General features: G+C 37.2%; 2 protein-coding genes and 2 long non-coding RNA genes across 6 annotated transcripts in view; 2 read left to right on the top strand and 2 right to left on the bottom strand.

Annotated features, from left to right (window-relative positions):
* LOC311095040 (GTPase IMAP family member 8-like) overlaps nucleotides 1-5,918 on the top strand; it is a 37,115-nt gene extending 31,197 nt beyond the window's left edge. Inside the window, exon 4 of the mRNA XM_084133330.1 lies at nucleotides 2,941-5,918. Within this exon, the coding sequence (XP_083989456.1) occupies nucleotides 2,941-3,899 (959 nt within the window). The 3' untranslated portion in view covers nucleotides 3,900-5,918. The remainder of the gene's footprint in view (nucleotides 1-2,940) is intronic.
* LOC311095227 lies at nucleotides 142-2,704 on the top strand. Its single transcript, XR_014608798.1, has 2 exons — nucleotides 142-1,810; nucleotides 1,884-2,704. It is a non-coding gene; the product is annotated as an uncharacterized lncRNA (long non-coding RNA).
* A 22,628-nt stretch (nucleotides 5,919-28,546) lies between the features above and the next one.
* Nucleotides 28,547-44,584, bottom strand: LOC311089076. 3 transcript variants are annotated; one of them, XR_014607626.1, is made up of 4 exons: nucleotides 44,306-44,584; nucleotides 35,244-35,388; nucleotides 33,252-33,405; nucleotides 28,547-29,023 (listed from the first exon to the last, which is right to left on the bottom strand). It is a non-coding gene; the product is annotated as an uncharacterized lncRNA (long non-coding RNA). The 3 variants fall into 3 exon arrangements; XR_014607627.1 differs by having other exon boundaries at nucleotides 33,252-33,397; XR_014607628.1 differs by lacking the exon at nucleotides 28,547-29,023 and adding an exon at nucleotides 32,163-32,249 and having other exon boundaries at nucleotides 33,252-33,397.
* A 12,918-nt stretch (nucleotides 44,585-57,502) lies between these two features.
* LOC311097027 (uncharacterized protein) lies at nucleotides 57,503-64,336 on the bottom strand. Its single transcript, XM_084136493.1, has 11 exons — nucleotides 63,321-64,336; nucleotides 62,766-62,853; nucleotides 62,431-62,626; nucleotides 62,036-62,312; nucleotides 61,736-61,913; nucleotides 61,535-61,611; nucleotides 61,196-61,376; nucleotides 60,734-60,982; nucleotides 60,437-60,608; nucleotides 58,171-58,319; nucleotides 57,503-57,975 (listed from the first exon to the last, which is right to left on the bottom strand). Exons 1-11 carry the CDS (start codon nucleotides 63,615-63,617, stop codon nucleotides 57,797-57,799), a joined length of 2,043 nt encoding a protein of 680 aa, XP_083992619.1. The 5' UTR covers nucleotides 63,618-64,336; the 3' UTR covers nucleotides 57,503-57,796.
* Nucleotides 64,337-72,089: the final 7,753 nt, after the last annotated feature.

Here is a 72,089-nt window from a genome sequence, read left to right as displayed (position 1 = left end):
CACTGTCTCTGGCTATCCATCCACGAACTTGAGTGCCTTGGTTGAACAAATTAGTTAATTCTTTGGGTGAAAGTCCCATCGTGGCGTAGTCTGCAAACTGCCTGGGCTTAAGCCCTATTAAGTGTATCCCATATGCCACATTTGGCGTAGTCGGCAGGGTAACATTCTTTGTCGGGCCGAGACGTGGATGCTTATTGACTTGGGTGAATGATTGACTGTGATTTGTATGTTGCGAATGGACTAGGGGTTTTTTTTGTGTGTTTTTTTTTTCTTTTTTTTTACTCTAGTGTTGGAGACAAAGCAGCAGCGTCAATTTTAGGTGCGGTGAAGCAGATTTATCGTTCCCTGTAAACAATTTGAGTACGGTGACGCCTATCCACTGTCTCTGTAGATCAATTTTAGGTGCGGTGAAGCAGATTTATCGTTCCCTGTAAACAATTTGAGTACGGTGACGCCTATCCACTGTCTCTGTAGATGAATTTTAGGTGCGGTGAAGCAGATTTATCGTTCCCTGTAAACAATTTGAGTACGGTGACGCCTATCCACTGTCTCTGTAGATCAATTTTAGGTGCGGTGAAGCAGATTTATCGTTCCCTGTAAACAATTTGAGTACGGTGACGCCTATCCACTGTCTCTGTAGATCAATTTTAGGTGCGGTGAAGCAGATTTATCGTTCCCTGTAAACAATTTGAGTACGGTGACGCCTATCCACTGTCTCTGTAGATCAATTTTAGGTGCGGTGAAGCAGATTTATCGTTCCCTGTAAACAATTTGAGTACGGTGACGCCTATCCACTGTCTCTGTAGATCAATTTTAGCTGCGGTGAAGCAGATTCATCGTTCCCTGTAAACAATTTGAGTACGGTGACGCCTATCCACTGTCTCTGTAGATAAATTTTAGCTGCGGTGAAGCAGATTCATCGTTCCCTGTAAACAATTTGAGTACGGTGACGTCTATCCACTGTCTCTGTAGATGAATTTTAGGTGCGGTGAAGCAGATTCATCGTTTCCTGTAAACAATTTGAGTACGGTGACGCCTATCCACTGTCTCTGTAGATGAATTTTAGGTGCGGTGAAGCAGATTCATCGTTCCCTGTAAGCGGTTTGAGTACGGTGACGTTTATCCACTGTTCTCTGCAGATGAATTTAGGTGCAGTGAAGCAAATTCATCGTCCCCTGTAAACAATTTGAGCACGGTGATGCGTATTAACTGTTCTCTGTAGATAGATTTTAAGTATGATGGACAGGATGGGTAATGGCTGATCACCATACCACTCCTTACCTTCCTTACACCGGGAGGGCTGGACCCTCCACGGACTTTGTTTTTAACTCTGTAGTTGCTATTTTCAGGCCTTGTGGTTGAGTATGGTCGCCATTTAGTAGTTCATCGTCGGGTCGGCGATACAAAAGCAGGGGGTAGATGTGGTGGGACGTACAGAGTTTCCTTTTTTTTAACAAATTAATTTAATGCTTGTGGGTAATTAGTGTCCAATTATGTTCCGCGAGGGAGTGTATAAAAAAAAAGGGATTTGAATGCACCGTGTGTGGTCACCGTCTGTGCGTCATTGCCGGGGACCGCCCGTTCCGGTTTGTTCATCCCGTCTGCTTTGAGGTATGTGTTGTCTGGCTGACTAGTTAGCACATAGATTTGTGACTTTATGTAATAGTCATTTGGTTTATAGCATTATGGCTGATGGTTCGTCGTTGGCGGTGGCTATTCATATGCCCTGCCTGCATTCCTGTGCTTTGTGACACGGTGGTATCCTTCTGTGTGTGCGTGACGTGGATGTGCGCCTAGTTATGAAATGAAGGTACGTGAAACTATCACTATTTTGTAGTGCTCATTTTTTACACTGCAAGTATATATTAATGTTTAAATTTTAGGAGGAATAGACTGTTCGGCAAGGAAACGCTGATTGACGTTGCTGCTTTGTATCCCGGATTTCTCCTGTGACAACTGAACTTCTTTTATCAACACGTGCGCGCTCGATCTAGGCTGTGTTTGGGTGACGCATGCTCTCCAGCATGGTTCTCGTGATCGCTGTGTTTTTGTTTCTTTTTTTTCTTTAACTAGTCCTTCAATGTGTTTGCAAGTTGTGTTTTTTTTGTACATTTATTTTATAATTTTTTTTAGTGTATTCCTTTGTGAATGTTTGTGTAATTGTGTTCTTTATTTGACTATTTTTGTGAAGTTGTCTTGTAGTGTGTTTTTGTTTTGCTTGAGGGGTGCAGCGAGAAGGATATTGAGGTGAACATACACCTAGCTTTGATATCAAATCCTGATCTCCATCATTGTAGTATTGTTTCATGATTTTCTGATTTATTAATTTAAATGTTTATCATTTGTTTTGTTGTAAATTAAGTGTCCTTTGTTTGAGATTATTGTGGTAATTGTGCCTTCATTACAGGAGCCGAGGCTTCCGGGCAGGCCGCTAGTAGGCCCTCACGTGTGGAGGTTTTGTCACAGAGTGCTGTGCGTTCATGCTTGAGCTTATTGGAGTGCGTGTGTTGATACCTGTGCACAGGGTGGTAAGAGTGATTATAGGAGCCTTGTGCTCACTAAATAGTGTACCTGCCATTGTTAAGCCTCGGTCTCCTTTGTGGGTTCATTAGAGCCGTGAATGTCGAGTGATGAATGATGACCCAGTCTTTTAATGCTGTCTTCTAAGATTGTTACTTAAATAAAGCTTTTGTATTTTTTTGTATCCACGTCCAGTCGTGCATATGTAGAGGTAGTCTTCTCCTCTTACGGTCCCGCTACACTAGCATTTTAAGTGCACCCCAGGGACAATTATAAACCAACTTAAAATGCAGTTCATAACGCAATTGAGAACATCTGCTAATGCCTGATATGTAAATATCACTGATCTTAAAAGAGAAGAGCTGATAGAGAAGGTTGTATTTAATTAAATTCCACATTGATGTGATTGTTGTGTTGTAGTTTCAGGAGGAAGTTCAGACCAGATCAGACTGGTTCTGCTGGGAAAAACTGGATGTGGGAAAAGTGCCACTGGAAACACCATCATCGGCAGAAACATGTTTAAATCTACAGCCGGTTCAGACTCTGTGACGAAACAGTGTCGGGCAGAAACTACAGTGAGGTTTGGTAAAGAGATCTCAGTGATCGACACTCCTGGACTTTATGATACAGAACTCAGTGAAGAGGAGGTTAAAACTGAAATAGTGAAATGCATAACATACGCCTCTCCAGGACCACATGCTTTTATTATCGTGATTAAAGTGGATCGATTCACTGAGATGGAGAAAAACACAATAAAGATGCTTAAAGAAGTGTTTGGAGAACAGATGGAAAAATACGCTTTAATCGTCTTTACTCACAAAGATGAGTTAGAGAAAAACAAAACCATTGATCAGTTTCTACAGGACGGTAAGGGCAACGATCTTAAAGAACTTGTAGAGAGTTGTGGAAACCGGTTCTTCTGTTTAGATAATAAGTCTGCCAGTTTCCCACAGTTCAGAGATCTGATCAGTAAAATAGAGATGATGGTAGAGGAGAATGGAGGAACACACTTCACCAATGACATGTTTGGGGAAACAGAGAAACACATTCAGGAGATTCAGAAGCAGAAGTTAGATGAGAAAGTGAAGCTGTACAAACAGGAGCATGAAGAGGTTCCTGAAACAGAATGGCAGAACATATACTGGAGTTTAGTCAAGGAGTCACGGCATGAAGCTAAGCTGTCTTTTACTGATTCATTTCTAAGAAATGTTCTTGATGTCTACATAGTTGCTGCTGCCAGAATACGTAAGATAACAGTGACCCGTGAAGAGAAAGAGAGAGCCATAAAGGAGGGTGAGAGTAGTCATAGAAAGGCAGAAAGACTTGCAGTCAGAGCTACAGATAAACTAGCAAGACAGAAGATGTGTGTGATTCAGTGAGATGTTCAGTAATGGCCAGATAAATGAGCACTTGACATCTAGACATGCTCCTTCAACTGAACTCAAAACTTTTATTTCTTACCATTGATTTATTTTTTTCTTGTTGATTTATTGAAACCATCTGTGAAATAGTCAAAAGTTAAAGGTGCTCAAAGCGATGCCGGGAGTCGTAACTTCTTGTTGATGTTCGAATTGCTGTCAAACAAAACGGAGGCTAGCTAGACCCTCCCTCCTCCTCATCCAATCTCCTCCCTCCTCCCTCCTCCCTCCTCCCCTCCCTTCCGGCATAAAGGAAAGTCAAAGTAGTCACTACTCACTACAAACAAAGTTAAGTTTTACTGATACTTCATTCAATGTGTAATGTCGCCAAGTTAGATAAATGCTTTTATATATTGCAGAACAGAATGCAGAAAAAGAGAAACATTATCTTAAAATGATAATATTGTTGTGGTTATAATTATAGCTCCCATACAAGGACACAATAATAGCAAGATAACGTTAGCTTTGCGTTTCCCAGTGAGCATAAACAACCGCGGCGTCGTAAACAAATTTAGTCAAATTTGTCAATAGCTTATAAATGAACATTCAAATTCATAACAAACATTGGCTGAAAACAATCATTCACACAATTGTCGCCCTACTGTGAATTTGCTTGATCATTTACAATAGAGATTGATCGCTAGCTGCTAGAAACATATGTTGTATTCAGCAAAGTTAACGCTGACTGCATAGTTCTAGCTAATTACATACTTGTGTTGGTTTGGCGAACATGAACGTCAGTCAAGAAAAATGGATTTACCCACCTGGAACCTACACTGTAAAAAATGATCGTGATTTTAACAGTAAAAGACTGTAAAAATGCTACAGTGAAAAACTGTTAATTGGTTAACAGAAAGTTTCCGTACTATATACGGTAAATAACTGTGATAGATCTAATGGTACATTTAATGTCATTTTACTGTAAAATACCGTTAAATTTACAGTTTTTGGAAGTAAAAACGAACAAGTCATTGTATAATTTACAGTGAAAAATCGTAAATTGACATTCCCACAATTCCCTGCGTGACACTTCACATTTGACGTATTTTTTGTTGAAATAACTATATTTCATCATAGTTTTCTTAGTTTTTTTATAATCAGTTATGTACATTAGGGGTTTATGTTAAATTTAATGTTGTTAAATTAATGTTTATTGTATTTTTAAAATGTCATGTGTGTTACCATTATGGTGTTTAATGTTTGTGTGAATGACACTGTGCACCTTCTGTATATTAATATTAACTTTCTTGTGGAAGTACTACTTGTGATGAGCTTTGATTAATCATGTAACTCTCATTACTGCTGAGATTGTTGGTTTGTAAGTGTAATACTATGGTACAAAACAGATATTAATACTTCAATAGATCGTATAACATTATATCATATTACTGAAATCCAATGTTAAATATACATGTTTAAAATGTTGAATTTACATGTAACTCCGTAAGTATGTTTACGGTTTGATGTGTTTTTTACAGTATTGTTCTGGTAACCACAGCTGCCAGTTTTTTTCCGTAAAAACAACGGGCTCAGATTCACTCTCCCAGTTTAAATCTAGATTAAAGACGCTTCTCTTTAGCCTAGCATTTATATAATGCATCTCATAACCTTATACTGTTATATCAGATCAAATGCACATGATTATCCTTGCTTAATGTTATAAACAGCAGCTACACATGTTTAAACTGATACATGTTAGCTAACTGCATGATTTGTATTATCTTGAAGTGTATATTTTTGTAATATGGACATTATTTGGACACAGTCATCTCTGATAACAGAATCAGGTTCATAAAGTGTCAGAAACAGATCAGACGCTGGTGTTAATGGAGGAGGACAGTTATTTATATATTATGATAAAATTATATTATATATATTATATATACATTTATTCAGAAGATCTGAGAAACATGCTTTTTTACACTTGAAATAAAGTGAGCTAAAGCAACAGTGTTCTTGATTTATTTTGTTTTGTTTTATTGTGATCTGCATTAAATGTTATTACATTCAATCCATTTTATATTTTGCAAGAGTTTGCTTGAACACTTTCTGTGTCAGGTTTAGGTTATTTCCCAGAATGCACTGCATAGTGCCGGTTTAGGACAGTAATTGTTGAAAATAAGTGTTATATATTATGCATTTCTGTGAGAAGGGAGTGATGTTGAGTTGTGTTTGACATGTTTGAGCGTTTCTGTAGTTTCTGTGGCTGAATCAAAACTTGAGTAAGAATAAATGAACACAACACTGTAAACAAATTCTGCTGTGTAATTTACTGTAAAAATTTATTTTACAGTAAATTACTGGCTACTAATTGCATTACTTTCACAGTAATTAATGTAAATTACAGTAAAATGACAGTTGTGTACAGTGATTTCACAGTTAATGATTTCACAGTGCATAACTGTATAAATATTGTTATCAGCTGTAACCTGAACAGTAATTTATTGTGTTTCTGCTGTAAAAGTAATGCAACTAGTAGTCAGTAATTAACTGTAAACTTACAATTTAATACAGTAATGCAATATGATGACATAAAAGTAGTAAAAAAAATGATTAAACAATACTTTCCACAATTGATTTTATTTTCAATAAAACTGATACAACAATATCATAACAAACGTTGCGGGCAGGAGTTGGCAACGAGGTGTCAGTCCAAAAAACACAGCCAGAGGGAAAGTCCAAAACAATAGCCAGGTAGAAGTGAAGGTCTCAACCAAAAGGGCAGTCCAACATATTCAGTGGCGATATGGCAGGTAAAAGTGGAGAGAGCCAACAATGACCAGAGCAAATGAAAAAAGTAATACCATCAAAAACAGAACATGGCTGGACAGGAACAAATACTTTTTTCATTTGCTCCGGTCATATTTGAAAAAGCAGTCTAACATTAGAATATATTTTACACTGACTATTTTTCAATAATCCATTTAGTTTTTCCACATTTGCTGACCACAACAGCACATGCAAAACACATTGGGTAAGAGGTGCTCATTCCTGTAGCTGCCTTTTGTTGGATCAGACTAAACTCTGCTGGAAGGTAAATATCCAGGAACAGGAATGAGCACCTCTTACCCCCAAGGTGTTTTAAAAACAGTCTTAATTTTATGGACGGAAAGACAGGAGTCACGATATAGAGTGAAATTGGATTATTAAACTTCAAAAAGTGACGGTTTAATTAAAGACATGCAATTGCACGTTTGAAAGTGAAAACTGTTTCACGTCCACCAGGTTTGAGTTCATTCATGACTCGTGGTTTTAGAGCAGTTTGTAATAATGTGCAGTACTCCAGAAATGGTTAACTTAAAGATTAAAATTTGCTAATAATTTACCCCCCTCCCCCATGAAGGTATAATTTTGAACAATAATAATACAAATACAAATCAAGAGCAAAAAACATTAAACGTCTGTACAGCGCTCCTCTTGTAATTGCGATCTAACCTACATGATGTCACGCGTGACCTTTGCCAACGCAAGTTGTGCAAATCCCTCTCACGAACAAGTACAGCACAGCTGGACGAAAATGAAGATTTGTAGTTAAAAGTATCTAAGATTTGTTTTGTTTTTAAAAATGATCAATGGTTTGGGTTCAGAAGACTTATTTGTCGACTGGAGTCATGTGGATTATTTTTATTCATTTTGGACAGTCAAAAACCAATGGACTACAATCTCTTTCAATGTTAAAGGTGGAGGTGTGAAATACAATTTCTGTTTTGATGAAGAAAGAAACTCAGAAATATTGAATGGGTGGATATCAATATTATTGGATATATTTTTGGGTGAACTATTCCTTTTACAAGACTTAACTCACTGCCAATATAATTCATAGACAATATAATGCAGAGGTCTTCAGAGTCCTGAGCCCACTGTGCTGAAGCAGGTTGGAAATGAACTTTGCAGGACAGGAGCAGGGTTGAAGACTTCTGTATTAAGGCACTGGTCACATGTAGGTTTGACCAGTAGTATACTGAATGACGTTAGTAGGGCCCTCTGAATTTTTTTTCTATTTAATTACATTTTATAAGATTGGTTAAATTGTTTATATAATAATTTAGGAAAAAATAAAGCTGATTTCATAGGACCTTACGTTAGGCAATACCTTGGACAATCAAGGGTCGAGGTGTGCTCGGCAATCTGGTCATCCTCTGGACGTCGGCAGCTGTGGCAGATGGCTGTAAAGTAAGTTTATACAGAAAACTTTTTTATAGATGCAACGGGGTGCAAAGTACACTGCCTTTGACTTTACACCTTATATTCAGTAAGAACTTTACTGAATATACATTAAAATAAATCTTTTTGCCAATAACAGAACTTGCGTCAGCTTCAAGCACGATGGCGTCTTGTGGTTCTTTAAAGTATGTCCTTAGGAGCTGTAGAACAAACATGGCCTTGTCCGAAACTTCAACGTCATAACTAGCCAGCACTTCAGCGATCCCCGGATAACACTAACATTTTAGCTGCGTATTAGAATTCATCACCGTCCACATTAAAACGACTGAAAATGCGGATCACGTGACCATTCGCCAAAACTTGGCATACGCGTGCCAGTGTAAACACAACTTCATTGATAAAATGATCCCACCATGCGCTGGTTCTTCCCGGGTTAACCCAAAACCGATGCTCGATCAGTTCAGTACGGTCGATACCGCCGCTGCACATGGGAATGGTCACAGATCGCTCGAATAATAGCTTGCCTCCGGCGCATGTAGGCAGTTATAGCATTGTAAAATGCAGAATTTACTTGCACAAAGATATACGCCATGACTGATGACACCCAATCATAGAGCCGAGCGTGAGCCTCTACTACGTCATCGTTTCTAAAGTCTTCCATTTTGACCCGTCCAGACTAAAACGCCCTCCGGAGATTCAAAACGAAAAACGGGTCAGCAGTGTTTCTAAACTTCTCCGTTTTGGGTCTCCGTTTTTGCCGTTTTAGTGTGGACAGGAGGTGCAAACGTAGCAAAAGGTCTCCGTTTTTAAATGAAAACGCAGTAGTGTGGACGGAGCCTGAGTCCCTGGAAGAACTTAACAATTGTGCTGCCTTTGCTGTGGATGGCCTCTCTCTTAGCTTGCAGATGATAGAGACTTCTGTGAGCAGCTTAAAGTGTGAGTAAAGGTATCTTCGTGAAGACAGAAAGGGCCATTCTTCTATAACCTTGTCAAAGGTTGGTGCAGGAACCTGATTAAGGTACAGTGAGGAAAATAAGTATTTGAACACCCTGCTATTTTGCAAGTTCTCCCACTTAGAAATCATGGAGGGGTCTGAAATTGTCATCGTAGGTGCATGTCCACTGTGAGAGACATAATCTAAAAAAAATTATTAAACTATTTATTTGTATGATACAGCTGCAAATAAGTATTTGAACACCTGAGAAAATCAATGTTAATATTTGGTACAGTAGCCTTTGTTTGCAATTACAGAGGTCAAACGTTTCCTGTAGTTTTTCACCAGGTTTGCACACACTGCAGGAGGGATTTTGGCCCACTCCTCCACACAGATCTTCTCTAGATCAGTCAGGTTTCTGGGCTGTCGCTGAGAAACACGGAGTTTGAGCTCCCTCCAAAGATTCTCTATTGGGTTTAGGTCTGGAGACTGGCTAGGCCACGCCAGAACCTTGATATGCTTCTTACAGAGCCACTCCTTGGTTATCCTGGCTGTGTGCTTCGGGTCATTGTCATGTTGGAAGACCCAGCCTCGACCCATCTTCAATGCTCTAACTGAGGGAAGGAGGTTGTTCCCCAAAATCTCGCAATACATGGCCCCAGTCATCCTCTCCTTAATACAGTGCAGTCTCCCTGTCCCATGTGCAGAAAAACACCCCCAAAGCATGATGCTACCACCCCCATGCTTCACAGTAGGGATGGTGTTCTTGGGATGGTACTCATCATTCTTCTTCCTCCAAACACGTTTAGTGGAATTATGACCAAAAAGTTCTATTTTGGTCTCATCTGACCACATGACTTTCTCCCATGACTCCTCTGGATCATCCAAATGGTCATTGGCAAACTTAAGACGGGCCTTGACATGTGCTGGTTTAAGCAGGGGAACCTTCCGTGCCATGCATGATTTCAAACCATGACGTCTTAGTGTATTACCAACAGTAACCTTGGAAACGGTAGTCTCAGCTCTTTTCAGGTCATTGACCAGCTCCTCCCGTGTAGTTCTGGGCTGATTTCTCACCTTTCTTAGGATCGAGACCCCACGAGGTGAGATCTTGCATGGAGCCCCAGTCCGAGGGAGATTGACAGTCATGTTTAGCTTCTTCCATTTTCTAATGATTGCTTCAACAGTGGACCTTTTTTTCACCAAGCTGCTTGGCAATTTCCCCGTAGCCCTTTCCAGCCTTGTGGAGGTGTACAATTTTGTCTCTAGTGTCTTTGGACAGCTCTTTGGTCTTGGCCATGTTAGTAGTTGGATTCTTACTGATTGTATGGGGTGGACAGGTGTCTTTATGCAGCTAACGACCTCAAACAGGTGCATCTAATTTAGGATAATAAATGGAGTGGAGGTGGACATTTTAAAGGCAGACTAACAGGTCTTTGAGGGTCAGAATTCTAGCTGATAGACAGGTGTTAAAATACTTATTTGCAGCTGTATCATACAAATAAATAGTTAAAAAATCATATATTGTGATTTCTGGATTTTTTTTTTTAGATTATGTCTCTCACAGTGGACATGCACCTACGATGACAATTTCAGACCCCTCCATGATTTCTAAGTGGGAGAACTTGCAAAATAGCAGGGTGTTCAAATACTTATTTTCCTCACTGTACCTATGTTGCAGTATGTAAGTCTTTTCCATCAGTGGCTCAGCTCTTTCTGCCCCATCAAAGCCATCCTCTGAAAACATGCAGTGCAGGCGCATTTTCATCTCACCCAATGTAGTCTCGGTCTCGCCACTGGGTAGATCCGTAGGAGCCCATCTCACGCATCCATATTGATCCACTGGGCCTCTTGCCATTATCCCTGCTCCACTGCAGGCCCTCCTCTCCCTCCGTCGTCGTGCAAGAGTGTTATTTCTATTTTTGTACTCAACCCTTGTTTTAATTTGTTGAAGGAGGGACTGGCAGCCATCTCCAATAATATATCCTGTTTTGCCTATATCTGCAAAACATTTAGGAAACTCTCTAATGATGCCCCGGACTATAGTGTGGCATGTTGCTCTACTAGGATTAGGATCTTGTTCTAAGATCTGATCTACCATTGCCTGTACTATGTTTTTTCTGTCTACTGGGAGCGGTCTTGCTTGATTTACCAAACATTTTTGAAGAGATGAAGGCATCCATTCCCAATTTACTCTGAAATCAACATGCCATGGCCTTCCAAGATGTGGTGCAAAGCTCTCAGTGCATGAGGAGTGTGAGGATGGACACCACAATAGACACCAATGTCTCTCAACTTAGCAAAGGTATGTTTCTCTGTAACAAAGTACACAGACTCATGTACGAGAACCACTAGAATAATCCTTCCAGCATAAAGTTCATCATCATGCTTTTCAAGCAACACAAACATCACCTTTCTGTACAATGTGCCTTTCACTGTGATTTCATTACATGCCACTGTTGACTGTGAATCTAATGTGTAACTGGCCACTGCCTCTCTAATCCTGTCACTGTAATCATCAATATATAATTCTACACCCTTCTGTGTCTGTACAACTGGAGGGAACATGCCGCCTGCACAGAGATACGCTTGCAGAAGTTGGTGTCTCTCTGCAAGAGTTTTGCAAAGATTTTTAAAATTGAGCAGTTTTCTGGCACACTTCTTACAATAGCTGTGCTTGCTTTCGAATCTCAAAGTCCAGAGGCGAATTAGTGGACCAAAGTGGTGTATAAGGTCAGGGTAATGACACATGTAATGATGCTTAGGTCGTAAGGGATTATCAGGGAAGAGCTTTTGCCTGGTGCAAATGTATTCGTCGATTAAAACTTTGAGATATGCAACCTCCACTATCTCTCTCAGTTGCAATATCAGTAGCCATACCTCATTTCTACATGAATCTTTAATCCTGTCACCAATCAAGAGAGGTAGTATCCTGAGAAAACACCAATTGTCCACTTAACCGCTCACTTCCGGGGGAGAGTTCGCCTGGTTTGTCATTTGCATCATTTCCTTTGTATTTGAACTGATTTTTGCATCGATTTAATTGCAAGTATGTAAAATGCTTCTCCTCAACTAAACGACCAACAAACAAAGCAAGGTCATAAGAAACAACACCCTCAAATAGATCGTGCCCTAGACATGGTGGGAGCCCAGGCTGACAAACATGGAAATGTGCAAGCTTCTTAAAAGGAGAGTCCCCCTTGACACCAAACACAGAGCCAGCAACGGCAGAGTCTAAATCTTGGACATGGCTTTTATATAAGACTGCACAGTTCTTGCAGTACCACACAGGTTTGGCTCGTTCACAAATGTGGTTTTATTTATCTCACAATATCGACAGAAATAATCTGCACGACTGAAGTTTTCCAAAAAAAAAAAACTATGCAATGGGATCCCAAACTATCTCCTGAAATGGCAACAAGAGTCTCTTTCACGATTTTACCACTGGGCATTGAAATACCAGTTTCCTCTAGAAATTTAAGATCCTTGATCAATGGCTCAGAAACTGTGTTTATACCAAAGTATTTGAAGTCGTTTTCCCTACAAAGAAGCACAAGCTGCATGTGATCTGTAGTTGATCGATTGTGTGGCAAAAGCTCAGTCAGAGTACAGTAGACCGCTAAAACCTTACGTTCTTTCTTCCCTGAACCAAGAGGGTTTACAACCTCAAAGGCATCCTGATATAAAATGAGGCCAAGAGAATCAGAAGCTGTCTTCATTAAAATATTACTCTTAAATCCCTCACCATCCTTAACATCACGTAAAATGTCTCCAGGAGTGGGTGGTTGGGAATGTGTGCAAGCCAATGTTTCCTTTATAGGTTTATATACTGGGCAAAACGCTCTTTCATTTTCATCATTACCTAAAAACAATGGCACAGGTTCAACATAGTCAAAATGACTTTTAAAAACAGACTTTCTTTTTTGGTCTGTATTTAACAGCTCCCTGTTATAAAACCTTAGAAGATCATCTCTACGCATTTCCTCAATGATGTTGCTAACAATAGCCTCTGATATTTCAAGAGCCTTCAGTTTCTCACTCAGGATCTGAAGTGCATGTGACAGATCATGTGCATTCTGAAAGTCCTCAATTATTGTTGATATATAGTACTTGCTGGTAACAACAATTGTGCTTGTAATTTCAAGTACAGAAGTGTAATATTTGACAGCAAATGGCTCTTCGCATTCAAATCTGTCTTCATCAGGTGTCTCTAAACAAGGTTGATTAGAAATGCAAAACTGCTCAATGGGAGCAGATCCAGCTGACATAATCATCAAGATCTTCCACATGTTTGTGTTTCCTTGAAATATGAGCTGCTAAACTAGACTCAACTGTAAAGCTAGAACTACACTCTCTGAATGGGCATTTCATTTTGAGTCCTTCTCTTATGTGTGACTTTAAATGCTTGATGAGGGAGGTTAAGCTGTTACACACAATTTCACAAGATTGAGCCACACACTTTAATGGAGCATCAGATTGCTTGCCAAGAGATGGGCCCGATCCTTTATGATCTCTATACATATGTGCTTTCAGAACGCTATCTTTATGGTTCATGCAAGTACACTGAGAAACGCCACACTGATATCTGTAAGTTGGAGTATTACTGTGGAGCTTTGTGTGCTGGATAAACTGGACAACAGTCTCAGACACATGCTCACACTGACTGAATTTACAGAAAAACATTGCAAACTGAAAGGGTGTGGAAAACAGAATAAAAGAAATAGCCTAGAATATACCAACAAAAAAGAAATAAGGAAAGAAGGATATAGTAAAATTTACAACAAGTAGCCTAGATTTGAGTGACATTCCAGAAAATGGTGAATAATATCTCAGAAATTATCTTTTCGTGGCATGTGTCCTGTCTGAATTGAAGTTCACAGGAATTATTCAAAATGGATGATGGCCAACAGAGTTTTTTTCAGATACGAAAGTCAAGGGGAGAATAAAATCATTTTTAAAAAGAAAATAACAAAAGTACAAAGACAGGACAATAGCCAATTTTAGCTACACATATTAAAACTGAAGTAAAGTTACAGTCAATCGTAAATAATCTCTCAGAAATATATTTTCGTTGCACGTGCGTCGTCTTTGAAATGAAGTTCACAGGAATTATTCAAATTGGATGATGACTGAGTTTTCCAGATATCCAGCTATACGAAGATCGACAGGGAGAATTAACACATTCTTAAAACACAAATAATAAAAGTACAAAGACGGGATTAGTCCATTTTACCTATGAAGTGCAACCGAAGTAAAGTTACAGTCAAAAATGATCTTTTCGTGGCATGTGCGTTGTCTTTGAATTGAAGTTCACAGGAATTAGCTATTCAAAATGGATGATGATGCACTTTGAGTTTTTTCTTTTTTTCTCTCAGATATACTAAAGTCTATACACGAAAAAATACAATTTTAAAATGCAAATAATTAAAGTGCAACGACAGAAATAGTAAATTTTACCTCTTAAGCAATAACTGAAGTAAAGTTACAGTCAACATGGTAAATAATATCTCAGCAATTATTCTCGTGAGCGTCCTCTTCTAAGTTCACAGTGATAATGCAAAATGGATGACCAGCCGTGTCGAGCTAATACCCCGGGACATCCCGCCCATTCTTCAAGTTCAAACTGTGTAGCCCTGCACTAGAGACTAGCCTATATTTTGTTTTTCTTTCACCAAAAAATTTGTTCAAGATTATTCACCTCTCTCCAAAAACTTCATAAATTTCGATTACGTTCACTTAAAAGAATTGCACAAAACACAGGATCATAAAAAAAAAAATAAAAAAAATAAAATAAAAACGATTTGCAAGCCGTCCTTTAACAAAACTTGGTAACAAAAACATAATTCATCATAAACTTTTCTAAGTTTTTAAAGTCATTTTTCGGCTGCTTTCATGCCAATGTCAGGGATTTTCAACCACCACTATGAAACACTAACTTGCTAGCTAGCCAGATCTCTAACACCACATAACTAACTGCTTAGAAATCCATTTTTGTTTTAACTATAGGAACTTTTTATTTACCTCGTAACTTACCTTTATATATCAGATAGCATCGTCAGTGCCAAGAATACATTCCTGCGTCGTGTCGTCTGCAGGCACTTGCTGTTGTGAGAGAGCTGGATCAAGGAGAGCATATGTCAGACTTATTAAAGTACGGACTTTTCGCTGTTGGAACGTTATGAAATAATTTCAAAGAGGTTTAACAATTACATTACTATTCGTTGGAAGAATATTTTCTTTTTTTGAAGAGAGAGCATACTTACACGTAAAGTAGCCAGTAACCTGAAGATGGCGCCTTCGTTCTCAGCTGAATAGGTATCTTTACAGTAATTTGCTGTCATGTCACAACAGATAGTTAATAGTCAGTGAGCGAATCCACATTACTGTGATATTACAGTAAAACAATAAAAACAGTATTTTACTGTAAAAAACACAGTTAAATATTGTGAAAGTCTGGAAATATTTTACAGTGCAAGTGTCCATGTACGAGCCCCTCTCTTCAATGAGCACAAAAACAAACCAAACTAGTGAATAAACAACATTCAAAACATGAACAGCAGCTTCATTTACATTTATTCAATCACATCTCAAGCAATTGATCACAGAGCCAGTGATATTCCTACATAAAGACAGATTTGTTAGAAAGCTATAGCTCTACACAAAAATTAAATACCTCGTTTTCAAGTCACGGTTCACAGTGGGAAAAAGAAACAAAACAAACCAAACATTTTTTTTAATTAAACGGTGGTTTACTGAACAAATTATGGATCTGTCTCTAAATAAAGTCTGTCAGTACTTCTGCAGCCGACTAATACAAAAATGTAACATTTTGTTTAATTAATTTCCATTAAGGTGCAGCATTTAGAAAATGAACTGTACTTGTCACGCTGGGACTTCAATGAAGACGATGAGGCAACGGGTACAAAGTAACAAAGATTTATTCACACAACAGTAGTATAATCCAAGAACAAAACAGCATGTGAGGCACATATAGCGTACACAAACAATCACCGACCATGACAAGGACATGAAAGGAACTTAAATACACAGATGATAACGAGAGAACAGCTGAAGATCATGATGACGATGATGACTGGCAGGTGCGGGTAATAATAGAGGAGGTGCAGGTGTGGGCCAAGGAGGATCATGGGAACTGTAGTGCAGACAATGACAGTGACAGTGAAGAAGACGATGACAGTGACAAAGAACGTGACAAAGAACGTTATGGTGACTTTACTTGTGTTCACAATAGCAGCCTTCAGTTTTCAGTTCCAGCTTGTGCTGAGATTTATTCTATCTCCATGTTTTGTTCTCCAGTAATCATGATCTTGAGGTTGTTTGCAGAAGGCAGATCTGCCGGCGCTCACCGATTCAAGCTGATCTCCCCATTCAATCCTGATCTCCATTCCATCAGCTTTCTAGAATCATACAGGCCATAAACTGAGTTTAAACGGCACATTTACAGCGTTTATAATGCAGTCTTCTAATAATATATGACTATAGATCCAATTCATTGCTGAAATATAAACATTTAAACAGTCATAGTCAAATGTAGTCAAAAATAGTCAAACATTCAGTAAATAATGGAGACATCACCACCAACAGGTTAGTTAGAAATATATGTAATATTTATTCATCAAAATGCTCCTTTCTAGCATTTATTGTCATCGAATGGCTTTTCTGAGGTAAATGTGGCGTTATAGTTATAGTTATAATACACAGATTGATGGATTACATGAGACGAGATTGATTTCAGTATCTTTCAACATTCCGTCTGATGTTCATTCGGTGAATGAGGATCATCAGATCCGACCTCCAGATCCCTGTGTGAAACAGATTCAGATTAATCTTCATCAGCTGTACGTTACATCATCATCATCATCTGTCTCATCTCTGAGATGATCATGTGACGAAGTGAAATAAGTCTTTCTCTCAGTTTGATTCACTCACCTGTTGTCTGGATCATCGTCAGTCGGACAGATGAAACGCGCTTCCCTCTGAAAACATCTGACAACACACTGACACTTATTATACATATTATTATATGAGGTCAAATCATGAGTTATATTTTCACCTCTTTGTTTCTTACGCCAAAATCTATAAAAATATATATGAATTCATACTCTAGAAAGCTGTTCTACAGAATCATATACAGTGAGGAAAATAAGTATTTGAACACCCTGCTATTTTGCAAGTTCTCCCACTTAGAAATCATGGAGGGGTCTGAAATTGTCATCGTAGGTGCATGTCCACTGTGAGAGACATAATCTAAAAAAAAAAATCCAGAAATCACAATGTATGATTTTTTAACTATTTATTTGTATGATACAGCTGCAAATAAGTATTTGAACACCTGAGAAAATCAATGTTAATATTTGGTACAGTAGCCTTTTTTTGCAATTACAGAGGTCAAACGTTTCCTGTAGTTTTTCACCAGGTTTGCACACACTGCAGGAGGGATTTTGGCCCACTCCTCCACACAGATCTTCTCTAGATCAGTCAGGTTTCTGGGCTGTCGCTGAGAAACACGGAGTTTGAGCTCCCTCCAAAGATTCTCTATTGGATTTAGGTCTGGAGACTGGCTAGGCCACGCCAGAACCTTGATATGCTTCTTACAGAGCCACTCCTTGGTTATCCTGGCTGTGTGCTTCGGGTCATTGTCATGTTGGAAGACCCAGCCTCGACCCATCTTCAATGCTCTAACTGAGGGAAGGAGGTTGTTCCCCAAAATCTCGCAATACATGGCCCCGGTCATCCTCTCCTTAATACAGTGCAGTCGCCCTGTCCCATGTGCAGAAAAACACCCCCAAAGCATGATGCTACCACCCCCATGCTTCACAGTAGGGATGGTGTTCTTGGGATGGTACTCATCATTCTTCTTCCTCCAAACACGTTTAGTGGAATTATGACCAAAAAGTTCTATTTTGGTCTCATCTGACCACATGACTTTCTCCCATGACTCCTCTGGATCATCCAAATGGTCATTGGCAAACTTAAGACGGGCCTTGACATGTGCTTGTTTAGGCAGAGGAACCTTCCGTGCCATGCATGATTTCAAACCATGACGTCTTAGTGTATTACCAACAGTAACCTTGGAAACGGTGGTCCCAGCTCTTTTCAGGTCATTGACCAGCTCCTCCCGTGTAGTTCTGGGCTGATTTCTCACCTTTCTTAGGATCATTGAGACCCCACGAGGTGAGATCTTGCATGGAGCCCCAGTCCAAGGGAGATTGACAGTCATGTTTAGCTTCTTCCATTTTCTAATGATTGCTCCAACAGTGGACCTTTTTTCACCAAGCTGCTTGGCAATTTCCCCGTAGCCCTTTCCAGCCTTGTGGAGGTGTACAATTTTGTCTCTAGTGTCTTTGGACAGCTCTTTGGTCTTGGCCATGTTAGTAGTTGGATTCTTACTGATTGTATGGGGTGGACAGGTGTCTTTATGCAGCTAACGACCTCAAACAGGTGCATCTAATTTAGGATAATAAATGGAGTGGAGGTGGACATTTTAAAGGCAGACTAACAGGTCTTTGAGGGTCAGAATTCTAGCTGATAGACAGGTGTTCAAATACTTATTTGCAGCTGTATCATACAAATAAATAGTTAAAAAATCATATATTGTGATTTCTGGATTTTTTTTTTTTAGATTATGTCTCTCACAGTGGACATGCACCTACGATGACAATTTCAGACCCCTCTATGATTTCCAAGTGGGAGAACTTGCAAAATAGCAGGGTGTTCAAATACTTATTTTCCTCACTGTATAATCTGATTAAATGATTGGAACTGTGATTGACGATGACCTGAGCTCTTGTGAACTAGTGTCAGATATAAAGACTGAAGTACGACATTATAAGATCAGTCTGGACTCACCTGAAGATCCTTTTACGCAGTATAAAACAGATGATGAAGATGATGAAGATGAAGATGAAGAGAGCAAACAGCCACCACAACTGATCTATACAAGTGATCAAATATCAGATCAGCTGATCTATAATGATAAACCAATATTAGAGTTTATGTTTAAAGCTCTTGATGTTTTACCTGAGATCTGGAGAGACGGAGTCACTTCATTCACATCTTTAAAACACACAACGATCACAAATATCAGAGAATATGACAGAAAACATTCACACTGGATTGAGTCTGAATCAGATCTGAATCAGTGTTTTATTAGTGAATTAGACACACGTTTATCAGCTGAAACTCACCTGAGTTTGGAGTCGCTGCAGTTTCATTCCTCACTGAAAAACACATTCACCGATAATATTAAAGATGAACATATATCGGCCGATACCGATAACATTAAAAATGGACATATATCAGCCGATACCGATAATATTAAAGATGAACATATGTTGACCGATACCGATAACATTAAAGATGAACATATGTTGACCGATACCGATAACATTAAAAATGGACATATATCGGCCGATACCGATAACATTAAAAATGGACATATATCAGCCGATACCGATAATATTAAAGATGAACATATGTTGACCGATACCGATAACATTAAAGATGAACATATGTTGACCGATACCGATAACATTAAAAATGGACATATATCGGCCGATACCGATAACATTAAAAATGGACATATATCAGCCGATACCGATAATATTAAAGATGAACATATGTTGACCGATACCGATAACATTAAAGATGAACATATGTTGACCGATACCGATAACATTAAAAATGGACATATATCGGCCGATACCGATAACATTAAAAATGGACATATATCGGCCGATACCGATAACATTAAAAATGAACATATATCAGCCGATACCGATAATATTAAAGATGAACATATGTTGACCGATACCGATAACATTAAAAATGGACATATATCGGCTGATACCGATAACATTAAAAATGGATATATATATCGGCCGATACCGATAACATTAAAAATGGACATATATCAGCCGATACCGATAATATTAAAGATGAACATATGTTGACCGATACCGATAACATTAAAGATGAACATATGTTGACCGATACCGATAACATTAAAAATGGACATATATCGGCCGATACCGATAACATTAAAAATGGACATATATCAGCCGATACCGATAATATTAAAGATGAACATATGTTGACCGATACCGATAACATTAAAGATGAACATATGTTGACCGATACCGATAACATTAAAAATGGACATATATCGGCCGATACCGATAACATTAAAAATGGACATATATCGGCCGATACCGATAACATTAAAAATGAACATATATCAGCCGATACCGATAATATTAAAGATGAACATATGTTGACCGATACCGATAACATTAAAAATGGACATATATCGGCTGATACCGATAACATTAAAAATGGATATATATATCGGCCGATACCGATAACATTAAAAATGGACATATATCGGCCGATACCGATAATATTAAAGATGAACATATATCGGCTGATACCGATAACATTAAAAATGGACATGTATCAGCCTGAAGTTTCACTGAAGTGTCTCTCTCACCTCTGAACATGGTCTTAAGACTGTGATGAGACTGTGATGAAAGAAAGAAGCATTAGTGAATCATGTTAGTGAAATATTAAATATGAAAACAGAGGAATGATGTGTTGAGAGTTGATTTACTCCTGAAGCGTCACAGAGGATCTCATGATTCAGATTCACACAGCGAGATGTGACGAGACGATCAGATGAGACTGAAATAGCAGGATCACTCAGTCTGTGTGGATCTGATGGATCTGCTATCAGACGCCCATCCTGAACACACACAAGAGGATTGAGTGTGTGTGTGTGTGTGTGTGTGTGTGTGTGTGTGTGTGTGTGTGTGTGTGTGTGTGTGATCACTCAGTGTTTCAGGATCTGATGGATCTGCTATCAGACGCCCGTCCTGAACACACCAAACACAAGAGGATCGAGTGTGAGTGTGTTTTAATTTGTGATAGTCACCTCTGAGAGCCAGCTCTGCTCACAGACAGTGTGTGTGTGTGTGTGTGTGTGTGTGTGTGTGATAGTCAGTGTTGGGAGTAACGCGTTACAAAAGTAATGTATTACAGTAACTTATTACTTTTTGTTGTAACGCAGTAGTGTAAGGCATTACTAATCAATTTTCAGTAATATTTTACTCGGTACATGTTCAGTAACGCTTGCGTTACAACACACTTTTAGCCCAAAATTTAATTGTTCAAAAAAAAAAAAAAAAAAAAACGGGGGAAAAAAACAGCCAGACCGCGAGACATTAACGAATGAAAAATGCCTAAGTTATTACATGTTCGTGGTCAGTCAATAGCCGCGTGTGGTGTCCAAGTTTGTAAATAACGACTAAATGACAGCTTCTGATATATTTGTATGGCGATTTATTTCATTCATCTCCCTCTTGCTGGTGTACCTTTGTATTGTGTGACATAGTCCAGTAAAAGCGTGTGTAGGACAGGTTTAGCAGGAGTGCCGCGAGGCATGATTTCGGTCTCTGTGATCGCGCTGGCCAGTGGAAAAGTGGCTAATAATGAGAATATGGTAGAAGAAGACTGTACATTCGCGGGATGGACATATGCGCATTACTCTGTTTGTTCTGTGTTTTCTTTCTAACCAGAGAGCAGTATGTTTTCTTTCGTTTTGAATTGCTCTGTTTAAAAGTAGACATGTCTGACTGTGAGGCAAGTAGACTCTGAGTTTCGGTTCATTTATGAGACGCGCTTCAATTCACGCGCGGGCGCCTCCGTGCCCTGATTATCTTGTCTACTATATTTACTTCTTATTTATTAAATCATTATCCAAGCAATTGGTTGATGAAACATTGATTAAAATTAAGATACAATTAATACAAAACGAAATACACTTTAAAGAAAGGCTTTGTGCTTTCTGTTTGAGGTCTCTGTGAAAGTTTTAAAGCAGTCTTTTAGTGCCGCTTTCAGAGCGCTCACGTCCGTAACTGAGAACTGGCACGACCATTGTTTTTTCCTCATAATTGCGAAAAATAAAATAAAATAAAATAAAATGAATATATTATGTTCTGTGGAGAGCCAACCCTTCTTCATCCGGTGGGTAGTATTAATTTTGGTTTGCTTAGCGTAATTCATAGAATTACTAAAAAATATTTTGCTACCTAAAAGTTAAAGATTTTTTTGTGTCACGCATACATGTCTATTTCCCTCATATTAAATATAAAATGCATGTGTGTAGATTGATATTTTTCTAATATCTGGTCTCCTTTATTAAGGGAGTAGCCTATGGACATATAAACAGTCGTTTCAATATATTAAATTAAATATATTAAATGCATTTTCTGAGAATTTATATTTCACGTTTTTACAGCAAATGTCAGGTCCACGCTGGAATTGCTCAATTTTAAAGAATTTATTCTCAACTAGTTTTGTGGTGTAGGTCCGTATTTTATAATGTTAATTTCAAATAATACTAATAGTAATTTAAAGATGTGGTAGCTTTGGATCTGGACGGAAAGGATAACTCTGGGAATTGGAAGGGGGAGTTCTGCCTTCTCACACCACGCACCGTGACACAGGTTCGTGGATCTGAGTGTCGCGGTTTCATATCACATATCTTTACAGCCCTAGTCATTTTAGAATGTTAAGTTCTACTTCTGTAGTTATTTTGGTGAAAGTAACTCAAAAGTAATACAGGAGTAATGTAACACATTACAATTCTGAGACAGTAATATTGTAAGGTAAAGAATTACTTTTAAATAACAGTAACAAGTAATGTATAATATATTACAGTTTGGAAGTAACTTGCACAACACTGGTGATAGTCACCTCTGAGAGCCAGCTCTGCTCACAGTCTGGTGTGTGTGTGTGTGTGTGTGTGTAATAGTCACCTCTGAGAGCCAGCTCTGCTCACAGACTCCATTGAGTGTGTGATTCAGTAAATCAGAGGGAAGTTTGTACACAACCCTCTCCATCTCTCCACAGGACACACTGATGTTGTTCATGTTGCAGAGGAAGCTGTTATATAAATCACAGAACAAATTATTGCATATTATATTCCATGACAAGTGTTTTTATTACAGCAAACATTTAAAAACATGTGAAAAAAGTGCAATGATGTGCATTTAAAGCGCCAGAAATGTTAGTCTCATCTTCTGTAATTTCTCTTATTGATCATTAAATTATTTTCTATTATAATAATTGTTTTTTAAACTTTAAAAACATTACCAAATAACAAGAAACACGAAAAAAGATATTCACATTCAGAAGTGCTTTTTACTGCTATATTTCACAAACCAACGGCAGGAAGCGGAGTGGAGCGGAGCGAGCGCTTTCATGGAAGTCGAGCTTCACGCTCGCGCAGTGCATTTTGGGATTGCCAGCGGACCAGAGAAAGCGTTGAGAGCGACCGAGAGCGTTGGGCAGTGTCTGTTGGTGATTCTTTAACTATGGTACTTTTCTTGTCCCTGGACGAAATAATAAAATCTAAAAAACATTTATTATTTTTTGTTTTTGCCACACTTACTTCACCCCAAGGGGAACTTATAAAAAATGTATCATGGCTCAATCATTATTTTTATTATATAATATGAGGCCTTTTATGCATGGTTTTTACTGTTTTCCCTCTGTCCCTGAGCCAGACTTTGTACCTTCAACCTCGCTTAATTCTAAATTAAATATTTAAATAATGTAGATTTCAAGTACAAATGATAAAATAATGTCTAATTCAATTATACATATTATATATTGCAATATTTATTCACATTTTCCTATATTTTTCATAAGTAGAACCCTTGTCCCTTGGGTTCACTGTCATTTCCACCACACTATACAAAATAGAATCCTGGGATCATTGTTTTAGGTTTGTATACCTGGTAACCATAGCAACAGAAACCCCACAGTGGAACACAAGGCTGGGTGAAAGGGTGACCTCTTTAGGGGGTAATGAAAAGAAGAAAAATCAAGGTAAATATGACTAAAACTGAGAGTATGTTTATTAGTCGTCATTTCCAAACGGCTCATATTTCACATGGATGTACAAATAACTGGATAAATTTAATTTAATAATGTGTAATTTGTGTACATTTAATGCTAACTCTAAAACTAATATTAGCAGGCTAACATAGCATGATATTTTAGAGAGAAAGAGGGGAAATGTCATTTCTACCACAGTCATTTCCACCACGGTGTTCATTGTGGTGGTAAAGACAGGTTGTGGTGGAAATGAAATTGTTCGTGCTAAACAGCAAATTATTTGGGCTATAATACTAAAACTTTAATGTAAAAAAATATATAATTAATTAACCCTTTTATGCATAGTGGTCACTGCAGTGGACAGCTATTAAAAAAGCATTTTCTTAAATTTGCACGGGATTTGATGGCTTAGTTGCACATCATCCTCTTCATTGGACCCTGATGCATCATCCTATACATTGCAACCTAGTGGCAAGAAGTTGTGTTTTGATTTTTTCCCCCTCCAAACCAAGATGGCCAATGGTCAGTCAGACATGCCAAGTTGCTCCGGAATATCCACCCATTCCTTCTATCCTAGGAGACTCTTGTAGGTAAAAAAATATATTGCAGCATCAAGCAATATCTAATGAGTCATATCACAGTTACATTTTCCAAGTTTTGATTTTAGATTGGGAGAAAAATCTGATTAATCATCTGTCCACTGTAGTGGACCTCATGCATGCAATGGCTATATTTCAGCTACAGTTCATACTTATACTGTGAATATTGTTTTTGAAAATACTTAATCTGCAGGGACTTTTTTGACTGTAAATAAATGTATTTGTATTATTAGAATGTAATTTTCATTGACATCAAAAAAGTTATGTGATTACATAATGTTTGTGACTTGTAATGCATTACTTTACTTGTTAGGTCAAAAAGTAATCTGATTTTGTAATGCATGCTACTTGTAACACATTACTTTACTTGTAACATCAAAAAGTAATCTGAATGCATTATGCATGTTATTTGTAATGCGTTACCCCCAACACTGCTCATTTCAGATGAGATTGAAAAAAACGTATCGCTAGGTTTTCTCAGAGGAGGGCTATGATAGAAATGTGCATGTCCATCTTGAACATAATCAGAATTATCAGCTAATAAGGGTAAATCTCCATACTCTGGTACACTGGAGGGAGCATCTGAGTGGTTTCCACAGTTGTACTTTGACAGGCTGTAGAAAATTCTGATGGAATCACGTCCTCATGTTCTGATATCAAAGATACGCGAAGTGCAACTTGTATGAAGTTCAACTGCCTTTGCAATATTTTGCATTTATATTTTTTTGTATATATTTTATAGTTTTCACATGATTTGATATAATTTTATTGATTAGTTTGTTAAATACACATACTTTATCGGTTTGATTATTGTATTACGGTATGTTTAATACAGTATCTCTTCAGTTTAAACTATAAATGCATGCTGTCCACTCAACTGGACATCTGACAATCTATTTGAAAAATGTGTAAAAAAAACAAACAAAAAAAAACTATTCAAATCTTGTTTTTTCATGCCCTAAGAGCAATAAAAACACATAGGAAAAAAATCCTGACTGAGGTTATCATAATTCATGCATGAAAAGGTTAAGTTAAGGTAGTAAGGAAATATTTTATTATTTGTTATTGTTACAATATTGTTGGTAAATAAGAGAACAATAGATAAGTAAGTTTGACATGATGTCTTGGCTCTTTCTTTAAGATGGCAAGCAATACCACAGCACAGAGGTCAAGACCATATAGAGAAAGAATAAAATCAGATCCACTTAAATATTGCCTATTTTATCTGTTATTCAACATTATATTCAACTGGTTATATTAAGGCAATGGTGACATAAAGGGTTTGCTCTAGTTTGTACTAGTTTGTTCTAGTTCAGCATGTAGAAAGCAGTGAAGAAATGATTTGCTGATTTTTAACACATATTCATGTTTTTTTCAATTGTTTTTCATTTAAAAATATTAAGTATATGTTTTTGTTCACTAATGTTGTTGCTTATTGATTTGCTCTGGTTCACCATAGAGCAGTAGAAAAATAGTTTTTAATTGGAAGTTGCCTATCTATGTAATTTCCGCCACACACTTTCTCTTCCGCCACGCCATGTCATTTCCACCACAACACATATTTTAAAGTAAAACATATAAAAAACATACAATCAAAACAACTATATTCAGTGGTGTTGATAATTGTGCAGTTAGGGTAAGATATGTGTATACACTTTGAGAAATACATGATTTTGAGCTATGATAAGTAAATGAAATGTTCCAGTGATCTAGTTTTAGGTGTTTTTTAGTGTAAACATTGTAACATCTTTAGTTACATTTATGAAAAATAAATAAATTACAAATTTGATCAGAGATGTGTGTGCTATTTAATCAAATATATTTATAACAGAAAGATATTTAATTATTTTCTCTTCAAAACACGTTTTGCTATGTGATGGAAATGACCATTTTCTTGGACTGTCTGATAAAAATGGCAAAATATATATATTATTCAATGCAAATCATCACAGCCAACTTAAGGGAAGGTTTCTAGACAGATTGAGAAACCAACTGATACTAAAAAACTGTTTGTAGAAATGTTTTTATTTTCTGAAACTCTCTAGCTCAAAGAGTACCATAGTTGAAGAATTACCCCTGTACCGACAAGCAGTTCTTGACTTTATGCAAATATCAAGTGAAAAACGCGGTCGGCAGCCAATTGCTGTGAGCTTCGGGATGTGACGTCTGTTTTGAGAGTTTAAAAATATGCAAATTGTGCCGGAGTTTATGCTGGATTTAGTGCGTAAATCATTTTGTTTACAAATTAGACGCTTTGCAGTTGTTATATAAATATTTCATTTTGGATGTGTTCATTGTGATTATATTGGCTGGGTTTATAAAAGTTTATACAATCGAAAGGATATCTTTGCTTGGTGCATTTGGAAACAAAGCTTGTCTATTTCTAAATGTATTCGCGTGCATCGCTGATGATTATACTGTCCGTGTGTGTTGAAAAAACTTAGATTAAACACACTCGCAACAGACACACCCCAAAGCGAGACATACAGCGTTGCCAGCGGCACTGAGCGGAGTTTTAACTCTGTAGTGGACACGCACCGTTATAGCGAGGCGTTAAAGCGTCGTTTCTGCGGCTATAGTGGACAGACACACCGCAATTGATCTGCGTGCTTCAGTATAGAAATGTTTGTATAAAAGTATAATTTAGTAAACGAAGGCCTACTTTCTTGCCAGATTTTCGTGATGTAAAAAAAATATATATATATATTTCGCTAGTATAGCCTATATTGAGCTGAATTTATCAGTGATCAGACCGATGATGGATATTACGATTAAAACTGTTTAGATATTTCAGACTTTTTTTTACAGCTTTGCGCTTTGAAAAGTGAAAGACATCCAAGTATTTTAAGGACCCGCAGGGAATGAGGAAAATGCATTGCATTTTTAATTGAATGCATTCATTTTTAGTAAAAAAACGCATTTGAGTTCAATCTCGAGCATCAGAAACAACGATCGCTGATTTACTTCAGAGTCGCATAAGTTTCATGTTCAAAAGAGTCGCACATGTTGTTCATCTTAAACATGTTACACTTGTTACACTTCAGCTTCCCTTTTTCTTCTGCAAGAATACCTAATCTTTTTTAGCAATATGGTTTATGAACCTGCCAAGCAGGAAAAACGGTTCACGGTCAAACTGCATTTAAACATGTAATAGGCCTATATTAAACACATTTCTTACCTTAAGCGGCTCGTTTGCTAGATGAATGAAGAAACTCTATCCTGTTTCATCAGTGAAGGAAGAGGAGGGAGAAGCCTTGAGTGACAGCTGCGTGTGTCTCTTACAAGTGTTGAAGAAGGTGTGTTAGTAGCCTAGTTTCCGTGGTAAATACATTTATACTGTATGGGACGTCCCCTAAAAAAACTGGCCATTCGTTTTTTCTACTAATTACAAATGAGGTTTAGGTGTATAAAGTATTCATATGAGGTAGACTATGTAGGCTATAGCATGTGACACTGCATGCAATAATAGACTAAGTGACTCGTAATGCATACATAATAAAAGTTACAAATGCATTTAAGAGTTCCTGTATTATGTAGGCTATAGCGTTGCAGTCGCACTAAATTCAGTTATTCACGAGTTCACAAGGCCAGTAATCAGATGGTTAAATGACTCATTTACACACACACACACACTCAGATGTACTGTAAGTCTGCGGAGAAACATCTACATTATGGGGAAGTGCACGGGCCATTTCTTACAATGCATCGTTTCATTTCATCATCACAATCAAATGTCATTTTAATGACACATTTTAATTACATGTATTTAGCAGCTAAAATAATAGAACATTTAGTAATTCGCACATTTACTGCAAATATAAAAGATTGATCATGATAGTAGTTTCATTTTGAATATAAAAAAGCAACTGATTCTGTGAATTTGTATTCAGAAATGAGAAGTCGTGACATATATGACATATGATGAGCAAAAACACTTATTTAAACACACACACATTAACACACACTTCACACAGACCCTTGCGGACAAAATCCCAGTGATCTAAACATTTAATAAAAGGACATTTACAACAAACTTGTATTATTAAAAATGTAAATACACATGCCTTGTTTAAAACAGCAGTGTCTGGTGTACATGGATATTTATTGGCACAAGTCAATCTTCTTTGAAAAAAAAAAAAATCAAGGTTATATAGACATTAAATAAATGGAAAAACACAAAACGCAAACTGCGGTCACATATAACAGAACACACAGATCAAATGCAGGCCTGTCCTCTCTCGATCTCCTCTGTCCTCTCTCGATCTCCTCTGTCCTCTCTCGATCTCCTCTGTCCTCTCTCGATCTCCTCTGTCCTCTCTCGATCTCCTCTGTCCTCTCTCGATCTCCTCTGTCCTCTCTCGATCTCCTCTGTCCTCTCTCGATCTCCTCTGTCCTCTCTCGATCTCCTCTGTCCTGATCCTCCGTGAGACACCGGTGATCTCCATCATCAGCAATCACACACTCGAGGCCTACAAGATCATCATTATTATATATTTAAAGGACATTAACATGTTTTCAGGCATTTTGGAAATATTTAGGCCATCATACACAAGAAATTCCAGTCTACCCAGATTAACTAAAGTTCACTGCTGCCTTCACCACTGGAGTTTATCATTAATATCATTATGCTAATAAACTTATGAAACGATACGCTTTTAAAGACTCGAGGTAAAGCAGAGACATGAAGAATAGGCTTCTTTGGGCTACTTTATGCATGTATTTACATTATTTTAAAATTATAACTATATTGTACATTATATTTGTGTTTGTACTTCAATTGTACTTTGGCACACATTTCATTCTGAAGAAAATAAACAATGTAGGCTACACTTTCAAGTTTAATATCTTTATTAGAATATAATAATTGCCATATGATCCTGCACTAAAAAAATGAACCGGATTTATTGAAGTCTAAAATAGGCTTATTTAATATCACTGAATCAACCTAAATGCATTAATATATAGGCTATAACTATCAGTTATATTAATACATTGTGTAGCAGTAAAATCGACAGGTTTATCCAGTCTGCTATTTAATCTACACACTTCGATATCTTCGATATAAACGGCAAACAGCTTGAGCGTGTGATCAGTGTTATTCCGTCTGACAGTGACGCGTTACAAACGCGCGTTATTACAAAGCGCGTGTACGCTGGAGAGGACGACGCTCGAGCTGCTTATGTCGAGGATAATTTTATGAATCTGCTTGGAGAGTTGACTGACTCATAAGAAAAGACTTTCAGATTCTAAATGAAACTCGACATGAGAATGTTCACACATGAGCACACTCGATATGAGCCTGTTGCCCGTCAATATAAGAGATTTAAGGCATGTAAATTATGTAGATTAAAGATAAACCTGTCAATTGAACTGCTACACAATTGATATTTCTACCTGATAGTTAGCCTATATTAATGCATTAAATATGAAAGCATTATATTAGCACTACCGAGTTCTCCTAAATAACAGTAGAAGTTCTTAATGGATCATTTTGGCCAATCACAGAGCTGGAGTGGCTCAAGAGAATCCGTGTATCATTCGTTCAGTCTTTTTTTTTATATTTAATATTTAAAGTAGAAAAATGAGAAACAGCTTGAATATTAGATTTCTAATATTCTAATATTAGAATAATAGTCCTCCGCGAAAAAAAATCGCAATAAAATGTATTTTTAATTTACGAATAAATATAGGAAAAACTGAAACCGCACGTACGCAAAAGGCACTTACTTCATACGGCCTTAAAATAGTGTTAAGAAGTTATATTTCATCCTAATACGACTATCCACCTTATTCATACGCCCCATGAATTATGGGTGTAACTTCCATTAAACTGTTAAAAAAATAAAAAATAAAAATAAAAATCAGTGAAAGAGCTCGCAATAAGCTATATTTTTTTAAACTGTGTACAAGATTACATTATTCTACTCACCCTTCAACCAGGCCCGGCTCCACGGGGGGGCCAGGGTGGGCCTGGCCCACCCAATCAGAAGCTTGGCCCACCTTGGCCCCACACCACATAACAGCCAATCACAAAATTGTTCAATCTTCAATCAATATTCAATCGCTGCTCTCACGCCACACACCATTATTATGCAGTGAAACATACATCGCGGAGCAGAGAGGACACTGCAATGCACTGACAGATAGGACAGAGCAAGTTACTTTTAATATGAAACAAAGTCTCAACTTTCAAATTTGGTCATTTTTTAACGCAATTTAAACAATAAATACCGTGTTGTGGCTCTTTAATGTGTCTGACAGATCGCTGTAGAGTCTCAGTTAAAGCTGCTAGTGAACCGATCATCTCTTCCTTCTAGTTAATTTATAGTATTAAATAAACATAAATGAACATCAGAAGGAATGTTGTTTTAACCGCGGAAAGACATCAGTACACTCCGTTTTTCAAGTTAAAACCCCCCAACGTTAATCTACTAACTCTCCTGACTGCTTTGTCGGACGCAGATGGCGGATTATGATTGGTCAGATCGCCTGTCAATCAAACTCCCTGCGAAGTTTGAATCTTCATGATGACTTGTAATCACGAGTTACCACACTCTGTAGCCTAATAAAACACAACATGCACAGATTTCTTGTTCTGAAAGGAAAACCTTGTGTTTTTAGCTCATGAAAAAGCAATAACACATGAACTGGACATGGGTGAGTTTGTAACAGAATTCTCTAAAATGAGTAGAAAGCTAATGTTGTAACTTATAGTGATGAAGTAGATCTTTTTCAAGACCTGCCCCGTTTTCCTCAAATCTAAAGTTACTAAACTGATGCAAGATCTGTTGTGTGGTTAAAAAAAAAAAAAAAAAAAAAATCTAAATATACATAAGATTGTAAAAATAAAGATGTAAAAAATAACAGTGGACACAAATCTGTAATGTACTAACAGACGTGAGAATAATTCTTAAGAAAAACAGCATTTCAGATAAAATTAACATTTTTAGTTTGTAACAGTTTTCTAAAATGAGCAAAAAGCTATGTTGTAAATGGTATAGTGATGTAAATAGTTATTTTAAACGACCTGTCCCTTTTTATCAAATCTAAAAATTTAAAGTTACTTAATTGATATATATATATACACACACACACACACACATACATATATATATATATATATATATATATATATATATATATAATTTTATATAAAAATAAAATAAAATTTTTCCTTTTGTTTAACAGGTTTAAAAGAGAGAATGTAAAAATAAACCTGTTAAACATTTTTACATTTACATTACATTTTGTAATTTAGCAGACGCTTTTGTCCAAAGCGACTTACTAATTAGGACTAAATTAAGCGAGTCATCGTGAAGAGGCAAAAAACAACGCAAGAAGTGCTCAAAATACGAAGTTCAGGCATTGTTCAGAGTAGCATAAGCCCGACAAGCGAGGATTTAAAGGAAAAGGAAATGTTTTTTATTTATTTTATTTATATATATATATATATATATATATATATATATTATATTATATTATATTATATTATATATATATATATATATATATATATATATATATATATATATATATATATATATATATAAAATATAGTGTTACTAAATAGTAAAAAAAATAAAATAAAATAAAAATACACCCGGCCCACCTGGAACATCACTTGGCCCACCTTCCATCTCATATCTGGAGCCGGGCCTGCCTTCAACCATCGAACATTAAAGGGACATTTAAAATCTGGAAAGGGACGTGAGGATATGGGGAGAAAAAGAGAGATTCTGTGCATTCCAGTGAATTATTAATGGCATATATCGTAAATTAAATTCGGGAGAACAGACCACAGATGTGCAGTATATGTTGTCCTTTTTTAACAGCGGATTGCAAAAGGATAAAAGAAAATAATCACGAGGAAAAGAAAGCAGCGACTGAAAAGAGCTCTTGCCATTGATATTCTTGTTTTAACATGTCACGTTAAAATACCAAGTGTGTTACGTTATTCTCATGTTATTCTTAAATAAAACATGAAAGAAAACTGAGTCAAACTGACGGATCAGCTTTATGTGCAGCGCAACCTTATGATTTGAAATGATTCGTTTCAGTCTTTTTGAACGGAAGTTCCCCAAACCGGAAGTGTCACTCATAACTCAAAACGCAGTAAACTCGTCAGGAATAAGGTGGATATGTGAAAACTTTAGAACTGTTTTCTCCAGAGCGGCTATATATATAAAAAAGCTGCTTTGAAACATTCTGTATTGTAAAAAGCAATATAAAAATAAAGGTGACTTGACTATAATTAGGTATATTGCATTATTTGTAAGCTATTATCCATAAGAGTAAGAAAGGCTGCGTGATGCGGGGTTTCTCTGAATAACGCAGATATTGGCGTGTGTACAGCTGATGATGAGAGTAATCCGGGTCTGTGTGTAAACGGTGTGAAAGTGTGTGTTTCAGTATTGAAATGACTGTGACTTCATATAAAAGTGAAACTCTTGTTCCATAACATCACGTTACACAATCCCCTGATATAGTACAGTATGTCACGGAAAATTAGAACAATGTATTCCACAAAATTCAGACTAACTTACTGGCATTAGCATTACAGTAATCAGATAATAATGCGCAATGAACACAAACTGTAGCACTTTATGACGTTTATGTTACAAAGTTTGGGAGAAGCACGTTCAGGTAATCAACCAATCAGCACAAGAGGAAGCCGGTATATATATAGCCTTCCCTCACCTCTGTCACATGACCGTGTCACAGCATTTGCCCCGTCCCTTTGCTGTCCTGTCCGAGATAGAGGAATAGACCTTATTCACAGCAGCGCCATCTTTGCGCTTAATCTTGACAAGCAAGGCTGTGAGGGACAGTATCTCTTCAATGGGCTGTACCCCTACAGAGCCGGGACAGTTGAAACACTTTTCAGATTAACGTCGTTTTTTCTAAGATAAGGTTACAGATAGATTTCTTATTCTTTTTGTGATCAACTGACATATGTGTTATCTTAGTATCATGTGTTATTCGGTACAAATATAGAATGATTTAAGTAAAATTTGACTTTGAACGGTAGTTGTGCTTTGTTTCAACACGGGGTGGGACGGATGAAACATAACAGTTCAAACGGCAACTATTCATCTAATGCTTGTTTTTGTGAACAATATCTGACAAGTAACTTATGTACATATTGTTACAAACATATTTTGTAATTTATTTTAATTTAAAGGTTCATATTAACCATTTTTGTTCTGTCGCCCAATAAACAATAGGCGATAAGCCTATGCGCATTTTGTAATCTTTCTAATGGGCTATTTTGACGAAGACAGACAAATCTGTTTACAATTAATTTTCTTACATTTCTTCCTTGAGTCATATTGAGTGTTTGCTAGTTGAATAGCCTGTTATTATGAAGAAAACGAGGTCAACCAGAAGACGATAAATTCAATTTATTGAAGATTGAAGATTTGATGATTATTAAAGGGATAACATGTGTTGCGTAATTGAAAATGAATTTGCATGAAAAGAAACACAAGTCTAGAAACAGTATATGAATCTATGAGCAGTATAGCCTAGGCTATGACCAGGTTTAACGTGCAGGACGCGCTGTCGGGACAGCTTTAACACTTGTTTCAACCGTCCCGACAGCGCCTCCTGTCAGTTAAACCTCGTTTGCCTTTAAACTAAAAAACTCTAATAATGCACAATTAAGGGTGTGTTGCAGTACTAATACACCTGCCGTATTATCATTACAATGGCACATGAAACAATAAATACAACTTGTCAGTCCAAAAAAAAGTACCGCACGAAAGAATTCACTTACAGCACTCAAAAACAGCTTTGCGGCTTTAACTCCAAAACGACACGACGTAAACAAGAAATGTTTTCGCGCGTAAGGTAGGCATTGCGTGCTGTACGTGCTGACAAAATTTGACGCACATGACGTGAGTGGTTTTCAAGGAAATCTCAGTGTTTCATCCGTCCCGCGTTTCAATCGTCCCGGCTCTCCCCTACTGTTATTTATGGAAGCTTGTTTCCGCCACAGAATAAAACATTATAAAAGATAATTGCGACTTTTTATCTCACGATTGCGAGTTTACATCTCGCAATTCTGACTTTATTTCTCAGAATTGCGAGATATAAAGTCAGAATTGCGTGAAATAAAGTCGCAATTGCGTGAAATAAAGTCAGAATTCTGACTTTTTTTTTTCTCGTAATTGCGACGTTATCACGTAATTCTGACTTTATAACACATAATTGCGAGTTTATATCTCGCAATTCTGACATCTTTTCTCAGAATTGTGAGATATAAAGTCCAATTCTAAGGGAAAAAAAGACGGACTTTTTTTTATTTATTTTTTTACCTCAGAATAGTTTATATCTCACAATTCTGACTTTATATCACGCAACTGCGACTTTATATCACGTAATTATGAGATAAAAAGTCAGACTTGTGAGATGTAAACTCGCAATTGTGAGAAAAAAAGTCAGAATTACCTTTTTTTATTTTTCACTCTGTGGCGGATACAAGCTTCCATAGTTATTTAATTGTTTTTGGGTTGTTCTGCTCATGAAACACTGGAAAAAATATCTTTCCAAGAAATTTCAGTTGACAAAAAACTCCCGACAATAAAAGCTGAAGAAAATTGTAAGTAATGTAGGAGCTTTACACAGCTTTTTACAGCGGATGCCTTTGGAAACACGGCAAGTCCATCCCTCACAGCCTCGCTTTCATACCTGTCATGGCGCTGCTCTGAATAAGGTCTATTCCCTTCTGATGACGATTCTTTCGTCACAGCTGAGCCTCTGTCCAATCCGCTGCTCCGAGGAGTAATCCTTCATCTTCATCATCATCATCGAGCCTCCGTCCTCAGATCGGGCACTGAAACCGCAGTTGAGAAACTCACAGTAAGTTATTCTTCAGAGCATCTGTTTCAGGGGCTCTGTATTCTAGCCGTTTAGAACAATTATTCCCTTGGCGACGCGTCATGCAGTCACACACACACGTTTTTCCCTTTTATTCAAAATATTCACAAGCTTGCTAACTAGAATAATGAATTGTATTTGTATGATATATTTAGATCATATTATCATTGATATAACGCGTAATTCAGAGGATCTGTCGGATTTACATCGCGTAAATTCATCAATTTTTCCCGAAATCCATAAAAGTAATCCCTTAAGGGAAATTTGAACTGGGAGAAAAATAGAGTAAACTTTATTGTTTCACACACAATGTCCATCTGATATAAAACACTTATTTTTCACACCTGTGAGCTTCTTCTAAAACCTCTAGCTGTAGTTTGCCTTTTTTGTCACACAATATTCAACAATATTATTGATCTCCTGCACTGACAGCACTGTCTGAAAACTGAACCGAGCTGGACGAGGACAGCACTATTTTCTCCATGCCGCTGTATAGATAAATGAACTAAATAGATAATAACTAATGATTTTTACAATGGAAAGTAATCAATGCTGAACTTATAAGCACTGAATGCTAACAATGACACTATTCTCTTCAAGAGCTGCTGTACAGCCGAAACTGTTGCATTAATGTGCTGTTATCTGCTGCTCTGAAACACTCTGTGTTGTAAAAAGTGCTGTAGAAATAAAGGTGACTTGACTTGAAATAATAAGATAATAATAATAGATAGCTAAACACCTTCACTAAGTTCAATGTTTTGTTCTTCCGTCATATTAACAAATATAAATAAATAAAAAATTAGACATTTGATGGTTTAAAGCTACACTGTGTCATTTTTTAAGTTGATTCTTAGAAAAAAAAACACTTTGTTCTTTCAAAATGATATGTGCTCATTAATGTGTAATTACTTCTACCAACTAATCAAGTATTCTCGTAAGCGTAGAATCTGCCATTTAGAATTTGAGCGAGTCGCTGGAATGGCGGCAGCCATGTTGCGCCTCCATCTTGAAAATACATTAGAGTCAGAATTGCGTGTAATAAAGTCGCAATTGCGTGAAATAAAGTCAGAATTCTGACTTTTTTTTTCTCGCAATTGCGATGTGGCGAATGCGAGGGGGAGACCTCTGCACTGCTACAATTTTACAGTCGCCAAAAATTGTATTATTACTTTCATTTCATTGCTATAACATTTCTTAAAGGTCAGTTACAAAAAGCATACTTTGATGATCAAACTTCAATTTATCATCATTAAACAACATAATTTAACTCCAATACATAAGCACTGAATGCTAATAATGACACTATTCTCTTCTAGAGCTGTTGTACAGCCGAAACTAACTGTTGCATTAATGTGCTGTTTTCTGCTGCTCTGAAACACTCTGTGTTGTAGAAAGCGCTGTAGAAATAAAAGTGACTTGACTTGAAATAATTGTGTCAGATAGATAGCTAAACACCTTCACTAAGTTTGAAGTTTTGTTCTTCCGTCATATTTTAAAATATTTAACAAATAAAAAAAATAAAATAAAAAGAGACATTTGATGGTTTAAGCAAACTTGTAGGGTCCCTCCACACATCACTTCTGGCCACTGCTATGTTTGGTGTGTGTGTGTGTGTGTGTGTGTGTGCAATAGTGATGTTTCAGACCCTGCTGACTGTGGACTGAGGAGCTCAAGTCATCACCTCTGCACTGCTGCTGTCTTACACTCGCCAAAAATTCTATTATTACTTTCATTTCATTCATTGCTATAAAATTTCTTAAAGGTCAGTTACAGAAAGCATACTTTGATGATCAAACTTCAATTTATCATCATTTAACAACATAATTTAACTCCAATACATCATATTTTCGTTGAAAAGTGCGTGACCTCCTCCTCTCTGCTGCCATCTTGTTATAGGAGTTAGACAATGGAGGAGCTGAGAGTCTTGACACTGAGGAACCTTTATGAATCACACTTATTCTTAAGTTTAGGAATAAGAGTAAAATTATGTAATTCTTAGAATTTTGACAGACTTAAGACACAAATGTTCCTCTGAGTGGCTTTACACATACGGCCCCTGAGCAACAGTTTTTAGTCGTGTTTAGTTTTTAAATCTGACCCTGCATAACAATAATGTTGTTGTTAATAATCAACATATCCAAGACTGTAAAAGAAAAAAAAAAACAACAACTGCTTAGCATTTAGAATATGGATAATAACTAGCCTACCCTTTTTTTTTCTTCTTCATAAAAAAACATGTGTGGTATTATATAATCAAACCAGGATTTAAAGAGTTACAATTCTGAAAAAGAATGAATGTATGCAAGGGTTAAAAATAACTAACCACACACTGGCAGTTGATGATGTATCCACATTTCCCGGCACTTTGCTTTCTCAGATGTAATTAACACATGTAAGAGGTCACGAACAACATGTATTAACTTGTATATCTCTCACCCTCATCTCCTGAAAGTAGATCATCACTTCTCAATACTCAGATAATATACTATTTATTTTTAAACAGGGGTGGATTACATGAGTTCAGTGTTCAAACACATTAGCTTTCTCAAAAAAACAACAATCATGTTTATAAGCTGAAGTTTTGAGAATGCTGGAGCTTCAGTGAGTTTCAGTAGCATTATTAATTATATTACTCACTGAATTACATATTTTCTGGAGGCTCACACTCACTCCTGCATCTCCATGATCGATCACTGAGATTATTTCTCATCAGTTATCAGATATCAGTTATTAAACTGCACTCAAACGGTTTAAAAAAGTAAAAAGACGAGTAAAAAAACAACATTAGTCATTAATCTGTGCACACATTAATATACACTCTTTAACTGGAGAGAGCGAAGAAGGAAACAGAAGAGTTTAAACTCTCTTTTACATTTGATTTAGATTAAATATGACACTCATTAATGGAGTTAAGCACTCAAACTACATAAAGCCATCGTCCAGAAGTTAAACACAACTGATGAATGTAGATGTAGTCGATGCGCTGGTTTTGAAAACTGCTGTTTTAATGTTTAAAATTATGCGCACGATAAGACGATCTCATGAAAGTGTGTATCTACACCACGAACTTTATTTCTCGCGCCATTTATATGCCAAACATGTTTTTACGTGCATATGTTACGGACTGTAAACCCTTGCACAAATTCATCTTTCTAAACTCTAGTCCTGAGAAAATATCTCTGTTCGCACTCGTGCTATTGTAAATCTGAAACTGTCGTGTGTGTGAGATTAATCTATAGATGTCGTGTGTGAGAGATTAATCTATAGATGTTCTGCGCACGAACACTTTTAGGATGAAATCTACGGAGAGTTTAATACTCGAGCCTCCAGATCTTTCCTCTCAGGAATCAGGAATCTCATCTAACCCGTTCTGTCACACAACAGTTATTTGGGCTACTTTATGCATGTATTTACATTATTTAAAAATGATAACGATATTGTACATTATATTTGTGTTTGTATTAGATTTTCTAACATTCTAATATTAGAATAATAGTCCTCCGCAAAAAAATAAATAAATAAAAACTTTTTTTTCGCAATAAAAAGTATTTTAAATTTACGAATTTACATTTATCATCAATTTTTCCCCGAAATCCATAAAAGTAAGCCCTTTGAACTGGGAGAAAAATAGAGTAAACTTTATTGTTTCACACACAATAAGCATCTGATATGAATAAAACAGGATTATTATTGCAGCTCGCAGGCAGTATGGAATCTGAATAAAAAACTTTTATTGTTGTAAAGTTTTTTTGTTGTTGTTGTTTTTAACAGTAGCCTACTTTATTTTAATGTCTGAGACCTAAAATAATGATGTGGTTGAAAACACTGAATTGTTGTGATATGGGCTATAAAAAGCACCGAGTGCCTCTGTTTCTGGCTCAGCTCAAACCCAATATATGATTTTCTAATACCCTGACCCTAAATTGTAAAACTTAGAGTTTATTGTTTAGATGTGGTCAGTATATTGAGAACCACTTTTCATTTATAAACACTCTAAATTCACCAACGATGATTAGAACAAATTAATGTGTGCGAACGTGTTGTGAATTAGGCGGATACTGTCCTGTGTACAAATACGAAATAATCCACGCAGTATTAGTAAAAGAGACCCATTGTGGCCATTTAACTTGTTAACTTTTTTAAGTGACTCCGTTTGTAATGGAATAAAGATTTTTTTGTGTGTGTGTGTGTGAAATAAATAGGCCTACGTGTATCGTGTTTGGAAGTCACGTCTCAATCTAAAACGAACCGGCAGGTCTTTCATATTTATATTCATATTATTTAACATTTTCACTGATAATGTTAATTATTATATATATATATATATATATATATATATATATATATATATATATATATATATATTTTTTTTTTTTTTTTTTTTTAAATGTAGCGATAAGGATATAAGAAATGCTCTTTGTTCTGTCTTTATTTGGTTTGGAGTCAAAGCATGGAAATTGACGAATACGTTTTGTGCTAAAAATAAAATTAAGTAAGTGTCTTGCACAGAATTATAGCTTGTTTTGAAAAAAAAAATTAAGCTTAAGATTTCATATTTTGTGCACCAGAAGAAAAAAAAAAACCTTTTACATTTGTTTTTGTTTTTTTTCACTGTATCTACTCAAGATTATTTTGTGGAGATTTAGAAACCTTTATTAGTAGAAAACTGAAGTGTATGATATAAATTTGTGAATTTGATGTGCTTTTTTGTACACAGAAGGAACACTTGGAATGTAAAGAACAACATTATACAGTTATTTATTTTATTAGGAAATACCATATACATAAAAAGAGTGCAAACCAAATCTTTCACATTTTAAAAATGACTTTAAATTATATGTTAATCTTTTGGAACAAACAAACAAAAAAAACAAAAAAAAAAGCGCTGAAAATATGATATGCTATAAAATTAAGTTTAAGGCTAATAATTAATAACAAATGATCGTTGCGACGGAAGTGAATCAATCAAAACTAACTTTAGCTGGACAATAACTTTATTCTAGATATAGATTGTTAAAAGCGCTGTATAAATAAAGATGACTTGACAATTAAAGCTGACTCGACACATCTCAGGCGATTTCAGTTTTATATGATTTGTGTGTGGTGATGCGATCCACCATGATAGGGATTAGGGGCGGGTTCAGTATGCTTGGCGGATATAAAAGGGATGAGAATGGCGTCTAAGGGAGCGCGTCATTCTGGGTTCTGGACGTGACGTCATTTGGGCGTGCAGTGTTTAGGATTGGGAGTGCGACTGCGTTTCCTTGTTGTCTGTTATCTGACCCAGTCACCGCGTATCTGTGTGCTTTGCACTTGATGTACAAACGGGTCCCCGGCCCATTTCCCGGGGTGGCGTAGTCTATTTTGTGCCATAATTGGTATTGTGTTGCGCTTAAGAGAGCAAACTGCCACATGTGTGTAAACATGGATGAGATGATAAAATGATGCGACTGTTAGCGAGTTGATTCATTTATTGTTCCTGCTAATTGTGAAACAAGAAGTAAATATTATGAGAGGGTTAGTTAGTTTTAACACACTTGTTTTAAATACTTCCACACATTCAAGCATGACGAAACTTAGTGTATAGTTACCATATCAATACTATATAGAGAAATAAATGCGGCAAAATTCAGAATTTATTGGAAGATATCACTGAACATTTTATTTAACCTATAGCTAAACTAAATTTCTTACGACATATATATAATACATCATATACAATTATTATTATTTTAATCGTATATCTGTTATTTAAAGGTTGAGGTAGCCTAGTTCTTTAATGCTGATCTAACTAGAGTTGGGTACCAAACTCGTTACTTTTATGCCTCGTTTCCACTGAGCAGTCCGGTACGGTACGGGACAGTACGGTACGGTTCGGGTCTGTTAACCATGATCTGGCTAGCGTTTCCACTGCCAACAGTACCCTTACTTGATAGGCGTGGTGTTTCGATCAACGTCATTTTCGCGCGAAGAAGAACATAGTAAACTACAATGGATGACATGCAGCAGATCTTGTTCTTGCTCCTCGACATGTTTGTCACAAGAAGACAAGCGCCGACATTAGGCTTTTCTCAATATCAAGTACGCAAAGTCTGTATTTGCCATGTGCGACTCCTACATGCAAATGGTACAGCGCGTTCTTAAAAGCGTCACTCAGCTCGCTCTGCTACTCCGGTTATCTCTGTTAACTTGCTCTGTATGTACATTTTAAGCAACAATAAAACGAAATATGTTATAAAACACCACTCTGCCTCTTTTCGTTTTCAATTAAATAAATTAAACATTATAGGGACACAAATGTGGTTCATGCGGAACGCATATTGATTATTCACTGCACGTTATACGTTATTCTATTTATAACAAAACGAAATTTAAAACACAACCCTAACGTTACCTCTTTTCGTTTAAAAAAAAAAAAATTAAACATATTCCAGGCAATATATGCGTTTGTACAAATGTTGCAATTAACATCAGTGATAATCTTGTAATAAAAAAAATGACAACCATATTTCTTTTTGTAAAATTTCAGTTTTATCAATAATAGCCTAAATAAAAGTTTAAGTAAAAGGTACAAGAAGCTATACAATAAGAAATAAAGCAAACAAGTCAAATATCCAAATGCAGCGCTCTAGTCTAACATTACAAGTAAAGTTAAATACAAATAGCCTATAACGTTAATATGAAACTAAACTTAGCCCTCAGCCAAAACGATTGACAGGGAACTCATTATATATTCACGAGAGCAAAGATCGCCCGTTAGGTCTACACAAGACGAAATATCTCATGTTTAACCACTACCGTCGGAGTAAGCGACGAACGCCAGAAGATTAGCCGAGGAAAGGCTCATCCAGCCGGGAAACATGAGCGCCGAGCGCCCGCTGAACGCATGGATCACAACCGGGGAAAAAAAAAAAATCATCTTTATAAATAAACCACAGATTTGAGCTTTAAACAACTACATTCTCGCCTGAAAAACTCTTAAAATTACATTTCGTGATACAGTAACAGTAGTATTATATTAAACTGTATATTAAAAAATGGCGCTTCTTATGTTGTTCTCCTTGTAGCACGCGCAAGTGACGATTCTCTGTCAACCAATCAACGTCCCGCAGTGAGTCTAGCTCCACCTTTTAGTACCGTTCCACTGTGCTAGGTACCCCAATGGAAGGGTACCTAAAAAGTGGTACGGTACGGTTCGGCATTTTGGTACCATTCACAACTTTTGATAGTGGAAACGCAAATAAATGCGTACCGTTCCGTACCGTACCGTACCGTACTGCTCAGTGGAAACGAGGCATAAATGCGTACCGTTCCGTACCGTACCGTACCGTACTGCTCAGTGGAAACGAGGCATTAATGGCACCGACTGAATTACGTCGGTACCGATTCACATTAAACCAATCGGTGCCAAATGTCGGTACCTGAGAACGATCTGTGCGCGAGAGTAACATACGAATCCTGCGTGTTCTGCGTGTCTCTGTGTGAATGAGTGGCGCAAACTCGCGGTTTCATTTTTTTTTTTCATTTAACGTGTTAAAATCTACACAACAAAACAAAATCACATAATTGTACTAGACAGGTATGTACGGAAGCCCTGAACCGCAAAGCAAAAAAAAAAATATATAGCATATCGAGGTAAAGTCAAATCATTTCGAGAATACAGTCTTCCGTAGAGGACTTCCGCGTCTGTGCTCGCCGTTGTTTCACATCGCCGCACAGCATCATGACGGCGCGCGCGTTTCACTGTTATCTGGGCTTTCAACAAAAGGAAATTCTACAGGTGCCAATCTACCAAGATGGCATCAGGCTACCATTATAGGCCGTTACAAAATATACCGCTTTCATATGTCTACTGTAGGCCTACACTCAAAGCGCTTTACATTCATATCAGGGAATGTCTCCAGTGGTCTTTATATCTGAGGAAATCACGGGATCCGGCCAAATGATTGGATACAGAATGATGCACCTAAAATGTATCCAGAGCGTATTTACGGTGAAGAGGGAGACAGTGCGGTTACTGTTAAGATGACCCAGATGGTGTTGCCTATAGACGAGCACGAAAACACGTGTGTGGGACGAAAAACCAAATGTGGGAGTGGGACGATTACTAAGTTTGTGTGGGACATGTTACCAACACTAAAACATAACCTGAAACTGTTATATAATGTATATCTAACAAAACAAAAAAAACATTTATATTCTGCCTTTCAGCTGATAAAAATACTTCTTTAGTCCCTTCTATTACACCATTACATCACAATACATAACATGTCTTTATTTTATATGTAATTTAAACTCAACATCACTGAGCCCAAAGGCAGCGGCATCATGTCGATAACTAGTTTTGAAACAGTTCTGACCAAGTCCAACTAAAATCCAACAAAATAAATAATGAACAAATAAAATATAAAACAACATGAAATTAGATCATTGACAGTCAGTCTTATATTAAGAATATATTAAACCAAAAACTTCCATATTTTTAGAAGGGCTGTGAATTAAAACAACCACAGCAGGAACAAGTTGATCAATTCTGTTAAATAAAAATGTTAATTTACCGAATTATCCGTATGTTTTCTGACAGTGAACACACGGAGCGAATCACCGCTCCACATTTTGATTGACAGCCGTCACAACCTACCAGTGACCGTGTTTACTCCTTTCCTCTCAACCATTGGATAGGGTTTAAAAAACGGCTGTTGTGTTTGTACTTCTGGCGATGCGCTGTTAAATAGAGCTGAACAACTACGCCGCAAAAAAATAAATAAAATGCTTTTCTTAAAAAAAAGGCAAAAGAACGCATGCACGTTTTCTTCATGTTCATTTTAGTTAACATCACTTTCCAAGCGGCAAAAAACAACAAAACAACTTACAATCATCAAGAGAGTCTCTGCTGTCATTCCTTCTCATGAGTTCTTCTTCAGTCTTCTGCAGTTCTTGAACACTTACTGAAACAATCAAACACACACACACTGACCTGCTTCTCCTCCATCTGTTCACCCTCACACATGTTCCTCAACTTTACACTTTCCTTCTCCCATTAAAGTGCATCCAGATGAGCTCTTTCTCTAGAACAGTGCAATAATTCCGTGTGAAGTTGAGTGTAGAATTCAAGTTGTTCGTGGTAAACGAGTCACTCGTGAACGCGCGCCTGTCATTTCAAACGAAAGGAACGAGAAGTCACGTAGTCATATGAGGAAGCACTCGAGAGCCAATGAGCAGCGACATCAGCCAACATCAGCCAATCAGCTGTCGCGGCGCTGCTTCCGGCAACAATTTTTGAATGAACGAGTGCAAATGCGGAAGTCCGAGGAAACGAAGTTGCTGATCTTGCAAAACTCACTGTAAGTTGATGTTCATGTTGGCCTGTAACACCACTAAGCAAGGCAGTTTAAAGAGGAATCACAGAACTGATTAATACAGTATATGAAAGAAACAAAGGGAAGTGTCCAAAAAAGTGAGCACTATATAGGTCATAAAATAATAATTCTCAGAATAGCATGTTTAAATAAATGATTATTGACCTACAATATGGAAATAGAGGGAATAGTTGTAATTTAACAGAAACTGTTGGACATGTCATTTTTTTTTCTTTTTTTTTTTCTGTAATTACTCGCAATTAATCGCACACATTTTTATATTGTAATAATTTCACATTTAATATGCAAATGAACAAAACAACAGAGGCAGTAGGCCTATATTTTATATTTTAAAAAGATGACTTTTTGTGAATAAAGGCCATTGTCTCTATGAAATCATATTCTAAACAATCAAATGCTTTGTGATAGTGAAAAGAGGGGCTAGAATATATAGGCTAATATTACGTCTGCATCAATATGCTAATATAGTACTGATTATTATATCTTCTTGTAGGAACAGACACAACACAGTGAGTATAGTATAGGGAAAACAACTTGTTCGTTTTATTACTTTGTCAGCATCAGCCAAACAACACGTGACCTGGAGCGCCCTCCAGTGGCAACAGGCCAGACTGAATTACCAAAAAAACATCTCAGTTTCTCCCCTCTTAATCACATTTTCATATCTCCAAACTTATAGAAACACAAGGAGTTCAACTTAAAGCATGGGAATAACAGGATCACTTTCTAATGTAACTGAACACTATTACTGTACGTTCACACCGCCGCCGGCGAGAGCGGCAAAATTCCACCGACGCCGGAGAAAGATTCGGGGACGCTCTGACGCTCTGACGTAGATTAGAATGCGTGATTTTTTTTTTACTTTAATTAAAGGGGCCGCAAAGCAAATAAGAACTGAACATAAATCAGTACCCTATTTTGTGCAGAGTGGCCTCACGTAGGGTATAAGTTAACCTAATGAAATCTTTTAAATGTGAAAGTAACAAAATGACAGATGGAAAGACCTTAACAATTATAGTTATTTTGCTAACGAAAATAAAATAAAAAATCCGTTTGTGTGTTCTGGCTTTTGTGTTCATGAGTCTAATTTCAACATTAAGATAACAGAATGTTTAATAGACTTGGTATTTAATTAACATTGATTTGTGTGCAATCTACATTACAATAACTGTCCTGGTTGCTGCAATTGGTCAAAATCATTATTATTTTGAGCAAATGAATTGCATTCCCGCTGAAAAAACAAGTTCTAGCGCGAAAATGTTGCCTATAAATAGTGTTGCGCGGCTTTTTCTAATCAAACTGACAAAACTATGGATGAGCAAGTTATTGCGTTTGGTGTGGCATTGCTCTACCTGCGGAGAAGACGTCGGAGATCAGTGTGGGTGCATGATATTCTCCAAGCCCGTCAGCAGCTTGGAGAATATCACCGGCTGGTGCAGGAGCTGCGGTTGGATGACGGTAGATTCCAGCAATATTTCAGACTGGACAGGGTCCAGTTTGACAACCTGCTGTCAAAAGTTGGGCCGCGAATTGGAAGGCAAGATACCAACTATCGGCGTGCTATTAATGCGGCTGAGCGCCTCGCAATCTGTCTACGGTGAGTTCGAGATTTTTGTTCTTTATGGTTTAATTTGTTTCTTTATATTTTTATAAGTATTTCGTTTTGTATTTTCAATGGGTTGGATATTGGATATTGTTTTCATTGGTTCTTAAATGCTATTTTCCAGTTGTGGACAAAGTAGTATTTAGATTCTTTACTTATTAATAATAATAAATAATTATTATTATTTACTTAATAAAGTTAAAAGTAATTAAGTTATACCACACTGTAAAAATTCTCTGATACACGTTAAAGTCCTGCGTTAAAAAATTATAAAAGTATAATCATTTCTACAAAGTAGTAGGCTATTCATTTTTTGTACATTATACAAACAAGTATAATCAGGAAAATTGACATAAGGAGTAAAAGTGAACTGTGACCATATACCATTATATCATTAGATTATTATTACTCATGCATTAATGTAAAAACAGAATTTGGAGTTTCAGAGGAAGTTTGTTGAGGTGGAAAAAATATATAAGTAAATGTATTTAGCTTCTTTTCACCACAGATTTTTTTTGTTTGTTTGATCATTTTGCCTAAGTAATTATTATTATTATTATTATTTCAGATTCTTGGCCACTGGAGACTCCTACCGCACCATAGCTTTTAGCTATCGTGTGGGAGTGAGCACCGTGGCAGGTATTGTTGGAGAGGTCGCAAGGGCAATATGGGATGCCTTGGTGCAGGAGGTCATGCCAGTCCCCACCACTGAGGAATGGCAAAGCATCGCCAATGACTTCCTCCATCGGTGGAACTTTCCAAACTGCCTTGGGTCCATCGATGGGAAACATGTTGTAGTCAGGGCCCCTGACAACTCAGGGTCTCTGTTCTTTAATTATAAGGGGACCTACTCTGTTGTCCTCCTGGCAGTGGTGGACGCACAGTACTGCTTCCGGGTAGTGGATGTTGGCAGCCACGGGAGGACAAGCGATGGTGGTGTGCTGGCTAACTCCACCTTCGGCCAGGCACTGCGAGATGGGACCCTTGGCCTGCCACAAGATGCTCTGCTGCCAGCTGCCATGTTTTTGTGGCTGATGAGGCTTTTCCACTCCGCCGGGACCTCATGCGGCCTTTCCCAGGACACAATGTCTCCGGCAGGCAAAGGGTATTCAACTACAGGCTGTCACGGGCAAGGCTGATTGTGGAGAATACCTTTGGCTTTTAATCTCACCTGGGTTCCCTACACATTTTCAATATATGGTAGAATATGAAAGATTTGTAATAATATAAAACACACATAACCAGAAATCTTGACAATATTTTATTGCCTATTTTACTAATAACGTTAAAAAAAAAGAAAAAAAAGAGATAAACATGAATAACTTAAAGTTTTAAACACTGTTAGAACTAATACTTTCCTACAATAGAACTAATACTTTCATACAATACTTTCATACAGAACAGTTTTGTACTTTTGAACTAATACTTTCAGAACACTGAACACTTTTTTTTAACACTGTTAGAACAAGGGAGAAAGCACAAGGTGCAGCTGACAAGACTGCGAGGGAAATAAGCTTACAATCACCCCTCACAGACTTGTCAGTTGCCCCCCGTTGCTCTCACCCCAGTGTTCTTCAACTTCAGCCTCCAGACATCTAGCCTCATACACAAGCCTGTGTATTTTAAACTTCAGGTCCTGTCTGATCCTCACAGACAGCGACCTGAAGTCTTCCACGAGGCTTTGAAAAAAAAGGCTGTCACTGTCCTCGTTGGTGCTCGCTCTTCTACTGAATGCGCTCATCGAAGTTGGAGCTGTGGTGTGGTCTCTTTCTCCTCAATGAGGAGGGCTGAAGGCTGGGCTGGCCCTGGCTTACACCTGCCTGTCCATGAAGGTTGGCCTGGCTCTGGCTTACACCTTCCTGTCCCTGGCTTATACCTACCTGGCTCTGGCTTCCACCTGCCTGTCCAAGAAGGCTGGACTGGCTCTGGCTTCCACCTGCCTGTCCAAGAAGGCTGGACTGGCTCTGGCTTCCACCTGCCTGTCCCTGGCTTATACCTACCTGGCTCTGGCTTCCACCTGCCTGTCCAAGAAGGCTGGACTGGCTCTGGCTTCCACCTGCCTGTCCCTGGCTTATACCTGCCTGGCTCTGGCTTCCACCTGCCTGTCCAAGAAGGCTGGACTGGCTCTGGCTTTCATCTGGCTGTCCCTGAATGCTGGACTCACACTGATGACTGTGTGTGCCCGTCTCCTCTACCTGACTGTGCTCGGCCATGGCATATTCTCTTTCCTCTGTGGTCAGGTCTTCCCCAACCCCCCCTACCATATTACTGCATGTTAACCTATCTTCTAGGAATGGGTTGAGGAAGCCCATGACCCCACTGTAGCGCCATGGCCGGCCACTTTGACGCTCTCGCCGCTGGCGGTGTGAACGCACAGTTAGTTGGTGTCACTCCAGATGAATGTAAACTCAGTTATGAGGTATACAACACAAATCATGACATTTGTCATCTTTCTTTTTGACCTACCCAAACCTTAAACATTTTATAAATGTAGCCTGTTATGTGGTTTGTGGACCCGGACAGGAAACCTTCTAGCGCTTTGGGAAGGTGTCGTCCGAGAGCTGTGTTTCAGGTGTACAAGCACGTTTCTCTGTACCATTTCCATTACGGCATCTATCCACATTTTGAGATGTCCCCCGACTGAAAACTGTTTTTAAAAGAAAACCCACCACTTCAGGTCGACTTTGCACTGGAGCCATCCTTTTTTTCTTAGGGGGAATGCAAGATCATCTGTTATCCAGACACAGAAGGCTCTTGATGTGGACAGGTGTAAACGCACCGTGTCCTGATTGGCTTTAAAGAACAGTGATCGCATGTTAATGCAGAGTGTAAACGCAGCCGAAGGCTTTCCCGAGTCGAAGGATCCTACTAACGCGGCCTACCGTCAGTGTTGCCAAGTCCGAGGTTTTTCCGCAGTCTTGGGCTACTTTTAAGTTGTTGCCGCGGGTAAAAAAGTTTGCGGTTTGATTTCCACCCCCGTAAGTACGATTCTGACCCTCCAACGCCCCTAAACATCCCTCGAAGTTTCTAACTTCGATCATTATGATCACAACTTGTAATAACAGCTTTAATGAGCTCATTGTTTCTTCTGTAAATTGATTCATGTTAGCTAACTGCATGATTTGTGTTTTTGAACTGTATATTTCTGTAATATGTGCATTCACAGGTGAAAAAGACGTAGTATTAAATGTATTAAAAATATACTTGAAATACAAATAGTATGTTTATAATACATTTGTATTACCAACATGCTTATTTGAAGTGCATTAAAAATACATTGAATTGCATTTTAATATATTTCTACTACAAGTACATTGGTAATAAATATATGCTTAATTATACTTTAAATAAATATGCTAAACACAAGCATAATTTTAATATATTTCTAACAAAATGCACTAGAAGTACATTGGTAATAAATATATGCTTAATTATACTTTTAAGAAATATGCTAAACACAAGCATGCCATTTGTGTGAAGTTTTAGTGTATTTAAAGAAAACATACTTATGTTGCTCTTACTTAAAGTACATTTGTGTAACTTGTGTAAGAACATAGCAAAATGATTAAGCTTTTAGTGTGTTTAAAGTACTTTAAACACTTAGGCCTAGTGCAATATATTTGTAATATTTATGATTTTAATATTTTAGATTTTTGTATAATGTACCAACTTCTAATGTATTATAAACATTTGTCAACTGTTATTAAGCATTGCAATAAGCACTTAAAATTAATGTTGTTCACTTTTACTTGTTTGTAGGCTATACTTGTAAAGGGCTGTTGTCCATGATATGTTTTTACTACTGAAATTCCCACAAGGATATCAACATCATATTATTTTAAATGCATCATAGATACAAAGACGTTTAAATGTTGTCCAAAAATATGTTGTACTTGTTTAAATTTGAAAAACACGAATAACACACGTGACTAATCCTGATTGGTTCCAGAGCGGTTGAACGGCTGTGATTGGTTCTTGTGATAATAATGAGCTCACACCTCACTCAGAGCTTGCTGTGCGTTCCTTCAATGTGATTAGATTTCTAATAATTTAGATTAGAAATCTAAATTTAAACTGGAGCGATCGTTCTTTAGAGGACTTGGAGGAAACCACGCGATTCATATGGATTAGGTAATGTTTTTTGCGATTAACTTTTTCAAACGTGAACAGTTTTGGTGAATCGTTCATCAGAGGGATATAAGTTAAATCTCTCAGGTTTCATTAGCCTACAATATCTCAGTTTTTCTTTCAAAGATTAACAGTATTCTTAAATGTTTTGCAACTACTTACGGTTGAGTGATCATGACAGCATTTAGATTTTTTAATTTTTTTTATCTAACGTTAATAGAAAACGTAACTGTTAGTGTTGTTTTTATTTTTTCCTCATCTTCAAGTTTGCATGTCGTGTGACATTTGGAACCTCATTATGTTTCTAGGTAAGATTTGTATTACATTTACGTTTACTTTGCCAGTCGTATTTTTGACTCGGTGTAACAGCACGTCTTTTTCAGTTCAGCTACATTCAATTTGACCAATCAGAGCCAAGCTTTTCAAGTCGAAGTCGAAGCAGACTCGAAGAGATGAAGATACTGCTATCAGAAGTTACTGGTAAGTTTTAGTTGCTGTTTGCATAAATAAATAGCTCACTGTTTAGTTTTTTCAACATTTTTTCCCCCAACATTTTTTCCTAGTTTCCTAGTCTAATTTGTGTTCATTCATGTAAAAATCTATTTATTTAATTGTTTTTTGGGACAGCTGCAAGTCACTTGTCCTGGCTTACAATATTTTGCACTACTTCTAATTTCCTTAAATCTTTTTTAACAGAGGTGAAGAGTGTATGTGTTTCTGTACATCACTTTTTTTTTTTTTTGCTCTCAAAGTCAAAGGGGGCTGACTAAAACATTAAGCGCTAAAAATAAAGATTAGCATTTGTTGTACATTATAATTATTATTCTTGTTGGCTGGGTATACTTTTTCAGTTAAACAGTTAAATTGCCCTTTTTTGCTGTGATACAGTGACATACCATGTAGACTTCACAGTTGTTCAAGAGATTTTTTATTAACTCCTTTTCTGAATTACATTAACATTTTATATTGCATGTCTACTGTTAAAATATATGAACTAAGCATTACATGCCATATTAAAGAATTCCATTTTTACCAGGTGAAAAAGACTTATGTGTACTTATATGTACTTAAGTATGTTTTTAGTACAAAACAAATGTACTTTAATGCATTTATAATACATTTAATAGTACGTCTTTTTCACCTTGTATGTACAACATAGGGAAATGTCAAAACATCATACTGTGTTGTAATAAAAAACGTCTAGGTTACGACCTCTGTTCCCTGAGAACAGGGAATGAGACACTGCATCGATGACGCTATGGGGAACACCCTCCATGTGAACCGGTGTATGAAAAGCTGTACAATCACTGCAATAGAATTTGACTGGCGACAGCCTATGACACTACTAGTGCGAAGTATTAAAGAGGCGCCTAGAGAACATCGTTCCCCAATAGCATCATCGAAGCAGTGCAAGTTCCCTTTTGAAAGGGAACAGTTACTTTTTTAACAGAGGTTAATTTTGCTTTAATATAAAAATAAACTCCTCTTTTTCCCCTTTCACAGACACTGTGATCAAACAATTTCCAACATGTCTGAGGTGCGAGCACTGATTCGAAGGAAATGCAACAATAGCCGCTTTCCGACCAAGTAGTTCCAGGAACTTAGTTCTAGGAACTGTCCACTTCTAAACAGTTCTAAGAACTACTCTCCCCCAAACTCGGCTTTGCTGTTTGCGTTCGCACTGGCCAAGTGGCCATAGGAACTGGTAGGAGGGGTAAGGGAGTGACGCAAGCACGGTGACTTTTATTTTGACGGCGCAACGGACCTTTATTTTGGCGGCGCTGAGAACGCCAGAGCAAACAATGCTCGCATTCTCTGTGTTTATTAGTTAGCGATCTGTCTAACAGTACTGTTTAATATGTTATTAGATAGAACTGTTATAGAAATTAGACAGTATATGGAAAAAAGGTTATTAGCCTATGCCGTGTGGTTGATGTCCAGTGTTGCTAGCTGGGCAGATACACATAATCATGTTTGGCTTGGTCCCCTCAAAGTTGCGTTGGATTTTCTCTTCAGCATGAAGGTTTAGAGACCCATCTATCACTGTTTTCCATGTTTGTATAGTTAGTTTATGGAGTAAATATATAGGCTATAATCTGTGTGTTTACATTCTAGCTGTTTTAAAAATGGCGGGTGCTGGTGTTCCGCGTGCGTTCGGTCATCAGCGTACACTAACGTCACGGGTAGTTTCTATAGTGCTGGTTTAGACCCTACTCTGAAGTAGGACCTAAATTAGTTCCTCCAAATGGAGTTCCTAGAACTAAAATCGTTCCTAGTTCCTGCGGTGCGAACACGCCGACATCCGGGTACTTTAGCCAATAGTTCTAGGAACTGTGAAAAGGTTCCTCCGGTCGGAAAGCGGCTAATGAGGCAAACTCAAAGACCAATCACTCCAATTCACTTGAAGGATGAAGATGGTTTGAGTTGTGACAGTACTGTAACTGTTTGCAGCTATTAATGACTGCACTTTATTGACTGTAGTTAGGTTTATTTATATTTATGTTAATGTATTTTTTTTTACAGTTTACATATGCGGCTGTACTGATGTACACTGGGTGTAGTACATTAAAGTTTACTAGCTTTCAAAGTGTGTGTTTAATATTTTTTACTGTGTGTTTTATTGAATGATAATTTTTCCACTGTATTTGTAATGCATTAAAATATATTATTTTCATAATTTTAGCATAAATGAGGCAGAAAATGCTACTGATAACACAGTAATAGTGTACTTGACTACTTTTAAAATACACCATTAACATATTTAATTATGTTTTATAAAGGTACTGTTAACATAGTTAAAATATATTTGAAATAAATTTACTATATAAAAAATATGTGAGCAATACATAAATATGATTTGTATACTATTATATATTCTTATATTTTAAATAATTTATAAGTGTATTTAAAAATGCATTAAAGATGGGTTCAATTGTACTAAAAGGGGTAACAAAATAAAAACAAATTAAAGCTGAAATAGTATGTTAAAAGCATATTTTAGTTCATCTTCAGTGTGTCTAAAAATAGCACAGTTGAGTACACTAAAATCTTAAGTTTATCTTAAGAAGTACTAAAAAAAACTTTTAGTATATTAAGTACAAAATTAGTGTGCGAAAATGGAGCACTTTAAGTACATTATGGAAGTGTACTTTAATAAAATGTATTTTAGTGCACTTTTTTTAACCTATTAATACATTATAAGTATAATTTGTATATATTTATTATATATTATTATTATATTTTAATTTATTATTGTATTTAAAATGCATTAAAGATGGTTTCAGTTTTACTAAAAGTGGTAACAAAATATTTTTTTTAAAAAGCTGAAATAGTATATTAAAAATACACTTTAGTTCATCTTCAGTGTGTCTCAAAATAGCACAGTTGAGTACACTAAGATGATCTTAAGTTTATCTTAAGAAGTACTAAAGATAAGCTTTTAGTATATTAAGTACAAAATAAGTGCGCGAAAATAGAGCACTAAGTACATTATGGAAGTGTACTAAGTGCACTTAAATAAAATGTATTTTAGTGAACTTTTTTTTCACCTGGGTTGCTATAAACAAATAACTTTTGGTTTAACTTTCTGGTTAGGGTTTGAACATGTTCTTGATAAGTAAGATGTGAGTCAAGATAGACTCCCAAATACTTATACGCTGATACAATTGAAAGCGTTTGATTAGAAAAAGTGATAGGATTGGATATGGATAGCTGTCTCCTAGATGAGTAAAAATACATGCATTGTGTTTTCTTGACATTAATAAGTGTTAAATGATTATCTTGCAGCCAGTTATGTAAATGCTGCAAATCTGTGTTAAGTTTGTAATTGATTGTGTCAATATTAGAACCAGAAAGAAAAATAACAGTGTCATCAGCATATAGCAAAGAACTAGAAAAATTAAGAACACAAGGAAGATCATTAATATACATAAGGAAAAGTAAAGGACCTAAAATACTGCCCTGTGGAACTCCCATAGAACACACTTGTGGCTGTGATGTTACTGTGCCGATTCTTACAGTCTGAGATCTGTCACTTAAATATGATATAAACATATCTATTGCGGAAGATGACAAATGAAAAGAAAGAAGTTTGTTTAACAGAATTTGATGATTGACTGTATCAAAAGCTTTCTGAAAATCTATGAATATAACTCCAGTAATCTGACCCTTGTTTAGAGACGCACGTATTTGCTCAGTGAGAAGCAGCAAAGCCGACATGGTTGACCGCAAGGGTCGAAAGCCATGCTGGCAATCACTGAGCAGGTTATTATTTTCAAGGTGGTTGATTAGTTGATTATATAATATTTTTTCAAGCAACTTGGAAATGGTTGGGAGAATTGCAATTGGACGGTAGTTGGAAACATTGGTTGGATCATCAGACTTAAACATTGGGGTGATCTGGGCCGTTTTCCACATGGCAGGAAATACTGATTGTCTAATACACAGATTAACTAAATGATGAAAGAGTGGTATAAGAGTACTGGCATGAGTTTTAAGAAAAATCATGTTTAAATTATTTACATCACAAGCATGAGAAGCATTCAGAGAACACAAAATATTAGTTATATCATTTTGTACGATTTCAGAAAAGGAGAATTCCAGAGATAATGCTGGTACTGATGTGAGAAACAGAGGAATAGTAAATTTAGAGGTTAATTCTTGTACAGATGCAATAAAATACTCATTAAAAGAATTAGCAATTTTATCATGATCAGTGAGAAGAGTACCATTTATGGATATTTGTAAACTATTATTATTTTTAATTTTATTTTCACCAGTTATAGATTTCATTGTTCGCCATAATGTTCTTGGGTTGGAAACTGTTCGACTAATTTGATTTTCAAAATAAGACTGTTTTGCTTTGTATAATTCAAAATTACACTTATTTCTAAACTGTGTGAAAATAAGCTTAGCTTCAGGTGTTTTTAATAGTCTGTAGGCTTTCAAGGAAGAGGCCTTCTTTTTTAGGAGCTGTAAAATGTCAGGAGTTACCCAAGGTACTGTATTTTGTCTAATATGTATTTTACAGGTAGTTGTATATTTTTGACGTATTGTCTCCACTCTTCTATGGAAATTTAACAGGACATGATCGGGATTTTGCAAAAACATCTCGTTACTCCAATCAGTATCAGCAAATTCAGCATTAAACTGAGACAATTTTGAATTTGGTACTTTTTTAATGTAATTATTTTTATGACATTTTGGCTGTTTAAAACATTTCCTAATGACATATATGAGTGAATGATCTGAAACTGCTGTATTTATCACTCCTGATATGCCATACTTGGAGGGTTGATTAGTGAAAATAAGGTCCAAAATAGAATTTCGTGTTTTACCAAATCTGGTGGGATCTTTAATTAATTGATGAAGACCATATTTTATGGCAGTTGTTTTCAGAAGTTTAGATGAATTATCAATCCAATTTAAATTCATGTCACCAAGAATAACAAGCTCCTTAGTTTTAACCGATTTTATTAAGTCCGAGAACTGCAATAAATATGCAGTTGGACTGACATTTGGAGGCTTGTATGTGACAATAATAGTAACTGAAAGTTGATTTGTAAAATGAATAACTAATTGAACTGACTCTGATACTGTTGAAAGTTTTACTATAGAATGTGCATATTTTTTATTTACATAAAGAGCAACAGTTCTATCAGTCCTGTCTTTGCGATATAATAAATAGTTTTCAATCGCAAGAAAGGAATCTGATATAACAGGAGTCAGCCATGATTCAGATATTGCCATAACATGAGCCTTTGTTTGAGTAAACATGATTTTAAATTCATCCAGTTTGGGAACAAGGCTTCTCATATTTAGATGGCAAATTTTGAAACCTCTAATTCTACCAAGTTGGCATAAAGTAACTGGATTTTTCCTTAGACACAATGGTCTTTTTTGTGCTCTAACAGGTTTAGAATTAAAGCCTGGGATAACAGGAGGAGAATTTAATAACAACTGAGGTGTAATCGATGTGCCTACAGGTTGTTGAAAGCACTGCGGTTGAGATAAATCCATGTGTGGGACACCTGCATGTGTGGGACACCTGCATAACATGAGTATAAAATCCCAGGAAATATAAAAAAGCGGACATAAAGGCATTTTTGCCCGGACCAGGGTTAAGTTCAATATTTCCGATAAATAAAAGAACAGAGAGTAAGAGTCTTAATGAGGACTTTCGGCGCTTATCTACGATGACGGCCCCGAAGAAGTTCGACAATTAAGGCTAATTAAACAGGACGTTTCTGAATGGTTGAGTAACGTAATGTCTCTTTTATCTATCTTTGTGTGTACTGGCAGGGTAGAGTAGTGAGATACGAACGCTATGTGTTTACTGATGTAAGTTATACCCAAGACTTTTTTTTATGAACGTTAATGTGCAGTGCAGTACGAAAATGTTTTATGTTTTAAGAAAACATTCAAGTACATCTAACATAGTATTGTAACTTCATTGATATTCCTGTTCCAGGTGTCTTTGTGGAAATTGTGGGCAAATGCCTACAGAGGCTGAGAATATATGCTGCAGGGAGATTAGATACCACAGGTACAGTACTTTTCCTAAATTGTATTGCTATTATGCAATTATCTTGTAAAAATATCAGGGCAGTTACCATATTCATAATTTGTAGGTTTTAAGAAGATTACAGCAGCTGGAAAATCCACCTCAATGTATGGTTGATCATCCAGGCCTGGAACCTGTTTGTTTAAATCTGTTCTCGCTTCAGAATGCATTAAACATCTACCGAGCAGACTATGGGCCTTTAGGTTTAAGGGGAATGGAAAGGTAAGTTGTGTTTTGATTTATTTCAGTCATAATTTTCTATTGTAACATAAGAAACTGCAGTGCAAAGCATAAAGTTCACTATGGGTAACTGATCAACTCTAGTGTAATTATTAATAACCACGTAACATACCATTCAGCATTAAATACCAAATAATGAATAGACACAAAACTGTTTGGACTAACATTTATCGACAGAAATACTGTTTTACTAAATTCCACAGAGGTATGTAATAAGTTATTAACAAACAAAAATGCAGTAACAGCAAAAATAATTGTCAAAAAACAAACAGCAATAAAAAAATGAAATTTTCACAACAAAAAATGGTTAAATTTTCTCAGCCGTTACAGGTTTTTGGCATACAGAAGTGTTGGGGCATTCTGGGCTGGAGAATCAGGGTTGTGCTGCCCTCCTGTGTGGTGCGACGAATACGGGCAGAGTTCCCTAATGCACATGGACAATATGTAGGGTTCAGACCTGCCCTTGATTAAACCTAGACACGTAGCTGTTTATCACTTCCTGTTTGTCTGGTTTGTCAAACTGGGACGAGAGATTCTCAGGTATGGAGATCTTCAGGATATCGTCCATGTAAGGGGTTGGGTCCACAACAACGTTCTCAAAGATAATTTCCAACAGGTTGTCCACGTACTCTGTACAAAAAATCAGTTTACTCTGAAGTTGAGTTGCTCACTTAGTGTTGTGGCTACATGGTTTTGTACATAAAATTGTCTATAAGGTGTCTTGTTTAAAAAAAAAAAATTATACAAAATTTATGTTGTGCTTCTGATATTATGTCTGTACATAGAATGACTATTTTGCATTTAAATAAAAGTTGTTACACTCACGGAAGGTTGGTTCTACTTTCACTGGCTTTGCAGAGCATTGTCCTTTCTTGTATTTTGGGAAAACCACCTTAAATAGTGGCTCTCCAGCTGCTGTCGTGGCTTGGGGACGCCCAGCATTCTCATTAAAATGTAGGGCTGCCAGGTAGAGTCTATAGAGAAGAAATAATGGTTAAACATTACCTAGGTCACGCTTGCGTGTTTGAAAATGTGTATACAGTACCAGTCAAAAGTTTGGAAACACTACTATTTTTAATGCTTTTGAAAGAAGTCTCTTATGGTGCGTTCACACCGGACGCGAATAGCGCGTCAGGCGCGAGTGATTTCAATGTTAAGTCAATGCAAAGACGCGTTACGCGCGTAAAAAATTCCTGTGGCGCGAATGAGGCGTTTAGCGCGGCGCGGTAGACGCGAATTCGCCTCGTTCGCGCGAATGACTCGAATTGAGCGTCTGGTGCGTTAAGCGCGTTACGCGCGAATGATTTTATTAGTGCTATTTGTGCATTCACGCGTTTGACGCGAATTCGCGTCTGCCGCCCGAGTTGAAAAATCTGAACTTCTGCGTCAATTCGCGCCGCATTAACCAATCAGGAGTCTACTTGCATGCTGCTGTCACGTGGTGAAGTGACAGTATATAATGTTATTTTATGTTCGGCCTCAATAAATTATTTTGTAATATGACTAAAATGCACAATAAAGCAAATAAAAACATAAAACTCGATTTCAATATATGAGAGATACTCATTTTGTATTGAATGCTATTTATTCCATATCTATTCTAGATTATATGAAACATTATTAATCTAATGTAAAGACAACAAACACAATTTAGTGTATAAAAACAAACAAAAATCACAGGACAGGTTTCACTTTTGAAGGCTGGCTCCATTTATTATCAAAACAAAAATAAATCACAGATTAGGTGCGGGCGAGGGTGAACCTCGAGCCGGGCTGTACAGCGCGGGCTCGCCAGGCAGAGACCACTCGAGGCCGAGGCCTTATACGGCCTACGCTGTCCTCGTCAGCGTCCTCACCGTTAGGTCCACCAAACCTAGCTCATGGAGCAAATTGTGAAACTCCTGAAACCCTCCGGAGGGTTTGGTGGACCCGAGTACAGCGACGATGTCCCCTAAGCAGCTGTTTCTGCTCTCCAGAGCATATACGAGCGGTGATTCTCTCGATTAATGCTAATGCTCGATAAACAAAAAAAAGATGGCCGCCAACAGGTTTCGAAACTTTCGCCTCTGACGCGCGTAAATTTCGCTTCAAACTTTTGATTTTACGCGCGTCAATTTCGCTGTGGTCAAGCGTATAAATAGACGCGGCAGGCGCGAATTTGACGCGCTATTCGCGTCTGGTGTGAACGCACAGTTATGCTCATCAAGCCTGCAGTTAAAAACAAAAAAAAACAGTAATATTATGAAATATTATTACAATTTAAAATAATGGTTCTCTTTTTTAATATACTTTAAAATGTAATTTATTTTTGTGATGCAAAGCTGAATTTTCATCAGCAAGTACTCCAGTCTTTGGTGTCTTATGATCCTTCAGAAATCATTCTAATATGCTGATTTATGATCAGTGTTGGAAACAGTTGTGCTGCTTAATATTTTTTTATAACCTGAGATACTTTTTTCAGGATTATTTGATGAATAAAAAGTTAAAAAGAACTGTATTTATTTAGAATAGAAATCTTTTGTAACAATATACACTACCGTTCAAAAGTTTGGGAACAATAACTTTTTTTTTTTAAAGAAATTAGTACTTTAATTCAACAAGGATGCGTTAAATTGATAAAAGGTGATGGTAACGATTTATATTGTTAGAAATGTTTTTATTTTGAATAAATGCTGTTTTTATAAATAAATGCTGTTAACGTTTTACTCATCAATGAATCCTGAAAAAAGTATTCCAAAAAAATATATTAAACAGCACAACTGTTTCCATCATTGATAATAACTGAGTATCAAATTATCATATTAGAATGATTTCTGAAGGATCATAAGACCCCAAAGACTGGAGTACTTGCTGATGAAAATTCAGCTTTGCATCACAAAAATAAATTACATTTTAAAGTATATTAAAAAAGAGAACCATTATTTTAAATTGTAATAATATTTCATAATATTACTGTTTTTTTTGTTGTTTTTTTGTTTTTAACTGCAGGCTTGATGAGCATAAGAGACTTCTTTCAAAAGCATTAAAAATAGTAGTGTTTCCAAACTTTTGACTGGTACTGTACACTCCTTTCCCAATTATACTGATTTACCTGCATAACATTCCCAGGAAAGAAAACACAACATTCTTTGGTGCAAAGCGCAGAATTACGCTGTGGAACGCCTCTAGTGATGAGGTCTGATGGTGAGGGCTCAGTTTTTCAACATCCTTCAGAATCCTCTTGTTTCTGAGTATCTTCTCTAATCGAGAGAAGGCAGTTGTTCCTGGTGTGGGAAAGTGGAAGTTATTAAACTTTATATTTAAATACAAATAAATAAGAAAAAAAATGATGCCTGTCATATACACATAGACACATCAGATATATTGACACTGCTAATAGGGTAAACACCTGCTCTCAACCACTTGCTCTTATCCGTTGTATTGCGCTGCGGATGCAAACACTGTGGGAAAATGGGATCATCATGTGTGTGCATGTCTTGGATATGATTAAGAATTGATGTCCACTTTGCCACTCGCTCTGGCCCTGATGAAGAAGAAGCCGCCGTCCAATATATGTGGTTTTTTATACTGCGATACCACTTCTGCAGTTTTTCACTGTCTTTCTTCTGAGCAATCTTCAGCAGTTTCTTTGATACTCCTAATAATATAAACAAACTGCAATTCAGCCATGCAGAAAAATCCAGTGTTTATTGAACACAATATAATAAAAAGGAAGTTCTGGTCAAAGGTATGGTTTTGTATCATAATGTTTTGTAATAAAATTTCACTGATCTGATTAAAAATAATAGTCTGTGAGACTATGACAGTAATTAGGCACATAAACAACACATACTCAGACAGGAGCTAATACCTTTTTCAATGTGCCATACATCGTAATACTGTTTGATGTTGGCCTCCCGCAGGTATTTTTGTATTTGAGGGTGCCGGTCTGTAACAATGCTGTCAAAAGTCACACCGTGTGCCCTCAAGAGATCAAGGCTCCTCCTCAGACCCTCTTTCTCCATGTTGTTGCTCCCTCCAACTTCATTACTCTGATTAGAAAATAAAGGGCATACATGACAATTGTTGTCAATGACTGTTATGTTAGCGAATAACACAGTAAACAATCCCTGTGCCTTTTTTCTGTACATTTACTTTGTTACATTGCATATGCATTACATCTTGCATAAGTCTGTAATGTTAGACTCACCTGAACTAGTTGCAGATCAATAATAGTGTTGGTCCTTAGGTCCATCACTGAGTAACTTCCAAACTTGGCTGAATGACCTTTACGTAGAGAAGTAATGTTTACTTTGTATTACATTCAGTATTTATTATTTATTATTATTACTCTGTAAGTTTTGCCTTCACAGCAATATGTAAACTGAGTCAGTTGTTCAGCATTTAGTACCTGGTGAATCTGCCCTCATGTCTCCGCCCAGGACAATGTTCTGCTGCTGTCTGAGCTGCTGCATCATGCCATCCTGTGCCGTCTTCCAGCTATGTACAATTGCAGGCTGTATGAACCTCCGGGCATGATTTCTAAAGGTGGTGTATTGGATCATTTTCAGGTTCATTGCCTGGAATATCTAGGGTCAGAAAAGAGGATTCCTTCATTTAGCATGACTTCGGGGACAGTATGTTCATTTATTTATGTTCAGGGTTGATCTTTGTGATATTACTTGCAATAGTAAATTATAGGCTAACCTACCCGTTTAACTTTGAAGAAAGAGGCACCATTGGCATACACTGCAACAGAAAGCTGGAGGTTCCCTGCAGGAGTGCTTTGTATAATTGGCTGACTATTCCATTTCCTGAAGAAGTCACAGTGTGGGCAGCGTTGTTCAACAGAGAGGAATGTGCCAAATACTTTTCTCTGTACATTGGTAACACGCTGACACACAGGGCACTGCTCGAAGAGCTGCAGCAGGCAGTTTTCATAAACAATGTAAGTCGCTGTCTTGTAAACCGGCTTTGAAGACTCAAATCTATTAGAATAATAAAGAGTTGCTTAAATAATTTCCAAATTCCACATAACATAAAAAGACAAATTTATACTATCGAACTGATTGCAATCTTGAACAAAAAAATAGTCTTGTCACTTACGTCACATCTGTTGGCTCAGCTGGATCATCGATAGGCTCTTCCACGTTCATACTTGAGCTGGCTCCAGAAGGGTCCTCCTCTTCCTCCTCTAGCTCCAAGCGAGATCTCTTATTTGGCCTCTTTATTGGTGTAGATGATAGCAGTGGTATTGACTGGCCAACACCAATATCTGGGTATAACATAGTTGTCTGTGTGCCTGTTACATAATAGTTCACATTTTAATACCGTGTAGTAATATAAATTAAAAAAATAAAACAACAATAAATATTATTACTGACAATAACGCAAAAAATTAATATATGACTTCACACTATATAAAATCTGGATCAGCAAACCTGTGCTTTTGTAGTGCGGACGTAAAGTTTTCATTGAGAGCTGGCTGGCCACATGTTGCACCATGTCCAATTCTTCCGATGTGCTTGCCTATACAAAAGCAAATAATTGATCAGATTACATCATTTATTCCGGCGTAATATTGAAAAACATCCATTAGAGTATTTATAGTCTTGAATCATATGCATTTGCAGGATGTAAACAATATTTTGTAGGTATTGTGTTACCATTCATCTTCATGCAGTTATAACTGTTTTTTTTTTGTTTTTTACATTAACGTTACTTCTTAACATCAGTAACAGACACCATTATAAACCATATACAAAAGTAAGCTTAGTGTAGTATTACCACGTTAACTTTAACACCTGTGCTGTGTACACATTTTTTAATAACACCATAACGCGTTGTTCATTATAAACGTGGGATTATGAATTATATTGAGAACGTCATATATAGAAAACATGCCATAATGTACCCTGAGTATAAACAGCCGCATTCATAATGAAGCGTGCAGCAAGCGATTTGCAAAGATTAATATAAAGATTAATAAAACTCACTTGTTCTTCTGGAGGTTCAGCAGGAACACGAATGGTTGGTACTGATCCTTTTTTGAGGAGCAGCTTTTTAGCAAATCCAGCTTTATACTGACCCTCGTTTATAAAGCAGTCTGGTGAAAAATGATTAGCGCAAACATACAAACATTCGTGTTGATCGTGGGGAATATTCCCTTCAAAAGCAAAACTCAGCCACTGCGTTTTCAGCGGTTCTGATTTAGGAAGAGTAAAATGACTGATGTGCTCCTTATTGCACCCAAGAACAGAACACCACAATCGCTTGGACGCCATTATGCTCATAGACAGTTCTCCAGGGTATCAACAATGATGCGCGGACTATGATTGACAGAGCGAGGGCGGGACTGTGTTGAAACGCTGCTGTCAATCAAAGATCGTAGGAGGGGCGTCGATTTTGTGACGTCACAATATCGAACAGCTCAATTTCAAGAGAGTCAAACATATAAGGAGATTAAAAAAAAAACACTGGATGGATTTTTATCATTTTATGATGGTTGTGTTCAGGCACTGCCAACACACATTTCAGTACAATCAGCTTGTAAAAGTGCATGTACCATTATATGACCCCTTTAAGTATATAAGAGTAAAGTAAAATAATGTAAAGCTTTAGCAGATCTGTTCCAGTATGACACTTGAGATCGATATCCATTCATTCCCTTCACAGATCTTAAACTTTGACTTTTGACTTGACGAGACAATCACACAGACGAACACAACATCGCTCAGGTCTGAATGAACTCAACATATTCTCCTCATGCTCGCTGCTGCTGCACTAAATGTTTATTTCAGAAGGAAGACGCCAGAAAAGACGCACAAGTATCGCTGTGATCGACGAAAACAATACAGAAATGAGTCTGTCGCTCAATCAAACTGTATAAAGTGTGTGATGGTTGTGTAAATATGAGAAATACCGTGAACTGCTCTCCTCACCTCAGGAGACTCGACACTGAAAAACAATGAGGGAAGAGAGACGGCGCGAGCGAGCGGCCGGCGACGTCATCGACCTCCAACGCACGCGCGTACGGGACACCCCCGCAGCCAATCAGGGCCACGCAGATTCAGCTTCACTAGTAGCCTTCCATTATTATTATTATTATAGAATTGAAGTGACTCCAGTTACTAAAGGTGAAAGGAACTTTTTCAAGTGAAGCACAAAATAGTCAGAATAGGCAGAGGAGGATTATGGGGTTAAAATTGTTGCATTATTCCAGATTAGATTAATATTCACAAATAAATGTAAAGAGATTCACAAAAATGTATCAAATTCACAAATAAATAGATTAAGATCTGCAAATAAATGTAAGGAGATTCACAAAAAAATATCAAATTCACAAATAAGATTTAAGATAAAAATAAGATTTGCAAATAAAAAAATATTTACAAATGTTTTATTATTTAACAAACACAACTCTGCCTGGCATTAATTTGTGAACCGCTTTCTGTGCATTTGTGAATCCCCTCACGCATTTGTGGATTTTGAAAGGCTATATATATAGGCTGTCGGTTGTTAATTTATCATAGTTATCTCTCATAATTCCTTATTATGTTGTTTGTATAACTAATAATTTCTCCTCTTACGTACACTTTCCATCTAATACTTGCCGTAGTTTCATTCGTATTTAGTTAAAAATATTTATCAATACAATTCTCCACAAATTTAATAAACGCTGGGTCTTGTAACAAAGTTTGCAACCTCCATCTGGAACAATGCTGAAATCTACCCAAATGTATCTCCATAGATACTGCTGCATGATCACTGATTATTATACCAGCATTCTTTCACATATGTGCAGGGACGGACTGACAATCTGTGCTTCTGGAAAAGTCCAGAACGGCCATCCAACCGAGGGCCGTCGGCACAAAAAAAATCACTTATATATGCTACGTGTAAACAAACAACTGAGGAAGAAGAGTCGGTCTAGCCACTGACATAAAGTTAGTTTTATAAGGCTTACCTATAGGTCTACTGCACTTTTAAATTTGCTTACATGATATTTGTATCGCCGATGATCACAGCATCGCGTTACGTTTCGCAAAGAGGGGAGAAACGGTTCTGGGTGGATATCTCGAAAACTGGGAGGGGCGGAGAGATTCTTGCTCTGGTCCTGGCTTGAGTCTTCCGCCGCGGAACCACCCACCGCTGCTGTGGTGTGTCGGAGCCGGAGTGAACGAAACCATGGCTGATCGTGACCTGGACGCTTGGGACCAATGCTGAGAAACGCACGGAGTAGACGAGTTCTGGGTCAGTGGATTACTAATCGACGCAGCGGCGCGTGCTGATTCAAGAGCTAAACGCCGGTCTCTCAGTTCGGCTTGTCTCATTAAAAGGTCGTGGATCTGTTTCTCAACAGCTTCCAGCTCAGACTGTACCGCGTGCAACTCGAATGTGTCCTCACCTGCACCAAAAGGTAGACTACATACATCTGATATATTCGCCATTTTAACAGATGGACAGTAAGTTAGCAACGATGCTACCAGTGATGCTATCAATATTGATACTAATTTATGACTGTCTTGGATATAATCCGTCTTTTTAGTGTTACGGGTGTAGAGTAGACGCACGATAGGCGAAAAAGTATTTGTTTGTAAGTGAGTGTGGAGAAGACGCGTTCAGCCGTGATCCACAGGAGTAACCTATAAGAGTATCCGATGTTGGATCACAAATCGGCTTGAGACGCGTCTGCTCAACAGTCCGCGTTGTAACTATGAGGTTTGAGCAGTAGTGCTTCTCATTGAGGAAAAGTAGAAAATGTTCGTTGTAAGTGAGTTTAAAGAGAAAAAAAAATCACGGATTATGAATCAAATCGATAGAGCTCCAAACACAGACAACGCGTTCAGACGCGACGCATGCGCAGATCAATAGGGCAATGTGCATACAGTGCATGTCTCAGTCTTCTGTGACCTTCAGTCAGTGCAGTAGAACTACTCAAAAAACTATTCAATTAACGCAAGTAAATTTAATTTGTTACTTTCCGATAATTGACTGATTGATTGAATGATGATTGAGCATTATTGAAGATAGCAGAAGATAAAAGACATCTAATCTCTGGAGATCTCAGCAGAGGAGGATTAAACAACTCCACAAACAGCATTACCAGCTTCACTTACTACTAACCAGGGCTGCGTTTCTCAAAAGCATCATAAGCCTAAGAAGTTCATAGAAATGATCGTACGAATGATCTTAATATTACAGTATTGTTTCCCAAAAGCATCGTAACTTAAGTAGCACTTGAAAATCTTCGTAGATCTACGAGTGCTCTGGAGTAATCGTAAAGCCTTAAGTGCATCGTAAGGAGACAGAGTTACGCCCGTTTCACACATACTCCGTGTGCAGTGCAGGAGCAGCACGCGCAATAGTGCTTTCACATATGCTGCGTTTGCAGTGCGTAACTGATCCACTGCTGGCTATACCACAAATACATACTCTCAATTTGTATTTCAAATCAAGAAGTTATCAGCAACTTTTATTTAAAAAATGTTTTTTTGTCAGCATTGCTATTCTCTTTGTACACATATAGCCTACACTCTTTAATAGATGTATTCACGTTTAAACACAATTTAACAACATATTATTAAATGCATTACTTCTATATAATTATATATTAAGTTGCTCAAGCAAGTGGTAAAATATTTTACCATGTAGCCTACTTAAAATCGCAAAGCCTACATTTTAAATTAAAACGTAAAATTGACAAAAACAGCAGACTCATACCCTTTCCTTGCATAATTTAAATCTTTATATAATAAATCTTGCATGTCACAAAGAACTTGTTTTTCCACCTCCACGAATGAGACGAGTGTTGTTCATTATGTCGCCTTGTTGAGGTAAATTGTATTTTCCATTGATTTACCCCGGTCTTAACGTCTCAGCATTGCGATTCTCTTTGTACATACACTCTTTAATAGACGTATGCACGTTTAAACACAATTTAAACAACGGCAGCCTATTATTCAACGCATAGCCTACTTCTACTTATATTAAGTTGCTCAAGCAAGTGATAAAATTTAACCATGTAGCCTACATATTAAATCGCAAACATTTTAAATTAAAACTTAAAATTGACAAAAACAGCCCACTCGCATGCCTTTTCTTTTTCATTTAAATTTTAATACAATAAATCTGGCATGTCACAAAGAACTTGTTTTTTTTTTACCTCCACGAATGAGACAAGTGTTGTATGTCGCCTTGTTGAGGTAAATTGTAGCTTTCCTTGCTTTACCCCGGTCTTGTGGAAAAAGTAGTATAATTAAATACATTTATGGTGAGATTACTACATTTCATTTCATTAATCGCATTTATGGTGAAATTTCTACATTTTCAGGTCAATATGTGTTCATTTTGACCACGAAACATGCGCTGTCACTTTAATTCAGCGTTTGCAGCACAGCAAAAATAGACTCGGTGCGGAAACGATCTCTGCACTGCTGTATACGCACCGCAACTGGAACGGATCGACGGACTGCAACCGCGTGCAGTGTGAAAGCTCTAACCTGTTAACATGGGTACGGAAAAAAATACGCACCGCATACGCACTGCAAACGGAGTATGTGTGAAACGGGCGTTACGAGGGCACCTGCTGGACAACCGGCAAATTGCACCTAAAATTTACTCTTCAAAGTCATTTCTCTTTTTTTTTGCGTATATTTTTATTCATTTATATTTTCTACTCATTACACAATTCAATATAGAAATAATAACGAATAAAGTAATAAAATAAAAATGGCATAACTGAACATGAATAATTGTTAGAATGAAATAAATAAATAAAGTACACTGTTGTATATGGACATTTCAAGGGTACTACAAATGTTGTATTTAACAAAAAATATTTAATGTGCTATAAAGATGACACAAATGAAGGAGGAACTCAAAAAAATGTGTCAATGACCTGCTGGCGTGCATGAAACCCAGCCATGTATTGAACATGTCTTGGTTGATCATCATGAAGTCGCATCTCAACTTCATTCTCTTCCTCCACCTCTTCATCTTCCTCCCTGATGTCCAAGGGCACTCTTGCCCGCACTGCAATGTTGTGCAACATAGCTGTTACTGTTACTACAGCACAGCACTTTTGTGGCACAAAGAGAAGACCACCACTGGACTTGTGAATAGTCCGAAAGCGTAGCTTCCACCTCCCTAAAGTGCGCTCCACAATACTTCGGGCAACACGGTGAGCCTCACTGAAATCTGCCTCACTGTTACTGGCAGGATTAGCAACAGGGGTGAACAGATACGGCCTCAATGGATATCCGCTGTCACCAAGCAGCCTCCACTGTCCTTTCGAGTTTTGGGCCTCTTGACCCACAGAGGAGTTGGTAAAGATATAGGAGTCATGTGTGCTCCCAGGCCACCTTGCAACAATGTCTGTGATTAAACACTTATGATCACAGATTACTTGGCAGTTGATTGCTGAATAACCTTTGTGGCATATATATGTATGGCCATCCACAGAAGGCGTACTGATGGGAATTAAAGTACCATCAATCACTCCAATGACGTGTGGTATATGGTACTGTGTTAAAAACACTCCTGTGTGTCTGACATGGCCTGTCTTGATGCTGGAAATTGTATGTGTTCAGCCGCAAGTGGAAGCAGTGCATAGGTGACTGCTTATACAGCTCTGGACACAGATACTTTACTTAGTCCAACTCCATCTCCAAGCACCTGAAGTAAATTGCCGGTTGCATAGTATCTCAGAGCAGCTAAGAGTTGCACATCAGGGGACAAGGCAAAATTTCTCTTTGTAGCACGCATCAGCTGAGGCCCAATGACACTGAGCAGCTGGACTATTTCTCCTTGTGGCAGACGGTATCTGTCAATGACAGCCATATCATCAAGCATATCCCGAGGATTTTGATGCTGCCTGATGAAGGCATTTATAGTACATGCATAGTGTACTCCGTGGTCGTCTCTGTCTTTGTCTTCGCCTTTCTCTTTGCCTCACTCTCAGCTGGAAAACTCGCTGTAGTGCAGCCATGGTTTTCTCTGCAAGACTGCTGAAGTGTGAACTTTATATACTGTCCTAAAATTGCTCACAGGAACCATATGATTAAAGTTTTTCAGGCTGTGATAATATTGACATGTCACACACTGATTGTCATCTATTTCACTAATTGCAGAAGGCCCCACTTGAAGAAACTGAATCACTGATTTTACAAATTACATTAATTACCTCTTCCCTGAATTTATTCTCTTATTATGTTCATCATGGTCAAAGGTTGTGCTTTTATAAATATATATGGAGAGTCCATTTATATACAGCAGTGCTGATAAAGAACGTGCACATTAAACATTTTTAACATCTGCACCTATATGGATAGGCTAATAGATAGGCCCTAATACTATATTGCCACACACACCCTCAAGACTCAAGCTGTAGTAAAATATATACCCCTCTTTTCACAGACAAGGCTTAAGCCTAGTCCAGACTAAAATGTAAGTCTGAGCTTTTTCAAATGAAGAACACTTGCACTGACTGATCTTAAAATATATCAGTGCCTTTGTTTCGTCTCAAGATGGACACCAGTAATGTTTTTTTTCTATGGCACATTTATAAAAAAATTACTTAAATCTAATTGAAGTATGGCCTAATCCTGGCCCTGTCTGTGAAACTAGCCCATAGGGCTTGCATGCATATATATGTATATATTTTAAAAAAGGTATTACAAGTAGCCATTTAAATTTGAAACACTTATAATAAGAGTTCTTCTGCTTTATAGTATTTCATTGAGCCTTAGGCTTTGAGTGGATTAACAAACATCAAAACGTTGAATGTAAACAGTTTTTATGGATTCAGGTTTGTAGTTTGTTCCCCAGGATCTGCAAAAGACATTGCAAAATGTGATGAGTGTACATATGGAAAATAATATTTAATGTTGCACAACATATTATATTAAAACATATAATTATTCATGATTAAACAACATTGAACAATGTTACCTGACACATCTGGCAAGATAATGGGCACTGGAATGGAGGGCCTTGCAAATCTCATCTCCTCCAGTGAAAGTCTCCTCTCTTCCAAAGCCAGCTTGGCCTTCTTGAGTTCAATGATTTGCTTCTGAAAGCTGTTGCTCATCCTATTGTCCTCTTTAAGACATTGTCTGATGTCTTTTAGAACATGTAGTTTCTCTCGCTCCAGCTGTACTAAGTCCTGACTACAACCACAGACATTCTCAAATCGCTGAGGTGTTGTGGCTGTAGCCTCAACAATTGAAGATAGAGGCTGGGGCATGGATGGACTGTTGGGAGGACTGGGAGATGGTGGGTGTCTGTCAATAGGAGGTGAACCTGATTGCTCTTGTGAACATGATGGGCCTTGCTCAGGTTCAGGTTGACGCAACCCTACCCCTCCACGGAGGTCAATACCACCACAAATCCCATCTGAGGCAGTTGTTCCAAGAATTGACAGTGCCTTTTCTTCTTCTGCTGTAAGAATGGGGGCGTCATTAGGCCCTCCACCTGTTTTATTAATTGTTGTCCTCTGCAGTGCCCTTTTTCTTTTAGCTAGGCTTGAATAGTCCTGCCACTTCTTCCTGACCCCCTTCCCTGATCTTTTAAAGACCCTTGTTGCAGTAAGTTTTGTAGCAATATCGTAATATTATTTGTATGACTGCCCTTAAACCTGCTGAAAATGATATGTTTTTGTAGCTCCACCTCCTCTAAAATAATATTAATTTCCTCTTTTTGAAAGATGTCTTTTCTTTGTTTTTTGGTTTCAGCCATTTTGGTAGTGTCTCCACCCCTAGGTATGTGCTTATTTACATTTTTCTCCTAATAGCAAATGCACATCAGGTGAAGACAATTAGGCTATTTATTTTGATGTGAGATAAGCAATTGTTGATAAAGAAACTGATAATTAATTCTACTTAAATAATTAAGGTTTCATATAAATATCGAAAATGATGCTGATGTAATTTCCGGCAAGGACCGTTAGAATTTGTTTTATGCAAGATTGGGGCAAGACAGTGTTTTTACAGTGCAACATTTCCAGTTAACCTATGTTTTTAAACTTGCTCAAGAAGAAATTAAAGGACTTTTTATGTTATTCGAGTTGAATTTACATTCACACAAGTAGAAGAAGAAACGGAAATCAAAATTTATAAAGCACGGCTACGTGCGACTGTGTTAAGTGCATTTTTGGGAAATGCACATGGAACAATAACGAACGTTCGTAAAATGACTCGTAGAAAACGCTTTTAAGCGCTAAGATCAATCGTTATCGGGAAACGCAGCCCAGACTGACTTTATTTCTGACGGACGTCTACAGAAGATTTTACTGAGAATTAATAGAGGTTTAGATGTAAATAATAAAGTTTGATGTCACCATTATGGAGATCGGTGTTTGATTTAGTTGGGCAGTTCGACTCTTAATCTTTTAATGTTTTTGTTCTGGCTGTTTGTTATGGCAAGAACAGCAAGAGAGTTTGATCCTTACATTTTGGCTGATAGTGTAGATGTGTGTACTTCGGGGTCGATGAAGTGTCACATCTATAGTGCGGTGGGGGGAGATGTAATTATCTGATTGGCCAGCTTAAACGTCTCTCCTTTGGGTTTTGGTTATGTTTTCACATAATAATCATTTGACCTGAATCACTGAACTCATTTAGAGTCTTATCTCTGTGTTAGGTTTACTTTATTGATTATGGCAGCACTGTCCTTGTACAGCATAATATACACCTTGTATTTCTTAAAAATTGTTCTGATATAAATTCTTCTTCTTCTTTTAGTTTAATGGCGGATTGCATCCACGA

This window comes from Abramis brama, assembly GCF_963993115.1.
Source record: "Abramis brama genome assembly, chromosome: 1".
In the NCBI taxonomy this organism is placed as follows: domain Eukaryota; kingdom Metazoa; phylum Chordata; class Actinopteri; order Cypriniformes; family Leuciscidae; genus Abramis; species Abramis brama.
The sequence above is the reverse complement of the archived record's forward strand: the minus strand, read 5'-3'. Positions and strand labels throughout refer to the sequence as shown.

Coding starts and splice junctions, on each gene's coding strand:
- LOC311097027 (XM_084136493.1), bottom strand. CDS start 63,617: ATGAGCATAATGGCGTCCAAGCGATTGTGGTGTTCTGTTCTTGGGTGC. Junction 62,854..63,320: donor CTGAACCTCCAGAAGAACAA/GTGAGTTTTATT, acceptor GCTTTTGTATAG/GCAAGCACATCGGAAGAATT. Junction 57,976..58,170: donor GAAAGTAGAACCAACCTTCC/GTGAGTGTAACA, acceptor TTTTTTGTACAG/AGTACGTGGACAACCTGTTG.